This window comes from Pleurodeles waltl, chromosome 3_1 (genome assembly GCF_031143425.1).
Source record: "Pleurodeles waltl isolate 20211129_DDA chromosome 3_1, aPleWal1.hap1.20221129, whole genome shotgun sequence".
Taxonomy (NCBI): Eukaryota; Metazoa; Chordata; class Amphibia; order Caudata; family Salamandridae; genus Pleurodeles; species Pleurodeles waltl.
Window position 1 is genome coordinate 1,346,129,100 of NC_090440.1, and position 72,089 is coordinate 1,346,201,188.

The window sequence follows — 72,089 nt, forward strand, 5'->3', positions numbered from 1 at the left end:
GAACTATTTCACTTTAGTATATCAGATTGTATCAGGCATTGGGAAGTATTTTTTAAGTGATAGTTTTCAAGCATGAATTTAGAAATGCTAACCCCCGCCCCACACCACGTCAATGCCAATAGTGAACTAAGAGGCAAGTCAGTTGTTATGTGCACTCTTTGGGTGACCTGGGCTTCTATTATACATGAACAACATTATAGTTTATTAAAAGTAGGAGAAGGTTTTGTACAGCATACGTCCTAAAGTCATGTATTTCGAGAGCCTCATTTGTGATAGTGAAGAAAAAGGAGGGAAAGTGAAATAAAACAACTGCGTGGGATCACCCAATTTTGTTAAGTAGAGAAGCTGGGATTAATTTCAGGTTTGTGGTTTCACATTGTGCTATTCAGAAACTATATATATATATATATATATATATATATATATATGGATGTTATACATTTCTATTTCCTGCCAGTCCGGGCTTCCAGGGATTGCAGCTGCCAACCAGCACTGGAGTTAAATTAAGATGTGTCCATCTTCCCTGAATGGAAGACGTGCTTCTGACCTGTCGTGTCTGTTGGGGGTACGCTGGGGTTTTGTCCAGTCACAGTGAGGTTGAGAGCAGGTGCTGGGTTATTTAAAAGGCACACAGTACAACTCTGAAGACAGCTGTGCCACAATTACGCTGACAGACTTCAATTATCTACGGCAGCTGACTGCAGCCTGGGAATGCGACTCAGCCCAAGGCAGCAGGCTTCATTTTTCCAACAGCAGCACTGTTGTGGCTCGGAAACCTTTGATAAGTTGATCAAAAAGTAACACTGGTAATTATAATGATCCTGCGCAAAGGTCTGAGTTTTATCTACTGGCAGTTTTGCTCACCATGTACTAGTGCAGAGGGTAACAGACCTGCTGCACAGAGCATGTACCAACCATATTCGAAACAAATTGTATTTTTTTAAGATACCAGTGAGTTATTGCTTTGCTCACAGAAATCCTTTTCTTACTTGTGGAACTTCTTCCCCATGGCACTTGGTGCTGAGGGGGTGGAGGGTGCTTTGTATGAATATTTTGGGTTTAAAATCACCTGGAAGTGGTGTTAAATAGCTTGTGTGCTCATGACTTTGCAATAAAGATGTCAAGGTAACTCTGCTGACTAATCTTTGTGCTGTAGCGAGATCAGTGTTTTGTTTTGTGCCATTTTTTCACTCGTGATACAATAGTGTAGAGAGTTAATATGCCTGCTGCAAAGAACGTGGATGAGATTTCTGGTGCTTTGCAGAAGTTTCTAAATCTTCTTAGAGTTTCTCGTTGCTAAACTTGGTGTAATTTCTGATAGTTATAAGTTTCCTTCGTTTTCATTGCTTGATTTTGCCTGCGAGAAAGTGTCACTCATTCATAGTCGTTCAAATGTCAGTCATAATTACACTGAAATTTCAAAAACGTCAAATAGCAATGTGAAACCTTGGCAGCTTTGTGGTGGTAACCTTAGATAACGCCTGACTGCTCGGTGCCACAGCTACATAGGGTTGAGCTAAGGTTTAGCAAGTGAACCTGAAGGGCCACAATACAGATTTGTGAGTTTATTGCACGGTGAGGTTGCACAATCATTCCATATATTAAACTGCTTTCCTCACAGTCCTCGTGCAAGTTACACACACGCACCATAGTGATTGATGCATGAGCACATACAGGCAGACTGCCCATCACCACGACCAGGCCACACAATAATACACCTCGTTAGTTTTTCTAAAAAAATATATTTTTCAAAAACATGTTTTGATAGTAATGGTCTAGGTATAACATCATAAAACTAGGCATTCTCATTAATACTGCTAATTATATTTTTTATTATTAGAGTCACGTTATTATTGATTGGATACGTTAGTTACAAACAAAGTCAATATGAAACGTTCTGATTCTAACATGAGCTTTACGTGAAAGTGTCGTGACCCAGAGTAAATAGAATCTGCTTTTTATGTCTATGGCTGTGTTAGGGGCGGGTAAACGCAGTGGCCTCTTCCTATTGGTGGCAAGGGTAGCGGCCATCTTCGAACGGGATGAAGTCGCTCATTTTACATATAAATACTGGGTTGTTAGTCCCGTTTTGAAATAGCAATCATGTCAAAATAACGATAAAACATGCTGTTTGTGGTGGACACCCGGTGACTGTAGGTACTGGTAGGACTTGTGACCCCCCGGGGTCAAAGTTAAAAAATATTTCATTTTCAGAAGATGGCGGCCTTGTCGTCGCCAGGGGTTAAGGGGTCTGAGATGGAGGCTGCCGCAATACCTGCTCTATAGGTTCAGTCATGGGGGTGCACTATTGCTCGTTTTGCCGGCAGACCTCCTTCACTGGCAAGGGACACTCCTACAGCAAAAAGCACCAGCAGAAGTTGAAAGAAGCGCTGAGTAGCTATCTGCTAAAGGTAAAACGTCTTTGAGGGGCTTTGAATGTACAGCATACATGCCAAGGGACTGATTCATTCGGGAGACTCACGATTGTAGAAGCCAAAAATGGCTTTATTCTAGCTGTCTCCCGCCTCTCCTTCAATAAAAGTAATTGAGGGAAAATACATTCTCTTGATATATTTTTTTAATTATCCCACCCTCTTCTTACGAAATGTTGCCAGATATGGTACAGCTAAGTGGTGTCTAGGCACCTGTTGTACGTGATTTGTTTGCAGTACAGGTCAGTCGTCGCTGTGGAGAAACCTGTGGTTGCTGAACTTTTGATAAACACAGTTGTCAGTTGAGGCGGCCGTACTTATGTTGTATAACAGCTCTGTTTATCCGCAGGACATGATTTTGATATCTCTGCTGCATACATGCCAATATTTTAGGAAAGTGGGAGAATTCTACATAAAATGTATTCCCTCATTGACTTCTATTGTGATCTGAATCAGGTTACTGTTACCTATGGGATTTGCACGTCTTCTGCCGCAGGATAGGATATTAGATAAGCAAATGTATGGTTTTCTTTTCCTTTACCTGGCGGGAGCACGGAGAAAGCGATATGGCGAACAGAGAGAGCTTGATGCAAGTGCTGTGCACTGGCCTGCAGGAGCAGTACTGGCAGTGCATACTCGGAGTTACACAAGACCAGGCTCTGTCAGCTGAAGCCCACAAAGCAATCGGTTTTTACATGCAGGAACCGGGAGACTAACCTTTGAATTCGGCAGTCTTCCTGCGGAATTGCGTAGGTGTCAAGGTTTCAGTTTGCTTATGTGTGACATTTCTATGGTTTCAGTGTACTTATGAGTGACATTCAACTACCTAATGTGTGAGACTTTGAGTGACACTTTCTTGCCAGGGAACCCAAGCCTTAAAGTCAATATAAAGAGCTAAATATTAAAAATTACCACCTTTTGACCAATAAAAGCACTATCCCAACTATATGTTCCATTATAACGCCAGAAACACCAGCCAGTTCAAAGCCATTGACATCCACCAGAAACAGTGTGGCTCTGCCCAGAGCATTCTAGCCACAACAACACCCATCTGAACCAAACTGGTCATGTCCAGCGCCATCTAGTAGCCCCATTCCCAATCTGAACGAGCTAGCCCTGCCCAGTGCATACAAAACCATAAACATCTATCCAACTCCGCTAGTTCAATCCATTCTAGCCCCATGAACACCGACCACAACCAGTCCATTGAGGTTGCCACCTGGCCATGTTTTTACCTTGCTTGACCAGTATTTTAATGTTCCAGTTAGCACAAAATCACATAGAGTTCCTAGAACAGCAAACATAAAAAGAAAGGACTTTAAAGTTTGTTCTAGAATGGACAATGATCTGTGAGTGTTAGTAAAAGAAGAGAAAGGTAGAGAAGTAATGTGAAACAAATGAATATGGACAATTAAAAAAAAAAAAAAAAGTCCTGTTAATCATGTAAGGGCGACCCCACTTCCATATATGTGTCTACCTTAATGCCATTCACATCCTAGTTCAACGCACCTGTGCCAAAGAGAGTCACAAGTGCTGCCCCAGTGACTCAGTCTCAGACTGAGCTAGGGTTTCTTCATCGGGCCGGGCATGGTTGGGGCCACAAGGCAGGGCTCTGGAGAGCTGAATATTGCACAAGAGGCCTGAGCTCCATTTGTAGGTCGAGCGTGCAAGTACTTTTCGACCTGCTGTAAGTATTCCGTTGACTTTTAACCAGGCCCATCTCACGCCCATCACTTTCACTCATTCGTGGGCTTGCCTTTCAAAAATCCATTGATGTCATTGGTAAATGAGGCGGTTTTGTTACCGCCTTGCAGATTGACCCTGTTATATGGATTATTGCACGATTGCTGATATACTTCAGCGTGGGCAAACTATATATTTTTTTTCTTATCTATCTCCCCTTCGTGCTCCATAGCGCTCACTGCACAGAAAAGCGCAAACTCCATCGGCGGTATTGAAGTGCTGGTCACATTGTTCACACTGTTACCTAATCAGTAATTTCTTTTGGCTCTCCTCTTCGCACTTCATGACTTTCACAAAAAATCTTGTAATTGATAGATGCTTTATGTAAAAAACACAGAAATCCTTAATGTGTCTCTACCTACACAGTAAGGGGAGCAATACTAAAATATTCATTGCACTCGTGAAACTCACCCCATAATGCTTTGTAGGGCATTACTTTTAGAAAATATGTTTGCTCATAAATCAGCCCGTGTTGGTCCTAGGACAGGGGGACCACCACCAAAACATTCACCACCACGTTCTCTTTATGTCTGCATCATGTCTGGGTCCCCACACTAGGTTAGTGGGGACCCCCAAAATAACCCTCCCACCGTTAAGTGTCTTTGTACATTTTTTCATGGCTGGCACTTTTGTTTTACAGCTGGCAGTAATTGTGTTTTCAGGGCCCTATTTGTTATATCATTGCAGTAGGCCTGCTAGCCTTCAAAATGTATAATGCACTATGCCCTCCTGGGGCTAAATATATGATTACACTGCATTACTCTCTGCCTTTCTCCTTTTGTGTGGCTATGCCATCTAAGGGGTAACTAAATGGTTGCATGACCGCGTTTCTTACAAATGCTATTTTCTTTGTAGTGTCCTCTAGAGGCTGTTCTGAGTATTACAGTCTAAAGCCAAACATTTATTTCTGATAAAGGTTTTTATTGGGTTTACATGATAATTGTATGTGTTTCATTAATCTCTCCTTATTGCAGTTATGACCATGACTCAGGACAACTTAACTCTTGATATGTTTGGATGACCCTTCTAGTTTTTCTCTCATTACTCCTCTGTGGCTGTCTTGTGCTTTTTGAAGAGTGTTAGCCAGCCGGCAACTCTGATGGTGCGGTGGTGAAAGTGGTATTCTATTGGAATTCGCATGACAGATTTAAATTAGGATGATAATTGGCAACATTTTCATTTTTGGGTGCAGATAGAGGAAGAAAGTAAATGGAAGAACTTTAGTTATATGCAGCGCCACTAATATTATGTGGCAAGATTGACCAATTTATGTGGCAAAAAAGTCCAGTTATGAATTTAGAACGCCAATAGCTCTAACCCAAGCAAATGCGAGACTCATTGCATTGCAAATGCTTTTTACTGCTAGTCTCTGAGCCCTCAGTCTGGACCGTGTTTAAATTCTGTGGTCTCACCGCCAGCCTGGACATATTTCAACCCTGAAATTGGTGCATAGCCATGTGTGTCACAGTGAGGCTGTGCCTGCCAGTGAGCGTGACTTTCCCCATGGTCACACATGGACCAAAGGTATAACTCTGGTGGAAATGGGGCTAGTGTGGCTTTAAAACAAAGTAGCTTCCTGTTGCCTGAGCAGCTCGATGGCCAAGCAGACGTGCAGTCACATTGGGTGTGCATCTTACTAGAAAAAAACAATAGCCAAAGCGCCGCCCCAGATCCAAGTAATGCACTCTGCTGATTCAAAAGTGTTTATCCACGCAGCGCTGTCAGAAGACCATTTGATACACTGAGAGGCAAGGAGGGCTTCGCTTAGATTAATGCAGGTTATAAATTATTCCCTGTACGTGCCGACATGTCTGGGTTGTCCTAGGGAGATATATGATGCGTGACTAATGCAGTTTAGTATGGGGACTCATAGTCTAACTCATGACGCGTGTTACTTAGCAGGGCTGGAACTGGGAGAGTTGGCATGTATGCTGCTGTACAAGACGGTGGGGTAACGTGGTGACTATTAATCTTTTGAACAGGCAGATAATGGTGAGCGTATGTTACTGTCCCTAACTCTGTTTGTTATGCTTCTGCTGTAAGGAAAGGGCGTTTGTGACTGCACTTTTGCTGTGATTCACATGTATAGGCTGGTGGGATTTCCTCTTGCTCTGGTGGTGCATTAGTTGAACATTGGGTTACTGCCCTTCCATATGTGTCGAACGCGAATACTTCACTGGTTCAGGCGTGTGTGTCCTGGATGATGTACCTTAAATGTATAGGAATACAGTGGGAGTACTCGCCCTCTATGACTGTTCTTGTAACACAGGGGGTCTTCAAACTGGGGAGAGGGACACCATAGGAGAGGCTCAAGTGATTACAGGGTGGCGCCAGTCTCTGGCCAAAAAAAGCATTATGCTGATATCAGAGCCTTGCTTTAAGCTGAAATAAATGAGCAGCAGTAAGCCTCTCTGTATTGGGCTATCACTAACGTGTTTTGTTATTTACTTCCTTACAGGGAGTACGTGTCAAAAAAAGGGAAGGGACTCCAAATATTCTTCAAAACCCCCATCCCCCAGTGTCGCGGCAGTCCAACCAAAAAATATAGAACATAGGGAAACAATAAATACAATGCCCAGAGTGCACTGCTGTAGCTACAAACAAGCAATCAACACAGACACAAGAGACAGAGAACAGACAAATATGATTTGCATATGATGTCGGAAGTGCAATACTTAATTTAAGTTTTAGCAATTTCACTGGTCAGGACTTGTCACCTTTGCTCAAGAGGTGGTTTAGTTTGAGAAGAAAAGGATAGATGATGGGCAGAAAGAATAGAAAGAGAACACCTCCCCAAAAGTCGATGAAGAGGTGATATTGTTTTACCTTAACCACCTCAACAAGCATTACCAGCTTAATTGTGTTATTATTCGATAAACGGTGGCTGATTTATGGCTTGACACAACAACATAACTTCTGTGGATAGTTTAGAGCTGCAAAATAGGATTCTGTTGTGTCCTGTTCTGCAATACTTATCTTGAGTTTTGTTCCTTTTTTCAGTAAATTCATCTAGATGAAGAATATGAGAGCCGTGGTTGCCTCTTTAATAGAGTGTCGTTTACAGAAAGTCTCTTATAAGAAGGATAATAGCTACAGCAAAGAGCAGTATGTGATGTACCTCGCCCAATATAGAAAAAGAAAGAAAACCTAGTGGTTTTGTGTTTTATTGGATTATTTTTAATAAGTTACATCTAGTGGAGTAAAAATAGTCGAGTGATGTTCATCCATATCCCACAGAATGCAAGACAACAAAGTCATAAAACAAGCATTGGCAAAGCCAATATGTCTTGCCTATGCAAGAGCGGTACACCATCGATGCTGCTATTCAGCAGGATTAGAAGTTAGTGGCAGAGTGGAATGTAGTGGCGTGGAATAGAGTGGCGTAGATTGACACTGAGTGGAGTATGGTGGAGTAGAATACTGTTGTGGAGTGGTGTAGTGTGAAGTGGCAGAGTGTAAGTGATTTATTATGCATAATTAATAAAAACCGTAGCAATAAAATAACATAAACATTAAAAAGTGCTGCAGCCAATATCACAACTTTAAATTGAAAGCTTAAAAGAGAAGTTTATGCTAACCTGTTGGTGAAAAAGTAACAGCGTTCAATCTCCTTTAATTATTGTTCAGCTTGTTATAAAAATTGGTAAAACCACAAATCAAAATGATACCCACGGGGTGAAAACAGGTGATAACGGCCTTTCTGCATGATTGATTTCTTCACTGACTGAAAAGTGCTCTCAGAAAGTCCATCCAATCGCTTATGAGGATGAGGCAGTTGTAGACAAAGTGTATAATGTCCTCCACTACAATAAAGCCCGCTATAGTGCGGTTCCACATTACGAAGCCAAGGCAAGGTGTGAGCGAGCCCCTGGAGAAGGCCGAAGCGGAACCTCATAAATATTACTTTTAACTGCATGGACCATCCTGCCACCATATAGGCTTGAGGTTTTAAGAGCTTTACACCCATTTAAGACCATCCAAACGTGATTTATTTGACCTCCGTGTTGCCAGCAGTGCAGATTTTCCTTATTACAGCATTTATTGATTATTATTATTTTGTATTATTTAAAGGACCCTTGGGAGGATTTTATGTTCCATAATGTTGGTATTCCCAAGTTGTTGATGGCCGAGTCTAGGTACAGATATGCAGGGGCATTTTGGCTTTTCTGAGATTTCGTACCAGAGAGCATTGCTCATTGTGTTCTCTAAGGAGGACTGTATTGTCTTCCATGTTTTGATGTATGCCTCCTTCTGGTGATTAATTGGTTTACCAGACCAAACTCAAGTCAGATCTGAGCATGAGAGGCGCTGGGAGGAAGATGGAAAAAGGTGTCTGTTTTAGTAATAATTGAGTTCAGAGCCACAGCATCCTTCACTCATAGAGCCTCACTTCCGTAGGACAGACTTGGGACTAATTTTGTCCCTATTATCTTAAAGAATGGTGCAAAACTTGGGCCACCCAAAGATCTCTTTAGTGTCACTGTTGCAGAGTGGAGTGTTGCAGATTATAGTCAGTGGGGTGGCATAGAGTGGAGTATACATAGTGTGGTAGCGCACTGCCATTACAGCAAACACATTTTCAATTGAAATGACCATTAAATTTGCACAGACAGGCATTTTTACTGATAAAGCTGTACATCAGACAAACAATAATATGTGGGAATCGGCATCACCTAGTGTATTGATTTGTTTTGATCCTATTATATTTGTTTTCACCGCAATTCATAATTACAAAATAATGTGCTTCAATTGTGCTTTCCTAAATTGGGTATATTCAGAATTTTTTTTACAGTTAATTTACATTCACTTGGGTACAGCCTTTTAACGTTTCCATACCCAGCAAGATTGTCACATTAATCCTCTTGCTTTGCAGTCCAAGGGGGGGAAAAAGTAAACACCAAGCTTCCTGGAAGACAGAAACTAACATTTGACCTATTTCTTTGAATGCACAGCACACATGATCAATTAAAGACAACATTTAATTGTTTATTGTTCATTCACTTCTGAACTACAGTATGGTTCTTTTGGAGGTGTTTTGGGAAGGGAGCAGAGTGTCTTATTCCACCCAAGGAATTGGTGAAATTTAGTGACTCCGTATTACTCTTATAACACAGCATTTTGGGCAAGTTACGCTACTCACCGTGTGGTGCGAGTACCCCCCCCCCTGCCCACCACCAACATTGGCAACTGCTAATGAGATTTGGCGTCCCCTAGTGCATTTTCTATTGCGGTCACAGTTAAAGAGCTGCTTCTTGAGTAGATGTGCTGCCGCTCAAGTAGAGTTTCTACTTGAGCGGCAGCGAAATAACTCAAATGACTGCGTTCTCTTTGCATACAACACATGATGGTGTTCATGCTGATTTTTTTTTTTTTTTTTTTTTTTTGTCTGTGCTGCTCAAGATACTGGTGCTAAATTGCAGTGAGATGTGCAAATTTCCACCTGTTGACGGAACTCCGTAATTTTGTGGAACTCCATAGAATCTTGTGGAGTTTTTTATGCAACTCAATGAGTCCCGCCCACGCTTGGGTGTTTCAATACCCCCATACCCTACTTCCGGTGTCTTTGGCAGGTGCGCAAATTTGAGGAAGTGAATTGGTTTAAGTTATGCTGTAAGTAAAGAGCACTGACTAAAATAAACTTGTAGACAACACTGTTCTTCACAGGCAACAGGTAGTTGCAGAGATGAGTAGAATTAATCAAGCAGAAAGATTGGAGGAAGGAAACCATTTCAAAGAAGTATAGCAGTTTACTGCTGTGACCTAGCATGGTGGAGAAAATTGAAAACTCATGCTGTCCTGGGGTCCCTCATGAAAAAGAAAAAAAAGAATACCCATAAAGTGAGCATTTATGGAAGAATACAAGGAGCCAGTCACAGAGGTGGTAAACAGACTGTGCTCCATGGGAGGGGCAAAGAAATGCAGGGCAGCCTAAAACAAATAAAGCCAGCAAATAGAAATCAAGCAATTTTGAGTTACAAACCACAAAGCCATTCCCAGGGAAGCTTTCAGAATGCCCTTAATAAGTCTTTCACCTCCACACGGCTGCTCTGTGCGGTAGGCAACCAGTGGAATAGAAGGATCTGCAGTCCAAAATTGGAATCCAAATGGGAAGGTGACCATTTATAGCTAAGCCAGCATCCACCTATGAAAGATGATAAACAGACTCACATTTCTAACAGTGGCACCAATAGGAGCAAGACACATTGACATTGTTAGAAATGAGTCTCTAGTTGGCAGTGGCTTCCACCCTGTCCAAGTAGGGACTCTTTTCCCTAGTCAGGCTAAGAGAGTCCCACAGCTAAGATAACCCCTGCTTACCCTCTTGGTAGCTTGGCACATCCAGTCAGGCTTATCTCAGAGGCAATGTGTAAACCAATTGTACATAACACACAGTAATACAGTGGAAACACTACAAAAGGACACCAGTTGTAGAAAAGTAGAGATATCTATCTGTGTAAAACAAGACCAAAATGAGAAAACCCAACCTACAGGAATAAAGATATGAATTTTGTAAGAATTAACTGAAAAATACAGTTCCTTGAAGTCAATAGCTCCGTCTGTGGCTATCACACCGTTGTGAACAACAAATCCAGCTGTTCAGACCAGCCGTGAGGTGGCTGGCCAGCTATGATGTCGGGAAGACCCACAAACAGTACCTTGGCAATGTAGGGCGTCACAATCCCTCACCCCAAGCACATCTTACCTTGTATTTGGTTCCACAGTCTCCCCAGTTAGATCCTCAGAATGCCCCTGTCATTTTTGGTTGCTACCCAGGCCTTCAGCACCTTTTGTAGCTCCTTTTTGGTGTGGCATCTAACTTGGACTTCGAGGCATTTGCAAACTGACCTCTGTTCCTTCAAGTTGTAGGTTTCTAACCTATCCTCCTCAAAAACCAAATCCCGGGATGTAAACCTTGATTGAAACATGATGTAGTAGGAAGTTCAACCTGAACTCAAGACCAAAAACAGAAAAAAGGAAAAATCAAAACCCAAAAAGCCTGTATGTGGTACCTAGTGGTCTGTGATCTGGTAGTAGTGTACACCGCTCACTGTAGGTCAAGTGCAAATTCAAATCCTATCCTCACTGCTGACAACCAGTGTTAGAAATGGGAGTCCCTAGTTAGATGTGGCTTGCACCCTGTTCAAGTAGGACTCTTCTTCTTAGTCAGGATAAGGGAGCCACACAGCTAAGATAACCCCTGCTCACTCCCTTGGTAGCTTGGCACAAGCAGTCAGGCTTATCTCAGAGGCAATGTGTAAAACACACAGTAATACACTGGAAACGGTACAAACGTACACCACACCAGTTTTAGAAACATAGGCAATATTTATCTGTGTAAAACAAGTAAAAAATGAGAAAAATCCAATATACAGTAATAAAGATATGAATGTTGCAAGAATTAACTTAAAAATAGAGTTCTTTGACGTTGATAGCTCCATCTGGTGTATCACGGCATTGTGAACAACAAATTCAACAGTTTAGGCCAACCGCGAGGTCGCGGGCCAGCTACGGTGTCGGGAAGACCCACAAACAGTACCTAGGGAATGTAGGACATCACAATCCTTGCGATGAGATCCGAAGTGCAGCATCGCTGGCGTCGGAAGGCATCAGTTCCGGAGGTCAGTGCAGGGGTCGTTGGGCGCTCGAAGTTACAAGTGTTGCAGATCGAACTCCGTGATGATGACAAAGTCAGGAGCGCTGATGTTGATGGCGTCCGGGCTAGCGTGCGAGGTGGGACGATGCACCCTGTGTGCCCACAGGTCACGGTACAGGCAGCGGCTGGGTGACAGCGTCCTGCGGCTTCGGTGAGACCAGGGCTGCGGTTTGGTGTCTCCAGGTCGCAGTGCAGGCAGCGTCGCCGCTAAAGTGCTGTCATCAGTAGTCCAGTGCTGCAGTGTGACGCAGGGTGGGCTGCCTGCAGCACCCATGGGTCGCGGTGCAAGCAGGAGCATTTGTTGACGATGTTGGAATTGATGGCGCTGGCGTCGGTGGACTGGGGCTGCATTGTGGGACTGGACGATGCTTCCTCTACCTCACGAGCAGTGCCCACAGGCCACAGTGCAGGCAGCATCGGTGTCAGGGTAGAGCAGCGGCCTTGAGGATACCAAGACTTTGGCAGTACTCCTCCTGAAAGTTCTTCAGCTCTTCTCCTTGGCAGAGGTTCTTCTTGACCCAGAATTGTTCTAAAAGTCTGGGGTTTTGAGTCCTCTACTTATACTAATTTCTGCCTTTGAAGTAGGCAAGTGTCAAACGAAAGTCTCTTGTTCACAAGATCCTGCCTTGCCCAGGCCTGGCTCCAGATGCACTCCAAGGGTTCAGACACTGCATTGCGTGAGGACAGGCACAGCCCTTTCAGGTGCATGTGTCAGCTCCTCCCTCCCACTCCCACTCCAGCCCAGGAAGAGCCATGAGGATATGCAGGACACACCTCTGCTTCCTTTGTTTCACTGTCTAGAGCAGTGGTCTTCAAACTTTTTAATGCCACGCCCCCCAGTTGAAAAATAATATTCATTGGGGCCCCCCTCAGAATTTTTCACAATTATTTTTGAAAGCTGGCAATGTTTAAATATGTCTAAACCTATTTAAACATTGCAGTTAAGTATTGTTACCTTTTTAAAACTGCAATAACATGCTAATGCTTAAAACAAAGGCCTGTTATCTGTATAATATTTCTTTTGGCCAAAGTTTGGCGCCCCCCCGGGATCACTTGAGGCCCCCCTAGGGAGGGCCGGCCCCCCAGTTTGAAGACCTCTGGTCTAGAGTGAATTCACATCCAGCCTGTCAGTGTTACCCATATTTGGATTCAGCAGCCAAGCAGAAGCACAGAATGGTTAAGCAAGAAAATGCCCACTTTCTAAAAGTGGCATTTTCAAACGGACAATCTGAAAAACAACATTTACAAAATATGTATTTTTAACTTGTGAATTCAGTCATCTCAAACTCCATATCTCGATCTGCTCCCAATGGGAAGCTCCAGTGGGATACCAAAGTATCCATAAAAGTACAGACCAGCACAATAAAATGCATACAGTTTTTAAAAGTGATCATGGAACAATCAAAAAAACAGATGGCCAAAAACAAGTGCTGTGAACGACTGCACAAACAGCAATACAGTACTTAATCAGTGTTCATGGATCTCTAAGCTTACACTGCTGCACCCAGGAACACCCCCACGTGGGCAACAACCTCATCATCGCTGAAATCCAAAAAGGTGTTAAGGGCAACCCCGAGGTTACTAATAGTATGCCTTTTTACCAGGGGAATCAACAAATGCTCAGTGTACATAGAATAACGCCTACAAAAGAATGTAAAGTGCGTCATCATTTGCCCGGACTTCCCATCGCAGGGACAGTGCATAAAATCAAGATTAACATTAGAACTCAGTGGAAAACACAGCAGATACCTTATCGTACCAGCCCTACAGCAGAACAACAAGTTCCTCTCCCAAAGGCCCATTGGTCTAATCGTGTACACCGCAGGCCAGCTGTCTAATGCAAAATTCGGGTAGGCACCCACACTAGACTTCCCCCGTGCAATTGCCAATCTTTCGCAGTCTGCCAGGTTAAATAGGACCATCTGCAGTTATTTTTTTATTGATGTCAAGATGACCCTTTGGGGTCTGTGAAGACATGATCGAAGCTGACCTTACGCAGGCTGGATTCCACACTAGCTATCAAGGGGATCTCGACCTTTCTCACAGCTAAGGCAGTTCCTAATATCATCTCTTGTGAGGCTTGCATCATCATTATTTTTACACGCGGCCAACCATAATAGGGATGGACGGGCTCTAATGTACTCTTCAGTACATGGAATTCCCAGTTTCCTATGACAAATCAGATGAGAAGAAGAAATGGGGACTGCCAATACCTTTATGCAAAACCTATTTTCTTCAACCTGGATTGTCACATTTTTGGATACCCCGTACCCCTGCACCACAAGTTGCTGATGGTATACACTGCATTTTATAAATCTGCAACAAAGGAATAAGTGCACTCCTGCCCCTAGGTTGTAGCAGGCTAAATAAAGTACCAGTTGCCTTAATTAACTTAATTCTGCAGTGGGTGATACGCGACGCCCAGGAGCCAGTGTCGGCAAAAGTTAGCTCTAGGTAAGGAAAAGTGTAAGTACCAGTTGCCTTAATTAACTTAATTCTGCAGTGGGTGATACGCGACGCCCAGGAGCCAGTGTCGGCAAAAGTTAGCTCTAGGTAAGGAAAAGTGTGTTTCAGGCTGCTATTGCCTGCTGTTACTCCGGGCAATCAATATGTCTTCGGGCCGCGGGCCATAGTGTAGGATGTAGTAAAATTTGTCTCCAAATCTAAATCACCTATAAAAACTCGCAAAGCCATGGACTAAAAGACACAGTGCCCTTGGGGCCCGTGCCATTAATAAAACACCGTCCGCATACAGGAGCGAGGATAACTAGGAGCCTTTGATGAGTGGAACATCAGAGGTTATATTTATTTAAATAACCAAAAAACAAAAAAAAGCGGATGAAGCTTATAAATATGTAAAGTTAATACAATCAGGGCTAAAACACACTCTTCCCTCATTCCTTGTAGGACTCTGATATCTTTTGTGACCTCACCAGCTGAACCTATTCTAACTCTGGCCGTTGTGTCTGTGTGCAAATAAGCTAAAAAGTGCACTAGTGCTTCATCTAACCTGTGAGCATAAATATTTGTTTCACCACAACTTTGAGCGATTGATGCAGTCGAATGCAGATGTCAGATCCATGAAAGGCAGGTGCAAGGAAGATCATTTGGCAGTGGTATACTTCTCTATCACCAAGGACAGATTTAAACATTGCTCTATGGTTCCGACATGGCTCCTAAAACAATACTAACTAGGGTGCAAAATAGGCATCTCCTTAGTCCACTCTCTAGTCCTATTACACAAAACTTTGCCTACGATTTTTACCTTAGTGTCGTTTAGGGGGATGGGCCTGTAACACCCCGAGCGATCACCCTTTCTAAAAATTGGAACAATAACAGAGGTTGTCCAAGAACTCGGAAGTGGCTATGGGCAAGACCATTAAAGCATTCACCAATAGAAGTGTCCAAAACTCAGGTCTGAACTTAATAAGATCGATAGGGTACTCCGTCCGGTTCAAGGGCCTTGCCTCCAACACTCTATGCTATGGCCTCTTCTGCCTCGTTCAAGGATACCTCTAGTCCCCTCAAGTTAGGTCTCACAATGAAATCACTTGATGCTTGGGGCGCAGCATATATTTTAGTAAAATGCACCTCCCACGACCCACTAGAAATATGACAACTAGTAGGGGTTGGTACTTGACTCATGCACTTAATTTCCTTCACAACTATCCAGAAAAATGTAATGTTCTTTTGCTCGCCAATAAGACCAAAGAGTTCCATTGAAATTGAAGTACTTCCTTCTTCCCCCTAGAGTTTACTTGTTTGTAGACCTTACGCCGGAATGCCACCTATAGGGGATCCCTCAGACTACCGGTCAGTGCTCTGAGTAATTGAAGATTAGTCTCTGAACATTTGTGATTAAACCCCCTGGGCTTTTTGGCTGACATACATGGCGAGTGCAAAACTTTAATAATCCTACAAAGCTGGGTGAAGACCCTTACCACTTCACAGCCGGTGTCATTCTCAGTTAAACTGGCCTCTATCAAGTTTGGGTTTTCTGTGATCATTTCATAAAAAAAAGTTGGTCAGGTTCAACTGCTCTCCAGACTAGTAACCACTCATTGGTGGTTAGTTTAATATCTCTAGTTCTGCATTCCGTTCTGAATTTGGGCCTAGGTGACAAAGTAAATACTATCTCTATATGGTTGTGATCCCCAAAATTAAAGGGGGCTACCTTCCCATGCAACACTGAATCCACCAAGTTAGATAATAAATTGATATAATGTATTATGGAGGAACAGCCACAACCCTTCACAATTTTAAAGTTGGTGGTATGGAGAGCAACATCCATTACATTATGTAGATCCTGAGAGGCCAGGTAACCCGTCAGTTCCCCCTCCCACCCCTGGGAATATCCCAGTCACTCAAAATATCAGCAAAATTATTGGCAGTTAGAATTGTGGAATTAATCATGAGACTATCATGTATACAAAGTCTAACATTAAAGTCTCCAGCTGAACAAAAGCCTGCTTGTTTCCCTTTGATGCCAACATTCCTTTGTAAGGAAGAAATAAAATCAAATAGGGAATTTAGTATTTGCCACACTAATAAAACTATTATTACAAAAATTGATTGGATACAGGGTTGGTACCCTCTTACAATTTGCAGCCAGAAAAGTAAAATTTTTAGTCTCAATTGCTTTAAAACTGTCCCCAGCAAGTAGGTTCATTGAAATGGGCAGCCCGGCCGATGCTCGCCCTGACTGAGAAGGAGTTGCTGTTTATGAATGTCCGATGAGCAGTTGCAATTTCACTTTCCCTACACCCCATTTTTCCCACCTTCAGAAAAGCTTCACTCCTGCTTTTTGTTAAGAGTAAATTTTCAACTTTTTCCAATATGGAAAGAGATTGAAGAGGAGTTAGTGAACAAAAGTATGCAATGTCCTCTTAGTCTTTGTAAACACACAAACTTACATACTTAAGGGTATTCACCAAGACTTAGAGGGCATTGCAATAAAAAACTACAGCTTTCCCTTATTTTCTGTCGTTATATGTACATTTGCGGAAAAGTGCCAAAATTAGAGCCTTGCTACTGTCTAAACCTAGATGGGCTATTAGCCCTGACAAAAAAGGCTGCTTCAGAGCTTTGATATAATAGGAATAATGCTATAATTTGTCACTTCACTGCATGGCACCAAAAGGCTGAGTGAATCTTTTTTTACAGGACAAGTAGATTTCTGAAGCACCCCACCCTTTTGGATAGGTAGATATTATATCAAATGTAGCTGCTCTGACTGATGATCTTTTACAACTGAAAAGCCTACCTCTCTCATGAATAATTTGCCAATTCTGAACCTTTCTTTTATTTCAGGAGCCAGTTCAATATAGCATGCAAACTCTAGCAATTAACCTTTCGATTGTTTTTAACATGTTTAGTGTGATTTTGCAGTTATTTTGGAAACATGTTGCAGCGATATTTGATACAATTTATATGATACCACAAAGAGATTGTTTGCTACTGTTAATAACTATATAACAAATTTAAGCAACCATTAATAGAAAAACGAACAAACTTGGAGCTCTTACTTTCAAAGCCACCTATCACTCTATTTATCTAAAGTGAGGCAATGAGTTTGTATCAAGTCCTATGTGTAGATATGAGTGCATATTCACATTAGCATAACAGATTAGCACATTCCTCTCACTGGACTTTGAGCAAAGTGGGTTTGGTTGTATCAGTGGAGCCCAGGAGATGGGAGTATTAGTTGCCATGGAGAAAGAAAGGATGGCGTTGCTGTGGGAGTCGATACATTTCATTTGAGGAGATGGACTGGACTCTTTCCAAATTTCCTAATAGAATAGCTCAGGGTGGTTTTTCAATGTTTTTCTTGAACAAGTTCACCGTTATGGTGTCCTAACTTGTGATTGGAACTCAATTATATTTTTGCTTTGGCTGATTAGTAACTGTTGGATTTCCACTTCCAACCTTCTTTAGAGTTCTTTTTACTCTTTTGATCCTTACTAGCTTTTAGAGGCAGTACTAGAGAGATGCTCAAGAATATTACAATCAGCATGCTAGAAGAAGGTAGAGGGGTATGAGGACATCTTGTGTTGGTAGTTTAGTCCACACTGTGAACTGAATTGTATCTAGTAGCAGCCCTTGGGAGGAGGGAAAGGTCCCAGAAGCTGAAGATGAGGTTGGGAAGAGAGCTGAGTTGACAGTGAGAGGAGTCACATCTTTGGAATTGCTCTGACAGTAATTTAGATGTAATGCATAGATTGTGAGTTTAAAGTAAACGAAGGACAGTGAACCTCTAGGTTATACAGGGATCCCCAAATAAGAAGTCTACATTGATGTAGTAAATGAGTTAAATTAGCCCTAGGCAGTCTGCACACTGATTAGCAAAACTGCATGTAATTCCGAATTAAGCTAGAGATGAGCTGCTTCAAGAGCAGCCGGAGAGAGCACCTCATGATCCAGAAGTCTTTCTCCAAAGCAGTGTTGCTAGTCCGTGTGTCTGAAGGAGATGCCGGGGTGAATCCTTTGTTCATACACATCAGCACATTTGTGTGGTTTAGGGTCTAATGAAAAACAAACTTGTCCTGAAATCTCAATTTGGCCCAAGAGAAATTTATAAATAAGACCTGTCTATCCCACTTACATATTAGGCCGTATTACTTTTCATTTTGGGACTTGTTGTTTCGCTTTAGCCATTGTTTACCTGAACATTTTAGTCCTGACAGGACATTTTGAAAGTTCTTCACTACATCTTTCTTGCCTCCTACTTTGTCTTTATTTTATACCTGTTGATGGAAAGTGAAACACCCATGAAGCTTTCTGGAAAGAGGTGAAGCTTAACCTTTGAGTTTTCGATGCTTATCTAAATCTATTTGTTGGTTTTCAGGTGGAGGCTGCACGCAAAATGGTTAAAGGTGCGCATGTCCTAAAGTATGATGCCACTGAGCATGAGAAGAAAGTCTGGTGTTACTGCTGTCAGCTTGAGGTGAAGAAGCACATGAGCAATGGGAACATGACTGTGATTCATGGGGGGCTGCTGGAGCATCTGGCAAGGTAGGGTTGATCAAGAGAATCGTACTGTTCGTAGGGCATTGCTGGATCATCTGGCTTGGACGGGGTCGGTAAAGCTAATATGAGCATGACTCGTGGGGCACTGCTTAAGCATCAGGTGAGAAATAGGCTGATCTGGTGGGGGCACCTGTCAGACGTAAAGGGTGCTAATAAGATAATAAATATGGGTCATGGGGTGCTGCTGGATTACCTGGCAAAGTGATGGCTGCTGTACTTCAGTGCATTTTTGAGTTAGTTTCTAGAACCATTTTCCAGATAAATGAAAGTCATTTAATGTAATGTACAGAAAGTTAGTAAAACACCTGAACCAGTAAGGGCTGATATCAGAATCTAGAATATACACCAGGCCTGGTAACAGTTTGCATCATTTGTAATACAAGTGTCCTAGAGCAATACATGGATAGGTAAAGGCTGCCAGCAGCATTTGTAATGGACGCCAGGTATGGAAACATACGTACAAGTACAGTGTGGCAGCAGAAGTAATGTAGAAGAGGCTGCCTAGTGGTGATCAGCATATTTGTCTATACTCAGCAGAAGCCTCTGGTACAGACTGTTTAAATTTTGCCTAAAAGCTATTATAATTACGAATGAAGGAGCTCAGTGTACTGTTTTTAGTGTCATAGCCTGATTGGAGAGGGAAGAAAACACACAGTAAGAAGTAAAAAGCTCTTACTGCCTCTGATTGATTAAACGCCAACCAAGTGCCACCTTCCAGATCTTTGACACTTGGCAACTCAGCCTGCCCCCTTACATGACCAGCAGTGTGAAAGAAAGTGGCACGTTCTCAGGAGCCGATGCTGATCCTGTGCCTGCTGACGACAAGAAGGAGTCTTGTAGCGCTACTGGTTGTGGTGTTCTAACAGTCTGTGTGAGGGACGCTTGCACTATTGCTGTTATCTTTTTCTGTATGTACGTGAGTGTGTGTGTGGAGAAATATGGCTGTAAAGAGTCCGGAAGCTTGCACTGCTCCTTAAGTATTGTACGTACTGTATGCATAGAGGAAGATTGCACTTGTGACACCATATAGTACCTATTTTTTGTGTGAGGAAAGGTTCAGTCGTTGCTGCTGCTCACATTCTTCCTTTTGTGTGTGTATTGTTACTGCAATCTGCACATGTTCTGTATTTCTTACATACATGTTTTCTGTACAAAGGATTTACTTAGTCGCAGTGTATTTTTTTCTTCTTTTTTTAGCTTGGAGCACAAGAAGGCAACCAACAGATTTTGGTGGGAAAATAAGGCAGATGCTAAACTGAAGTCCCACTTTCTGCTTCCACCTGAAGACTACGAGAAGTGAGGAGGTTTCTAAAAGTGCATGCTTATATGGGGCAGCAGTAAACCCTCGGGTGCAATGATGGTGACAGGAGGGATTCCCTTGTGCAGTGGTAATGGAGGTGGCTAGTCCAAGACGCAGCAATATAGGCCAAGATAAACCCCATTTGTGCCATAAGCCAAGTGGCAGGAAACAAAATGCGGTTTTAGAATCTTTCAGAAAACATACTGCTGCTCCGGAGGGAGGGCGAGATGTGATATTCACTTGATATAAGTGTATGGCTAGAAAGTGCATGCCCTGTGTAGCACCATTCTGATTGGTCTTCTGTGTCATTTTACAGGTTCAAGTTATCAGTACTCAAGGCCCTGGAGAGCTATGAGGAAACGGAGGACGAGCTGACAAAGGAGGTGATGAAATGCCCAGATTCATGTGTGACGGATCTATCAATGCCCCACATCTCCCAGGCCCTTACATATTTTGCAAATTCATTCCACAGATAGCAGCCCAGATACGTGAGGTGGAGAGCAGCCGCCAGTTAATGATACAGCGTCTCCTGGAGGTTTGTTTCCCCACGATGTACCCAAGCAGTATCCACAGCCACGGTTTCGTTTTCTTATTGGGCTTTTAAACTCTTTTTCGTGCTTCCTTTTGTCTCTGATCAGTGGCAAGTACTTCACACCATTGTCTTAGTATTTGATGCCAGATCATACCCATCAGTTGCACACCCTCTATCTGCCTTTAATATGTAACCTACCCTTCATTTCCAAAACTATCTCCACTCTATTTTCATCACACATCAATACACTGACCTGCACTCTCTCTAACACTTTAGCTCTCTCTGCCTACCTCCTATCCCTTCCTAGCTCCCATTTATCCCTAACCTTTCTTCCTTTTCCAGATCATACTCTAAATGCCTTTGTCTCTAAAGGGCAGGGCCACCTAGATATCTTAATCAAGCCCTGGTAAAACTGTATCCTCTATTTATGGTTGTCGCTTTGTTTTTAATTCGATTTAGCTTTATTTGTACATGACATTCTGTGATTGATTTGGACAGCCTTCCATTTCAGGATCACACTTTAAAAGAGTCACCTATCCCCATCACTCTGAGACGCATCCAACATGTTCATTTTCAGAATTAATGTAATAGAAAATGTTTCTGTAGAGGTATAAGGAGGATCGCCCCAAACTCCTCAAAAGTGACCATTTGCATTGCCTGTGCAAGCGGGATTGTGTTCTTATCTCATTCTTCTTTTCTCTTCTGGCCTTTCCTATCTCATAATGGTCTCTGAGAACGACTACCTATTCCACTGTCTACTGGCAGAAAACTCAATTCGTCCATCCACTCCTCTTACGAACACCACTCAACCCAGTACTCTTTCCATGTCTCCATGTACCATCTCTAACCACAAGCTCCCAGAATTTAGTGGGGTCTCTCCCACTGTGGACTGACAAGAACACCGCCTTCTTGTCCATCAGGAACTCTTAAAAATATCACCTTCTTTTCATCCACCCTTCCTAAAACGTCTCCTTCACCAGAGCCACAGAGCTTCCATCTCCCATCACCTCACTGGAAAACCATCTTTCACTCCAACCACACTAAGAGTGCACCAAAAAATGCATCTCCCACAGTGGGCTGTCCAGTAATCTGCCTTCCTTCGTCTCCCACCAGAGTCTTCCCTGAACACTGCCTTCCTGCTCCTCCCACGTGAGCTCACCCGGACATGCCTCAGGCTCACCAAAATACTGCCTTCTTCTGCTCCCACCTCAGACTTACCTGAACACTGTATTCCTTGTCTCCCATCATGTCTTCACCTGAAGACTGTTTTCCTTCCCAAGAAACCTCAAGCTCACCAGCACACTGCCCTCCTACACCTTCCATGATGTACTTGTTTTCATCCCATCAGAGGCTCAGTAGAGTTCTGCGTTTCTTCCCACCTCTACTCTAGGGTTTGCTAGGAAATGCGCTTTCCCCCACTTCCTTTCTTTTGTCCTTCATCCCCTCCAGAAGCTCAGGAACATGTTCAGAGCGATCTAACGGTTTGGGTCCAGTTACGGAGCACTGGATTCTGCAGCTTTGAAGAAAATTGAGCACCACGAAAAATCCACTGGTAATAGGATATTTTGGGGAGCGGGGAGGCAGCTAAAATAGATAAAGATGACATGTCACAAAGCAGGCCATTTGAAGTCATAGTAGCAGAATTAAGATTAGACAAATGTGGATGTATTGAAAACCAGAAAACTGTTAATTTTTCCTGAATCAAACTCAGCCTCAACCAGAAACAGACCCCTGCGAAGACCTGTCTTCATCTTGCTGCTCGGCTGACAAGCACAGGTAAGGAATGCCACATCAACCCATTCTCTTCATTGCCTTTGTCTCTCCTTTGTCAAAGGAAACTTGATTTACAGTTAAGGATACAGAGGGAGGATCCTTCAAAACCTGACCGCCTCCTCAGACCCTTCTCCATAGTCCTCTATCTCACTAAGAGACGTGGTTAAACTGACTTCAATATGCTGTCTCAAGCCTTCCTCTTAGTCAAGATGTGGTTCTAAGAACTCTGCACAATACTGTAGATCCTGCTCCAGAATTGACCACCATTTTTAAGGTGTGGTATGGGACTAAACATATGAACTCTACATCTGCAAGCAGTTCCGGAGCTGTAGCCTCTAGAAGTGGATACAGAACCGAAACCAGTACTCATTGAACACAAGAAACAGACAGAAAAGTAACCAGTTTTGCAAGCACAGGGCAGATAACTCAACTTGTATCGCAGACCTGTATAAGAAGGCAAATTAGAGAAGGTTTTGTGGGACGGGGCTAGCAATAGGGGCACAAACAGAGGATATGAATAGAGCATAGTTCATAGGGCAGCACTGTAAGTCCAATGAAGATGCAGTAGATTGCTATAACGATTAATTGACCCAATATGCACGGTAATGAAATGGAAATACGTAATCTAAACATGTTAGTGGCATAGTGCAGAGCAGCACATCGAACAAAGAAGCATCGGTACCCAAAACTAGAATTTAACCTAGAAACTTTAAAGTTGCCCGCAGTGAAAATACATGTGTAGGAACAAAGTTGACCAATAACGAAAGATGGAAGAAGGTGTCTTGTACCAGAAACCCATTCGCATCTAAACTAACTACTATATCGTATTGAATCTCCAAAGCGAGAAGGGTGGAGAGGGGAAAAGACAACCTATCTTGCCATCTGGGTTGTAAGAAAAAATGTGGTATTAGTCTCAAGATTTTGTTTAACAGTCAAAGACTTTTGGTTGGTGTACTACATTTGGTTCACTGGTGCACATTCCTAGTTTGAGCGCATGGGCTGCTGCGGCTGTCCCTTACTCCAGGTCTTCCAAGTCGTCATCCTGCAGAAGCCGTTAGAGACTGTCCCAAGAGCCTTTTGGGTGGCACTATGGTGGTTCACGGGGGATATGGCAAAACGTTTTAATAAAAGACCCACTAGGCTAGGCTAGTGTTTTAATTGTTTGAGTGTTAAAACCAGATTTGCTTCCTGTACTGCTCCTGTGCAACTCGTACGGCAAGAAGTGTGTGTATTCCAGACACCAACATAACATGAAAAACTTACAGTAAAACATATGTTAGTCTAATAAAAATAAAAAAAAGCTAATTAGCATAAAGGGCAGGCAATTAACTAATGTGCGAGTGATAGAAAACGTGATTTTTGATTGATCTCTGCTCTATAGTGTGAATAGAAACGGGTACTAATAGTTCATGCATGTATTCTCATAAAGCACGCTGTTCATGAAGCAATGGTGAGGAAGTATTCCATCATATTATTGGGAACCAGTACAAATGTACAGGCACACCTGCAACCAACAGTGAATACTGAAACAATAAATATAGGTGAACTTGGGGGTGAGGAAAAGATAAAACATCATTTTGTGTGGTATGCACATCTTGACAGACAGGCAAATGCATGAAAGCAAAGGACAAGGACGGATGGCAAAAAAAAAAATACTGACATAGTGTACGCTCAAAGCATGGTTAGAGTAGGATGGAGTAGCTAAAAAGAGAGAAGTGTAGAAAAAGAATTGAGTTGCATGAGGAGGCTACGTGAGATTGAATTTAGAATAATGCAAGGCGGGTCAGAAAGACTTGTGAAAAGCTGGAGGAAATGGGTAGGGAGCAGTTGTAAAGGAGACATGGATAAGAGTGAGGTGTGGTAGGTTATGAAGCTATTAGACAGAGTGAAAGAATAACATGGTAGGAGGGCCATTACGAGGGTGAAATCGAAGTGAGCTAATATTTAGCGTGAGGTAGGTCAAACAGAAAGGTTTTTCGTTTTTAACAAAAGGTATATTAATACCCTTCTTGTCTGGTTTTGGAAGGAAGCAAATTCCAATTTTTTTATTGCAGCGACAGTTTTGAGTGGGTGCTTTTTTATATATAATTTCTTGCACTTAAGACTGATTTTGTGTTTTTTTTGGGACTTAAATGTTTGGTTTCTCATGGTCAGTTGATGAGTCGTGGCAGCTATTCAGTTGTTTTCATGGATAATATCTTGTAGGAAATGCAGGAAATTTTGGTTTGATTCTTGCTCCATGAAGTAGGCAATGGAAGTCTTTATGGATCTGGGTGATGTTGAATTGTTCTCTACAAATGTCCAGCTATTGTTTGGATCACCACTTTGATGAGGCTTAAGTAAGCTCTTGATTAAACATGCCAAATCAATATATTGAAGTTTGCATGTTGATTGTGTAAACAGTTATGTAACCGAATCTGCGGTTAGTGGGTCCATATGGATAATATTGACATTGTTGACTAATAAGCCAACGGTAAGAACCTAAGAGCACATTCTTCACAGTGGACTGACCAGGGAGCAATGTCCTTTATTGAATTTGATGATGTCTTAAATGTACAATTTATAAGTAGTGTATCAGTGTAATCAGAAGTTGGAGCCCTCCATCATTTACAATCTGGTAGGTGTGTATAATTATCTGTTGTTGCTGATGGGGCCTGGATGTCCTTAGGGCAATCCATGCCCAGATATCCTCTTTGCTTCCTAAATGCCTATTTTGGACATGCTTTTCCCCTATCCCTAAGATGGATACTGTAGAGTTACTATCTTCAGTAAGACTATAAAAATATTTAGTAAGAATCTTTGAGGGATTTTGCTCCTTGTGTAATGACAACCATATATGGAAAGAGCATAAGCATCACATATGACCTGCACTTGTGTATTCCATAAAGAACAATAAGAGCCTAGCTCTAACACACTTCTACCCTAGTGTGTTAACATAACAATCAAACCAGTAGATAGTCACTGTCACATTAACATTTCATACACTTTCCCAGTATTTCTGCGAACATTCTTCCTAGGAAGTCATATCTTGATGAGCGATGGTCACTCTGGTCAGTTGTACTTTGTTGCAAAGGCTTCACTCCTAGTTGATGGGCACACTCTTACATCTCTATAGCTAGGGGTTGAACTCTGAATATGGCATAGCTTACTCCCACCCCCAAACTTTGCGATCGGTATGTAACAAAATGGCCATCATCTCACACATCCGTTCGGGAGGGGCAGCGGGGGAGGCCGACTGGGTATACGGAAGTCTCGGGTTCCTGGACACTGTCTTCGCACCGCCCACTGTCTGTCTGTTAGTTCGTGCACTGTGATAGTGTGCCATTTGTCACGTAAGGCTGGGTACCTGCTAGTTTTATTATACTGCCGGTTTTGTTGTAGGTATTTAAAAAAAAGCTATGATGCATAATGTGTATATATTTTATTTTGCACAGGGCACTTTGTGAGCAACCATCCACAGTTTCTCTCTGTCTAATGACAAGTAGTAGGGCGCTCTTCTGTGATTTGTATTGTTATGAAATGGCTGATTTCATGTTACTAATCCTGTGTTTTATAACTCTTATAATGAGGTGTTATGTATTGTTTTGTGACTTTTATAGCTGATTTCGGCCGAACAAAGATTGATTTGATTTGGATACCTACAAATGTAAAGGGCATCAAATATTGTGGTTGTGTGCTTTATTTTGACCAAAAAAAAGATGTGATTCATGTCGTTTTATTGCCAAAGTGATAAGTTTGTCATGACCACCATATTGTGGGAAGTTTACACCACATATGTGCGTGTGTAAGTTCAGTGTAAATAGTGCGTGTGTTAGTTCAGTGGTCCAGTACTGGATAGTATGACTTGACCAGTTTAACCACTGGTAATGGAGGAGTATTCGTTGTCAAGTGACAGGGTGCTATCATATTGTAGTTCTGTCACAGTCACTTTTATATCACGCTTGGCTTCTGGCTTTAATAGATATGGTTTATCTCAAAAATAATTATTGTGGTACTGAGCTCATCACTTTTTAATTTTAACAGAACTTCAGCATGTTTCAGATCCATTCTCGGGCCTATATTTCCATGGGTTTCTGCAGCAATAATAGAGAGAATGCAGCACGTATGGTTTCCATCCCCCAGGGTGTATCAACTTCAAAAAGTGGTGGCAAATTATGCTAATCTAGGATGATATTTATAAGCTGGGTTCCCAAACTGCCTCTTTTCAGAATAGCGTCACTGTTGAATACACAAATGCTTTATGTTTATGGCTTCTTTCCAGCTGGTCCACTCCCAGAGTACATCTAACCTAAAGAATGCTAGGCCATCGTACCTAGGCTCTCCAGGAGCGTTCCAGCCTTGCTTCGATGCAGAGTCATGCCATAAATTCTTAATAATACAGTTAACCTTCCAGTACTTTTCTTACATCGTTTTATACCACTAGTGTTCCGGGAAACAAGCTAATCCTGAACTATTCCTGCTACTGAAAGATGCTAGGCCTGTGTCAAAGCGCTACTCTTAGTATGCACAAACACCAGTCCACCAGCGCTGAAAGTAGTGCTCATAAATTAAATCGTTGCCCAAACAGTGTAAAACAGTAAAGTAATACAATAACAAAATGTGCCATAATATGATGCATATTTTGCCTTTTACTTGCTGCATAATTCAGTCAACCAAGCCGCATAATTTGGTTCTCCACTGCCTTATAATTCCTGTGGTCCTTATAAGTGGCTGCAGGACACCAGTGTTCTAGTTATTGCCCAGTCATTGCCTTATTGTTTGCCCACTTGAATCCAAAGAAAAAGCCTCAGAACATATATATACACTTCCACTAGTTGTTGAGATACTGGTGTAATAGATTTTGTTTGAAGCAAAGCTCGAGTAATCTTTTGTTACAAATATCATATTGGTAAAAAAAAGGTACATAGTAGTTTAAGAAAAAGGGACTTATGCTGTTGTGTCCCAGTCATGTACAGCATGGTGTCACTAGCACGACTGACTTGGACAGATTCCCTTCACCCTCATCATTTAACTCCGGAAATGCTCGTCTTGAGTCAAAAAAGTTATGATCCATTTTGTTCACCTTGGAAAAGATTATCTTTATTATTGCTGGACGTCATGCTCTAGATTTGTTGCAAGAGTATCCAGGTCATCTGGGGATCTTTATGACTTTAATTCGTGTAACAGGTCACTTATTTAGTGTCACTTTATTTTGTCCGATTGTGCTCCACTATTCATACGTCTTGGATTTCACCACAAAAGTGGTTATTCCTATATACCGGAGTCCATAGTGCTTTCTATCAGACATCGAATGGAGGAAAGAGGGAGTTAAACACTTTGGCAAAACAGTCTCTGCGGTTTGCGTTTTTCAGCGCAATGTCTTCGGTTGCTGTGGAAAACTGACAACACTGCAGTTAATTCAGGAATTGTAGAGGGGTGATAAGACATTCGGTAACTATGTTTTATTCACACTGGGGCAATAGCATCTTTCTAGCCATTTAAATTGATATTACAGCTTTTTCTGACACCTTTCCATTCATTATTTGGGCAGTTTCTGGTATATTGACGTTAAGTCTTGTATGTATAACAATTTGCTACGGATTGCAGAAAGATTGCAAACAGTTCTACACTATTTTAACCTCCATGTTTCGAATATTTATAAAATAAAGGGCCAGGTGAGTGAGAATGAATCATTTGTAGGCATTACTCCAGCGCTGCCATTTAATAGCGAGGGTCGAGACGTTATCTACCAGGGAACTTCAAGGCTTTGTCCCTAGCGCCTTGAGACCCGCACGGGTGAGTAGCGCGCTTTATAAATGCTAATGATTTGATTTGATTTGATAGATAGTTCCTACAGCCATTGAGCTGCTAAGGACAATGCAGCCATGATAAAAATGTATATCACTGGCTAAATTCCTCCCAACCGGACTGTGTCTGCACCAGGGTTAATTGGAAATCCTGGAGGATTATATTCGTTTAAGCAAGCTATAAATTGTCCTAGCCTTATAAGAATTGCATACTTTTTCTCTTCTGCTCCTTATAATAATGAGACAGCAAGTTGAAATTTAGATCCCTCTGTAAAAATAGGAGCTGTAGTACAGTGGGTGTTTGTGTTAAGAATAAATGTCTGATATGCGTGAATGGTTTAACCTGTCTTTGAACATCCACAGTCTTTTCAAAATAGCTTCTCACCTGCCAGCAAGGGATTAGACCCTGTCCTAGTTTGCAGATTGCAGATCTTCAGAGGTTTTTGACTATCACAGCAGAACAACAGTTTGTCGGTTTATTCACATGTGTTCTTTATACTTCTTGTACTATATATTTTTTTTTTTTAGCTTTTGCTCTGGCCCCAAAGCAGAGGAGTCATGCTTCCAGGGCATATCTACAGCTGGGGAAGAAGTCGAATGGATGGAGCCACAACAGAGTCTGACTTTTGTTGGCCACCAGGTAGGCGCACGAAGGTGTGGTCTCATTGACCAGAGCATCACTAAGTTCATGGACATCTCCCGTGAGATGGCAAGGTTGTTTTTGTCAGATGCTTCCTGGAAATGTATTTGGAATACAAGATCCTAAATTGTGATACCGGAGACTGTCTGTATAAGTGTGTCACTAGTAAATGGCTTGCAAAGTTAGCTGGAGATCCATTTTAACTTTTGCTTGCACATTGAGACTGTGCTGGGTTGTTCCTGTCTGTAACTTCAGTATACAGACTGGGCCTCTGCCGTAGTATTGTATAAATATCCTTATTGTGTAGGTCTTTGTCTGGCTGCAGCATCAATATTCAGAATGACAGATCCTCATCCTCTGCTCCAACTGCTCCGCATGGGACGACTCCTGGTGGCCAGCCACTCTAGGAACCGCACCACCAACAACCACCACCCACGCATGCACGCAATCTAGATTACATCCTAGACTCATCGCTCACCATGACCCAGCATGTCAACGCCGTCCCATCTTCATGCTTCAACACCCTCCGTATGATTTGCAAGATCTTCAGATGGATCACCACCAAAACCAGAAGGACGGTCACCCACGCCCTCGTCAGCAGCAGACTTGACTACGGCAACGCACTCTACGCGGGAACCAGAGCCAAGCTCCAAAAGAAACTGCAACGTATACTGAACGCCTCATCCTCATCATCCCACGCAGCGACCACATCTCAGCCCTCCTCAGAGACCTACACTGGCTCCCCGTCAACCTTCAAACTCCTCATCCACGCCCACAGAGCTCTCCACAATGCGGGCCCTGCCTACCTCAAGGAGCGACTCACCTTCCACACTCCCATCCGCCAACTCCGCTCCGCCAACCTCGCCACTGTCCCTCGCATCCATCAAACTACAACCGGCGGCCGAGCCTTTTCCCACCTCGCCGCCAAGACCTGGAACTCCCTCCCCGTCCACCTACGACAGACCGAGGACCTCCTGACTTTCAGGAAACGCCTCAAGACCTGGTTATTTGAGCAGTAGCAATCCTTCCCCCCCCCCCCCCATCAGCACCTTGAGACCCTATCGGGTGAGTAGCACGCTTTACAAATGATTGATTGATTGAATGTTTGGCTCTCTGAATGACTATATTATCAATATTCACACTATCCGCGTCTCCCTGACCATAACCTCTATAAGAGAACTGTCTGTGTCCGCCTAGCTATACCATCCCATAATTTCAATAGCCAGACTGCCTGGGTCTCTCCCTGGCTGTAACCTACATATCAGGTTTTGTAAGTTCACAGCCTAGAGTGTAAAGATAAAGACCTGAACAAACATCAACTGCAGAATATTGATATTATGCACTCAATACTTTTCAGCTGTGTATTAAAAACTTGATATTGTAGTAGAACACTGTATGTTTATACATTACTGTTGTTTGTATGTAATAAGCAAGTGGGATGCTACATGACTGCAAACGGCAGAGTCTTGTCTGTTGCTTATGTATCTGTCCGGTAAGTAACTATCAGTGTACCCAAAGACTAGGCCAGATCAACTCAATATCACAAATTAGTCTTTTTTTTTTTTTGTTTTTTTCTAATGTTGCTGTATAAACCTTTCTGCACTACTCCATTCCTACTATGTTTCTGTAATCTGTTTTTTTTCTTCTTTAATCTACAGCGACTACCTGAAAAGGGGAACATTTATACAGGTAATCATGCTGTTCCTGCATATTTGGATGTGCCTCTCTTCTATTTGTATAAGGGTTTTGTCTACAGTGTGGTGGAGAGTAGGAACATTCTCCTTGCTTTGTGTTGGATTTTTCTGGTGTAGTACCTGACTGGAAATCGGGGCTAAGCCATACAATTGGAATCTGTTTTGGTCAGTGTTAGTATTGGTCAGGCAGCCAATAGATTTCCAAACCTGGAGCCTAATTCTTTCAGTGACTGGCAGATAGCTGAGAGCAACTGGCCAGATGTGTTCAGACTAGCGGTCTGTTGCTTGAGTTATTGGCTTTGAATGCATGTCAAGGGCCTATTGAACTAAACTCCTCTGGGGCATAATGAAACATCCTAATTGAGTGTGAATCTAGGAGTACTACAGGAGTTCGGACTCCATAATACATTGTTTGTAGTCTGTTTCTCAAATGTTTTAGGACATGGTGCCTTTTTGTTGTATATAATGCCTTTTGTGTGTGAGCATTGTGTCTGTCACATTTAGCTGAGAATACCAGTCTCTCAGAGTAGGTTTGATAGCAAAAGATTCTTGCTGTGAGGAGGGGGGAAGGTCTGGGCGAGAGGGTTTTAAGTAAGGTGATCAATTAGACATTCACATACCGCTAATATTGTGTTACTTTTTGTGGATTTCGAGGTGTTTGAAGGTCCCCACCCTGTCCGGGCCATTTTGTAACTTATTGAGCTTTGGTTGACTGATCATTTACATATCAAAGCTATCTATTCCTAATGACTCCAAGCACATTCTGTTTCCAGGTTAGGTGATTCATGATGAATCTTCCTATTTTATTTGTGAGTCCCTTGCAGTTTGCCTCAGGGATGTTGCAAGGGGCCAGTGAGTCTTTTATTTATGGAAGGCGGCCTGGCCTGTGGATCCATTTTCATTTCATTATGTCCTCGTCTGCGATAAAATAGTAATTGTTGTCCCACACGGTTTGTGATTTTTATTTTTTTTGTATATATGTGTGTGTGTATATATGTGTGTGTGTGTGTGTATATATATATATATATATATATATATATAATGTTCAATGGCATGTGTAGCTGCAGATACACATACTATGCATATGGATTCCAACATCTAGTGTTGAGCTCGGAGCGTTACAAGTTGTTTTTCTTCGAAGAAGTCTTTTAGAGTCATGGGATCGAGTGACGACTCCTCTTCGGTTCCATTGCGCATGGGCATCGACTCCATTGTTATATTGTTTTCTTTCCGCCATCAGGTTCGGACGTGTTTTCTCTCGCTCTGAGATTTCGATTCAGAAAACTTAAAAAAACCTTCCTTTTCATCAGAATTGCATCGATCGCGTTATTCATTTTCCATCGAAACAGCAGTACTGTCGGTAAACAACTTTGTTCGCCCTTCGGGGCGTGTGCGCTCTACTCGGGCCTATTCGGGCCGACCGCGTGGAGAGCCTCATGGATCAAACTCCATTCTGATTCTGCCCTCTGTGCCACTCGAAGTACCCATATACAGACCAACATCTGGTTTGCAACCTCTGCCTTTCTCCAGACCATCAGGAAGAAAACTGCGAGGCCTGTCGATCGTTCCGATCGAAAAAGACACTGAGGGACCGAAGGGCACAAAGGCTGGAAATGGCGTAGAAGAGTGGAGAACTTTTCAACGTTACAGAAGAAGAACAAATGCAGACAGCAGTCTCGATCCGAGATACAGAGTCCGAGCAGGAATCCGAGGAAGACAGACATGCATGTGAGTACGTCTGCCCCTGCACCCCCGCATAGGAAACAGCAGAAGGCCTTGGGTACGCCACTGCCGGAAGGCCATGGCTCGGCATGAAAAAAGATTGTTGGTGACTGACCCTCGGGTTCTGCACCGAAAAAGGCCACCCCTCCAACGACTTCAGCGTCGACAAAGACCATTAAAAGCTCCATTTCAGACTCCAGTAGACAACAATTTTCCGAGTCGAAAATAAGAAAAACTGTTTCGGAGCCGAGACCTTCCTCATCATTTTCAATCCTGAAAAAACATCACATTTCTGAGCCAAAAAAGACAGGATATACAGAGGAAAAAGGACTTTCCAAAAGACTGAGAGAAAGCCAGAAAACCTCTGAGGAAGAGTCAGAGATTGAATCAATCCTTCAAATAATGGATGAGAGACAGTCCAAGATACGCATCTATAAAAAAAGAGGGAGAATCATCACAGCACCTCCTTTAAAAACAAAAAGAAAGCAGGCATTTCTGGAGGAATTGGACACTGCGCAGCCCCCAGCTAAAGTGCCCAAACAGAAAGAGAAGCCAGCGCCTCCTCAGTCTTCTCCTCTTCATTCTCCACACCTACCTACCTCTCCTCAAATAAGTCCTACACCAATGCATTCTCCAACGCATTCTTTTGACTCACAACAAGACACTGTTGATCCATGGGATCTTTACGACCCTGAACCCATCCCAAGCAACGACTCAGACAGCTACCCCTCTAAACCATCTCCACCTGAAGATACCACAGTACATAATCAGGTGATAGCCAGGGCTGCAGCCTATCATGGGGTTACAATGCACACAGAACCACTAGAGGAAGATTATTTGTTCAATACATTATCCTCAACCCATTCTAGGTACCAATGCTACCATGCATAGGAAAGCACGCAGACCAAATTTTTTATGAGCCTGTGAAAGCAAGAATTATAACACCTAGAATAGAGAAAAAGTAGAAACCTGCACCTTCTGACCCTGATTACATCACCCATCAGGTGCCACCTGATTCAGTAGTGGTTAGTGCTGCCAGAAAAAGAGTGAATAATCGGTCCTCAGGAGATGCACCCCCTCCTGATAAGGAAAGCAGAACATTTGATGCTGCAGGAAAGAGTGCCTCGTCCCAAGCAGCAAACCAATGGAGAATAGCAAATTTCCAGGCACTGCTAGCTTGTTACGATAGAGCCCATTGGGACGAGATGCAGGATATCATACAGCATCTCCCAAAAGAGCACCAGAAAAGGGCTCAACTGGTAGTAGAAGAAGGGCAAGCTATTACTAATAACCAAATAAGATTTGCCCTTGATGCAGCTGATACCGCTGCAAGGAGTGTAAACACAGCAGTCACTATTCGTAGACATGCATGGCTGAGATCCTCTGGTTTCAAACCAGAAATACAACAGGCTGTGTTAAACATGCCCTTTGAAAAAAACATCTTTTGGGTCAGAGGTAGACACAGCAATAGAAAAACTATGAAAAGACTCGGACACAGCCAAGGCAATGGGTGCACTCTGTTCTACACCATATAGAGGGTCATTTCGTAAGACTCAGTTTCGAGGAGGTTTTAGACCACAACTTTCAGAGGTATCAACCTCCCAAACAAAACCAGCTTACCAAACCCAGTATCAGCGAGGTGGGCTTAGGGGCACATATAGAGGACAATATTTTAGACATAGAGGTAAATTCCAAATCTCTAAACAGGCTGCAACACAGCCAAACAGTGACTTCCCTCACTCCCTTCCACTCCACAACTCTCCTGTGGGGGGAAGACTACACATATTGGCAAAATATCACTACAAACAACTGGGTGCTATCAATTATCCGCAATGGTTATTGCCTAGAATTGATAAACACTCCTCCAAATATTCTACCAAGGTTTCACAAGTTAACCCCAGAACATACAGTTCTGTTACAAAAGAGGTTCAATCTCTACTACTCAAACCAGCAATAGAGTTAGTTCCACAGTCTCAGCTAGGAACAGGAGTTTATTCACTATACTTTATAATTCACAAAAAAGATGGCACCCTCAGGCCAATATTAGACCGCAGACCCCTCAATTTTTTCATCCTGTCAGAACATTTTCACATGGCAACTCTGCAAGATGCTATCCCACTGCTACAAAAACAAGATTTTATGACAGCCTTAGACCTCAAAGATGCGTATTTCCACATACCCATCCATCCTGCTCACAGAACATAACTCAGGTTTGTCAGTCAAGGAAAACACTGCCAGTTCAAAGTGTTATCCTTTAGAATAACAACAGCTCCAAGGGTATTCACAAGGTGTTTAGCAGTAGTAGCAGTCTACCTAAGAAGACAACATATACATGTCTTTCCATATCAAGAAGATTGACTAATAAAATCAAGCAGTCGTACACAATGCCAAAATCATAGACGTTATGTAATAGAAACCCTACACACCTTAGGTTTCTCTATAAACTACCAAAAGTCACACCTTCAACCAGCACAAGTACAACCGTATTTGGGTGTGATCCTAAATACTCGACACGCTCTAGCGTATCCAAATACACAAAGGATACAAGCTTTCTAAAATCTAATTCCACAAATACAACCAAATCAACAATACACTGTAAGACTTGTCTTGAAAATCCTAGGAATGATGGCATCTTGCATTGCAATTGTTCCACACGCAAGATTAAACATGCAGCCCTTACAACAGTGCCTTGCACAACAATGGTCACAGGCACACGGTCAACTCCAAGATCTAGTGTTGATAGACCGCCAAACATATATGTCCCTTCAGTGGTGGAATTGCAGCAATTTAATCAAAGGGCGGTCGTTTCGTTGCCCTGTGCCTCAAACCATTATTACAACAGATGCAGCAATGATTGGTTGGGGAGCTCACCTAAACAATCACAATATTCAAGGACAATGGGATGTCAGACAGAAACAGCTACACATAAACCACTTGGAGTTATTAGCTGTGTTTCTGGCCCTCAAAGCCTTCCAACCTTTTCTCACACAAGAATGTTCTTATCAAAAAAGACAACATGACAACCATGTATTATCTCAACAAACGGGGAGGGACACATTCATTCCAACTGTCCCTGCTAGCCCAAATAAATTGGAAATGGGCAATCCACAACTAAATTCATCTATTAGTGCAGTACATCCCAGGGATAGACAATCAGTTGGCAGATATCCTCCGCAGAAATCACCAACAAACACACAAATGGGACATTCATCCTCAAGTACTTCAAAAGTGGGGAATACCGAACATAGATCGCTTTGGCAAAAAAATGAAAACACAAAATGCCAAAACTTTGCATCCAGACACCCACATCCCCTATCCAAGGGCAATGCTCTGTGGATCAATTGGTCAAGGATATTTGCATACGCTTTCCCCCCCCTCTCCCACTCCTTCCATTTCTAGTCAACAGGTTGCGTCAAACTTCAGTCAACATACTCATAGCCAAACATGGGCACATCAGCCATGATACACAACATTACTAGATCTATCTGTAGTACCACACTCCAAACTCCCATGCAGACCGGATCTGTTAAAACAAAACAAAGGTCAAATCAGACATCCAAACCTCTGTGCTCTCAATCTAGCAATTTGGCTCCTGAAGTCATAGAATTTGGATATTCACAACTCCCATCAGAATGTATGGAAGTTACTAAACAAGAAAACCCACTACTAAACAGTGCTATGCCAGCAAATGGGAAAGATTTGTCTATTACTGTCAATCTAAAACTATAGATCCTTTTATAGCATCAATACAAGATATTGTATGTTATTTACTTAATTTACAAAAATCAAATTTAGCATTTCCTTCAATCAAAATACATTTAACTGCAATTTCTGCATATTTACAAAATATTCAACATAGCTCTTTATTTAGAGTTCCAGTCATTAAGGCTTTCATGAAAGGCTTAAAACGCATCATTCCACCAAGAACACCATCAGTTCTATCTTGAAATCTAAATATAGTGCTTACAAGGCTTATGAGTCCACCCTTTGAACCCATGCACTCATGCCAAATTCAATTTCTAACATGGAAATTTGCCTTCTTAGTGGCAGTTACTTCTTTAAGAAGAGTGAGTGAAATCCAAGCTTTTACTCTTGAGGAACCTTTCTTCCAAGTACACAAACCTAAAGTTGTACTAATAACAAATCCAAAATTTCTACCAAACGTAGTCTCATCATTTCATATTAATCAAACAGTGGAACTGCCAGTATTTTTCCCACAGCCAGATTCTGTGGCAGAAAGAGCTCTACATACATTAGACCTCAAAAGAGCATTTCATTTGCACATCACCAAGTAAAGTGTTCCGACTTTTTTTCATTCTATTAAAATATGTTTTTCATCACACAGAAGTAGAAAAATGGTATTTCACAGCTACTGAAATATATTTTGAAATGTTTGTAAAGTTGACTTAGTTATATAAATGTTGTGTGTTAAGAAAAACCTGATACCAAAAGCCTTTCATGTCACATAGGTCAGACAGTTCACCTTACAGAATCCTGGAACTCTGCAGTCACAAGGAAATGTATTTGTATTGCAAGAAGACAAACTGACTTTTGACCTCCGTCTCTGAACACAGACCAAATGTGACAAGAATAAGATTTAAAGGCATCTAATTGCTGATTCAGTTTCTGGCTAAACGGAACACCTGCTCTTTGTCCACTCCCCAGAACGGTCCTTGACCTCCTAAAATAAACCTCGTCATAGCAAGTGGTCGAGTAGATTTTTCGAGCCCTGAGAGAGAGAGAGAGAGAGAGAGAGAGAGAGATATATATATATATATATATATATATATATATATAAAATTAGGGTGGCAGTTTTAGGCAGAGCATGTGTATGGGAGGGTTAATGAACTGGTAAGCATTGCAGTCAATTTCCTTTCGATTCATAGAGATGCTTATGACCCAGATCACCAAATCCATTAACCAGACTACACAGTGGAGTTTGTGAAGCAGACTTTCATCCTTTCTCTTTGCCTTCTCTTTAGGTGCTATACCTCCATGGCTCATGCAGGACGAGGATCCTGGAGACCAAGCACAAGAGATCGGGCCTTCTCATGAGGAATTCCTTAAACAACGTATGAAACTTTCTTCTCTTTATTGATATTTTTATTTTGAGATGATGTCTTCTTTGGTTTGTTGCTATTTTTTAAACAAATAAAGGAGTCTGTTCCCTGAGGACATGTTAAAAAAATAAATGTACATTTGAAGGAGGAATTTGCCAGGGAGAAACTAATTCTTGTACTCCATTGGCCAGTTACCTCATTGCATGTATGAAAAGAAAGGGTTAAATTGATATTGTAAAAATATTATATCCGACTTTAACAAAAACAATGACTAATTTTGAGCAGCACTGCAGAGGAGGTATGGTGGGCGGTGCTGGTTAATATTCATTTGTACATGGGGGGGGGGGGGGTGTAAAAACTACTGTGCCTAATAAAGAGGCCAGCAGAAACATTATGCTAACTGCCATGCCTTATAAGCAGACAAGCACAGACATTACGCTGGACTTCAAACTTGGAATGCGAGACATCAGAGCATCATGCACATGAAAAGCATGATGTATCAATGAGGGTATGTGTAGTGAGGGCTAATGAAAGAACAGGGCCACGGAAAGGGCAGATTTAGTGATTTATGATTTGTGCTTTAAAGCCTGCTCTACTTACTCATTTTCTTATAATTTTAGAGGAGAAGGAGAAGCTGAAGAAATTACCGCCAAACCGCGTGGGAGCTAATTTCGACCACAAATCGCAGACAGGAGACGGATGGCTTCCATCATTTGGGCGGGTCTGGAACAATGGCCGGCGCTGGCAATCCAGGTATGTTCAGAAGTTGCTACTGGGTGGAAGGAGTGGTGTGAGTTCCAATCAGCCTGCTTGCTTTTCAGAGCTCGATTGAGCTTGTCTACCCAAAACATCATGGAACAAAAAAAACAAAAGATCATGACTCGGGTAAGCCTCGCTCAAACAGACAGGAGTCTAACGCTACTGGGAATGTCATTGGAAGAAGAGATTTCTTGTTTTTCTCCTTGGCCTTTTATCTAAATGCGGTGCCCAAGTTGGTCTTTGTGCATGTTTAATTCGGCACAAGCTGCCTGAACAAATTCCTCTTTTTTTTTTTTTTTTTTTTTTTTTTTTTAAAATAATTATTTGATGGTTCAACACCTAATTCGCATCGGGCTGTTTCAGAGAAAGTTTTTCTGGATAGGATCGCCTAAATGCAGTATAAACAGCTAGAAAAAAACTGTGATGCCCTGGTGTAATAACTTGTATGTTTGTGGAGGGTGGTTGCTCAAAATACACTGACCTGCTGACATAGTTTGTTTTAACAGAACTGCCCTCTGAAATCACTGATGTGCTGTATCCAGGCTATGACTATGTGTAGAATTTACTCTTGTAGGAATTATTACCACAGTTTTCAAGTAAAATCGTTAGAGCTGTGTGTAAAACTTTAAGTTTCAACATCTGATGCACAGGCAAACCTGTTTTCAAATTTACTCTGGGAAAGATATCAAGTTATTTAAAGTAATAGCAAACATTTTTTTACTTGCAAAGTATGTTTAAACTACACTCTCTGGGGAATATAGTTCAGTCATGCCTAACATAAAACTCTCCTCGTTGATGAGGACCACGGATTTTAGCGACTCAGTCGTTGTTCAGGCTGGTAAAGGACATTTCCCGTTATCATTAGTTGCCTTGTTTGGCTTTTAGTGGGTTGTGGAGATGCAGTTGTTCAGTCTGTAGGCCATATGTCCCAAAAGTCTATGCTCTTTACAACTGACCTGACGTGTTGTTGAACTGCTCTCATAAATCTGTTGCCACAGTTAGAATTGAGTACGAGGCCGTACTTTTGGCATTTGTGCTATATCATTGTCAATAAGGTAACATTTAATTATTGTTTACAATGAGAAGCTTGTGACATAGCATGTTTCATTGAGAACACAAATACCAATATATTCAGTGAGGATTCAGGGACCTCGAAAATCTGATGCGTGTCTAAGTGGATTTATCATCACATATCCATTTCCTTTTGTTTCAGGCACCAGTATCGGGCAGAAGGAGAGGAATGCAAAGCTGGGAAGAGAAAGGCAGGCAAACACTGGCAGTCCAAGAAGAAAAGAAAAAGAGGAGACACTTAATAATGAATATTCTCCTCCTTCCAACACGTGTGTTCAGAGATATTTTGCAACAAAACAGGCTTTTCTCTGTGTACAGAATTCTCCACAATATTCCCTCTTCGTAAGAAATGTAATAAGGACTGGTCACAGTGCATGAATGGTTTAGTCTGAAGGAGACGGAGATGGAATAATAATTCAGAATCAATTAATGGCTTGCCTGAAAACTGCACATCTCTGAAATTTAACAGAATGATAATTTAATAATTGCTTACAAAGATTGTATTTAAAAGCGTCATTGGTGAATCTAGAGGAGACGAGGTCAGTTCAGGCTGGTCCGTTCGTAGCCAAATCCATCTCATGTAACAGTTTGGGGACAAGGAACATCAACAACCCCTGACCTTCCTTAGAGGTTTTGCTAAAATTGTTTACGTCCCAATGAGAGAAAAACATATTAGTCTGTAAAGACAAGCATATTTCCAGAGACGTTGGAGGCTACTCCCACCCTGCTAAACATCCACAAACTAGTGCATGTCTCTTCATGACATCAGGAGCGGGAAGATTTTGTGCCTTTTAGCAAGAGACCCCAAGGCAGTTAGTTGGGGGTGGATGACCTGTTAATGCCCGATTGCTCCTAATTAATAGCAGATAAAGACGCGATGGGTAGCTTTCTGCTCCTTAGTATTGCATTGTTTGCCAATGTTCCTTGTTTCTTGCACTGGCATTTACTTTTATAAGTGTTGAAAAGTAGCACAAACATGGTTATAATTTTGCCTCTCCCTGACCAGTTGACACCATGCACAGTTTCTAGGCAATGAAGAATCCCAAACAAAATTGGTCTTTTCGCATGGAAAACAGTAGCCCTCATGCATACTCCAATTCCTGGCAGGGGAAAGGCATATTTAGGTTTATTTGGATTTCTCATTTAATTACCTGGTTTGAATAGTTAGCAGTATTAACAGTTTTTAAAGATTTGACTTGGCCTGTTAAGAAATGTAAATACAAAACGGAATAGATATTTATGTTTAATTCTACTTTGCAGAATAATTGTCTGTTTCTTTTTCTTGGTTTAGTAAATACGCCTTAAAGATGTTTCCATACTTGATTTAATTTTTGCTTCCATTGTCCTTAACATTTTCTGTGGTCATGTAGTAGGGACAAATTGTCAGTCATGAGGAAGACTTGAAAAAAGGCTAAGGTGCTCTGAATTTGTCACCAGCCTTTGCAGACATGAAAGGCTTACAGCACATATTTTGCAAGGGAAACGTTTGTGAGGTTAACCCCCCTTCACTTATGTCACTTATAGAGCAGGTGCACCCAACTCTTTTCCCCTCCATCCTTACAACCTCAGGTAATAATTGCAAAGCAAGGACCAGACTGCTTTTCGAAAGGTCAAAGATACAGGTTATCTTGAACACACATTTTAGGAGACTATTCTTAGTTTTGATATTAAATTTGAACTAAAGTCAAAGCATTCATTTGTTGAAATATTTTTTTTCGTGTTTTTTTTTTAATGCAGACCGGGCCATACCAAGAACCCTAGGTTTGTATATGTGTATTAGCTAGCATGACACTAGCTCTTTGTTTTTTCTGAACCCAACCAGTAGATGGCAGGATAATGCAAAACATGTTACCAGGATAGCCACAAGATGCAGATAATCAAATGGTTCCTTCCTTGTAGCACCAACAGGAGCTGGAGACTCAGTCAGAAAAACACAAATAAGACATTAGAAACCTGACACTGAGGGCCTCAATAAGAGTTTAGTGGGTGTCATAGGCCGCCCCCCAGACTCTTTTGGATGGAAGACCGCCAGTCGGTTGTTCCACCTGCTGGCCCTATTAAGAGTTTCCCAGTGGCCTAGTGGGAAACGTACCACAACATTGATGCTGGCTCGTAGTAGAGCCAGCGGCAATGTTGCAGTGCGTCTGGTGTGACAGCACCTGTTGCACTTTGAAAAGCGAGATGCGTCTGTCCATGAGGGCCCCATCTCCGCCAGCCATGCAAAGGCTGGTGGACACGGGGGTCATAATCCCCAGGGCAGTGCTGCTTGCAGAGCTGCCCTGGCAGATTAAGACCACTGATGTAAGGCAAACTATTGCCAGTGTTGTTAAGTTATTCCCTCAGCAAAAACAATTCCCCTTTTCCTTGTACCCACTTTGGTTGCAGTGGCGTCCTCACTCCCGGTGGCTCTTGCAGAGGCTGTTCTTAGAACTAGCTTCTTCAGGTTTAACTGCCACTCAAGATGGTAGCAGCAAATCCTTGTGAGGTTAGCGCTTTAGTGTTTCTACCTTAGTCTTGTGCCAAAGCGTCCCTCGAGCTGTTTCTCTCTGGGAGCTGTGCACTTCAACTGTATTCCTGAGGAGAATCAGCAGTTTTCCTGAGGCGCTTCGTTTCATAGAGAATTCTTCCAGTTTTGAGTAATTCTTATTCTTGTTACAGTGTGCACACCAGCTACTTTTTCCCCCTCTGGAGAAGCTGAATTTCTTCCTTCTTCCAACAACTGGCTATCAGCTTTCTGAGGAGAATTTGTTTTGGCTTAACAGAACCTCAGGCAACTGCAGTAATGAAACCTTTTGTATGATTTCCAGACTTGCCAATATACATATGTACATATATATATTCAAAAACTCTTCGCCTTGCAGACTTGCCAGTCTTAGAGACAAACCTCAGTGCTCAGACTAATTCATAGAGACTGTGATTGAGAAAACTGAACCTGGAGATGGAGTTTTCGTTTCCTGTGAAAGACATTCGTAGATTGTATATTTGTAAACCTTTGAACTGTTCTCCAGAGAACCTTGGATACCTATGACTCCTGGAAAAAGGAATATATTAAGTTAACATTAGTCTCTCAAAAGATCCAGGTTAGGAGAATGATAGAATTGGGTGAATGTGAATGGCTGAACAGTTGAATGCTTAGTAGGAATGTACTTATCTATGCTCTTATCACCCAACTGCAGGTCCTTCCTTTAAAGAAATCCCATTCAGAAGAAAGGTGTAGGTTACAGAAGCACACACTGAATACCCTGTCTTCAAGTGGGAAACACAGGCTGGAACTGGATCTGGAGGCGGTCTCTCTTTTTGTATTCCCATTCACCCCCACCACCACCCCAGCGGATGCAGAGTTCAGTTAATCAGTAAAGTCTGAGCACGCATCCATTGGAGGGAGTTGGGTAAAAGGTATCTGCTCCTGTAGAAGTTTGATTTAATGGGTACTCTCCTGACAGATTGAAGTGCCTAAAAAATACTTATTTCCACTGAGCAGAGTGGCTGAAGGTTTAGATTTTAATGCCTTGATGGCACTTATGGACGAAATGCAAAAAAATGTAACCCTTGCCCTAGAAGAAAACAAAAATTTGAGAGAGGTAATAAAAAGATCCCATGTTGAGACCATACAGCTCATGGACAAATTAAATAACTTCACTTCTCAGAATACCGCTGGGACTAGTGGGGTTTCACTTAAAACCTTCCCTATCTCTACCTCAGAAATATCCACACAAGTCATTCATTCCATCTCCTCTATCATTCCTCTGGCCCCACCTGAACGTTTTAGTGGAGATCCTTACAAGGCGCAGATAATTTTAACCTGGTGCTCCTTACACTTTTTTTATCGACCTGTTATTTTTTTACAGAGGATCAGTCAAAAACAGCATTCATGTTGTCTTGAGTGGAGATGTGGCTTCATGGACCATGCCTTTGGTGTCGTGAAATGACCCTATATTCTATGATTTTGAAGTTTTTAAAACCAAATTCCTTCAAATTTTTAACTGCAGAACAATTTCCCAAGCCACAGATAATAAATTACTAGACTTAAAACAAGGAAATAAGGATTTGATCTCTTATCTGGTCCAATTAAACAAATTGATTGTGGAGACGGGTTGGCCTGGGAGCAAAAGGACTGTGGTTTTTTACTGAGGTTTACAAGAAGAACTAAAAGATGCGTTAGCCAAGATTCCAGATCGACCTACTGATGTGTCAAAATTAATTGATCTAGTCTTACAGATTGATCAGCGTCTGTTTGAAAGAAAAGCTGAACGAAAGAGAGAATCTCATCCTATCCCACGCGCTTCAACAGGAGTAAAGTGGAAAGTATCAAGACCTTTGAGACACACTCTTGGGAAGAGCCAATGCTAATCAGCAGTGTTAGAGGTTCCCTGTCTAAAGAGGAAAAGGACAAGCGAAGATCTAAGAATCTGTCTCTATTGTGGGTTGTCTGGGTATTTTGTAAGAGAATGTCCAAAGAAGCCTAAACAAGATAATTCAGGAAAAGAGAAAACTAATTCTACTAAGATTGTAACCCTGGTTGACTCACAACACCAACCAGCCCCTGAATCCCGATTAGTGGCAAACACCTAACAGTCTGCTTCCCCTCATCTAACCATCTCCTTGATCTCATCTTAAAAGAAAAGAAGCTGCAGGAGGTTTCAGCGATGATTGACTCAGGAGCTACAGGAAATTTCTGCAACATCCAGTATGCCACAAAAATGGGAATACATTTTGTCAAAAAAAGAATCGCAGAGCCTGTTCGTGCGGTGGATGGAACAAGCCTGTCTTCAGGCTCTATCACAGATGAAACTGAAACTGTAGTTCTGAAAGATCATCTAGGACACCAAGAAAAGATATCTTTCAATCTCATAGATGTTCCTCAATTTCAGCTGATCTTGGGCCTACCCTGGCTTACGGAGCACAACCCTGAAATTAATTGAGAAAAGAGGACTGTCCAATTAAATTCAAGCTACTGTCGGAAACATTGTTATAGTCCTCAAGAGATAAGTAGTATACCATCTCCCACACAAGTTTTAGCTACTAAATCCAGTGTGGTTTGTGCTCTGGAAAGGGTTGTCATTCCCCCAGAATATAAAGAATTGTCTTCAGCATTTGACCAAGCAGAGACAAAGAAGCTCCCGCCCCACAGATCTTATGATTGCAGGATCGAACTTAAGCAGGTGTGAATCTACCATGCAGTAGAATCTATGCCCTCACTGAAAAGGAGAACAAGTTCCTAAAAGAATATTTGGAAAAATATTTGGCAAACGGTTTTATTCGTCCCTTGCAATCCCCAGTCTCTTCCCCCCCTTTTCTCATCCCAAAGAAGGACGAGTTAAGAACTTGTATTGATTTATAGAGCGTTAAATTAAGTTACAGTGAAGAATCAATATCCCCTGCCCTTGATTTCATTACTGCTAGATCAGGTGAAAGACGCAAAAATCTACACCAAACTAGATCTTCGCAGAGCGTACCATTTAATTTGAGTTGCTAAGGGAGACAAATGGAAAACGGCTTTCCGAATCCAGTTTGGTCTATATGAGTACCAAGTGATGCCTTCTGGGCTGTGTAATGCGCCGGCTGCTTTCCAGCACTTTGTGAACGATGTTCTGAGAGAGTGTTTAGATCAATTTGTAGTAGTCTACATTGATGATATTTTAATCTTCTCTCAGAATTTGAGAGACCATGTAGATCACGCGAGAGCAGTCCTAAAGAAATTGTTGGAAAATAACCTATATTTGAAGTTGGAAAAGTGTGCCTCTCATGTGAAGGAAGTAGAATTCTTAGGATTCATCTTATCGAAAAATCGAAGTTTCCATGGATCCTGCTAAAATTCAAACAATCCTGGATTGGCTTTCTCCTAAAACGGTGAAGGAGGTGCAAAGTTTTATTGGCTTTGCCAATTTTTATTGCTGGTTTATAAAAGAGTTTTCTAAAAAGGTGGTCCCCATTACAAAACTTTTGAGAAAAGGAGTACCCTTTCATTGCTCAACTGATGCTGAAGACTTTTTTGAGTTCCTCAAGAGCCTTTAAGACAGCTCCGATCCTTCTCCATCCTAACCCTGAGGAGCTATTTTTTGTGGAACTGATGACTCCAACCAAGCAATTGGTAGTGTATTGTCTCAGAGGCACAAGGAAATTGGTCAACTTCACCCAGTGGCATTTCGATCGAGGAAATTAACTCCTCCTGAAAGAGATTACCCAATTGCTGACAAAGAGCTATTGGCAGTGAAGGATGCCTTTCAGGAATGGCGACATTATTTATTAGGGGCTCATCATGTAGTCACTGTGTTCTCCAATCATAAAAATCTTCAGTTTTAAAAGTCTGCTAAGACATTAACTCCAAGGCAATCAAGATGGTCCTTGTACTTTGCAGATTTAAATTTTACCATTACCTATCAACCTGGTTCTGACAATGGTAAGGCAGATGTGTTATCGAGAATGAATAATATACCCTGAGCCGGAGAAGCTGAAAAGATTCCAATTATTCCAGCAGACCAGTTTTGTTTGTACCTTACAATTTTCCAAAATAAAAAAGAAGGTTTGAGAATCCATGTCTGACCAAGAAATTTCAGATTGGACTAACAAAAAGGAAGGAAGAAAGGTTCTAGAAAAGCTCTCTTTTGTTGAAAATGCTTTATATTTGCCAACTCGTGAGTTGCAAGACCTAGCGCCACATACGTGTCATGATGATCCTTTAGCTGGCCATAAAGGAATTTTGAAGACTACCGAATTAAGAGGTATTTCTGGTGGCCTGCTAGGATCCCTCAAATAAGACAATACATTCAAACCTGTGATAAATGCATTCGACGAAAGACAACACAACTAGCTCCTGACGGTGAGCTTCAGCTTCTTCCCAGCGCACCATATCCCTGGCACACCACTACTATGGATTTGATTGTAGATTTACCTTCAAGTCCAGGTTTTGACACAATCCTAGTTTTTGTGGACACCTTTTCTAAAATTAGTCATTTCATCCCTCTGAAGAAGGTTCCTAGAGCCTCTCCGTTAGCACAGTTATTTTCACAGCACATAGTGAGAGCTCAAGGCATTTTAGTGGTTGTAATCCCAGATCAAGGTCCCCATTTGTTTTCCAGTTCTGGAGGCCCTTTATGAAACAACTTGGAATAGACTCAGGTTATTCTACTAGTTATCATCCGGAACCGGATAGACAGACAGAGTTAACCAGGAAATAGAGCAATACCTACGCTTATATCTTCTGGACCAAGATAATAATTGGCCAGATTTCATTTGGACAGCAGAATTTGCGTACAACAAAGCTATTCATGCCTCCACAGGTTATTCTCCTTTCTGTTTGAACTCTGGTAGGCACCCAAACATTATTTTAGGAAGGTCGGGAGGTTAGGTCCCAGTTGCGAATGAGTTCAGTAAGAAAATTCAAAAGACCTACCAAGCCGCTAGAGAACATTTGACCAAGGCGAAGGTGTCTTACAAGAAGCATTCTGACAAAAAGAGGAGGGTAATCATGGTTATTGCGAGGGTGAGAAGGTTTGGCTATCCACTCGACGTTCACATTTAAGAGGGAACAAAAAATTCCAGCCTAGGTATGTAGGACCCTTTAAAATAAAGAAAATTGTAAATCCAGTAACAGTCAAACTCGCCTTGCTTCCTCAGATTAAGGTACATCCAGTATTCCATGTCTCACTACTTAAAAGAAGCCCTCCTAATATTAGGACAACCACCCCTCCAGTTCCTATCCAAGTAGATTCACATTTAGAATATGAAGTGAAAAGAATTTTAGACTCAAAGTTTGAAAAAAGGAACAATATATTACCTCATTGATTGGAAAGGTTTTGGCCCAGAAGAAAGGTCCTGGGAAGCCTTTCAAAATGTGCATGCTCCAAGGTTGATAAAGCAATTTCACAACACTTTCCTCAACAAACCTTCTGTGGGAGGGTGTTATTTGGAGGAGGGCACTATCAGGAAATCTATTGCCAGTGTTGTTAATTTCTTCCCTCAGCAAAAACGATTCCCCTTTTCCTTGTACCAACATTGGTTGCAGCGGCGTCCTCACTCCCGGTGGCTATTGCTGAGGCTGTTCTTAGAACTAGCTTCTTCAGGTTTAACTGCCACTCAAGATGGTGGCCGCAAATCTTTTTGAGGTCTGCGCTCTAGTGTTTCTACCGAAGTTTTGTGCTGAAGCTTCCCTCCAGCTGTTTCTCTCTGGGAGCTGTGGAATTCAACTGTCATCCTGAAGAGAATGAGCAGTGTTCCTGATGCGCTTTGTTTCTTAGAGAATTCTTCCAGTTTTGAGTAATAAATCCTTTTTATTGTTATAGTGTGCGCACCAGCTACTTTTTCCCTTCTGGAGAAGCTGAATATCTTCCATCAGCTGTCTATCGGCTTTCTGAGGAGAATTTGTTTTGGTTTAACAGAACTTCAAGCAATTGCAGTAAGTAATCCTTTTGTATGATTTCCAGACTTGCCTATATATATATTCAAAAACTCTTCGCCTTGCAGACTTCCCAGTCTTAGTGGCAAACCTCAGTGCTCAGACTAATTCGTAGAGACTGTGATTGAGAAAACTGAACCTTGAGAAGGAGTTTTCATTTCCTGTAAAAGACATTAGTAGATTGTATATTCGTGAACCTTTGAACTGTTCACCAGAGTACTTTGGATACCTCTGACTCTTGGAGAAAAGAAGATATTAAGTTAACATTGTTCTGGTAGAGAGAGGCTAGTCTCTCAAAAGATCCAGGTTAGGAGAACAATAGAATTGGGTGAATGTGAATGGCTGAACAGTTGAATGCGCAGTAGGAATGTTCTTATCTATACTCTTATCACCCAACTGCAGGCCCTTCCTTTAAAGAAATCCCAATAAGAAGAAAGGTGCAGGTTACAGAAGCACACACTGAATATCCTATCTCGAAGTGGGAAACACAGGCTGGAACTGGATCTGGAGGCGGTCTCTTTTTCTATTCCCATCCCCCTCTAGCGGATGCAGGGTTCAGATAATCAGTAAAGTCTGAGCACGCATCTGTTGGAGGGAGTTGGGTAAAAAGCATCTGCTCCTGTGGAAGGTTGATTTATTGGGTAATCTCCCGACAGCTGGCACCGTCAGGCTGTCGACCTGCGGAAACCTGGTAGAGGGCAGACCGCCTCATTGGCAGTGGGACGACCTCCACCGCGGGTAGTCCTAATGGCCCGAATCTCTTGTAAAGGCTATTTTTATATTCATGTAATCCAGATTCTTGAAGGGGTCAGATTTCTGCCACAACGTGGAGAAATTTAGATACTTACAAAATAAAATAATGGCCTTGTTATTTCAATTGCTATGCTATCCTTAAAATTGCTAGGATTTGCACCTGCATACCCCCACAGTTTTATAAGTGTATTTGATTTGACTAGATTTATTGACCGCGTGCAAATCACCTTCAAAACAACTCTTTCCACACTCAATTTTAGCTTTGTTGTCGTTTTTGTTGCTTCGTTCCTTATATGACTATGCAGTTCAGACTATTATATTTCTAGTTTATTTCATGGAAGCATGTCACTAGCATATGTTTGTAGGCATAAGGTAAGCAAGTGGATAATATTGACCGGAGCAACTTGCAAAATTTAAAAGACTTTAAGCAAAAAAAAAGACATAATAGGCTGGAGGTTTCTCGGAGTTCACTCTAAGTAATAAATGTGCGCCCCTTGAAGGGCTGTGATTCACTGGTAGGCACGATTGATTCTATGTCTAGAGATTGTATGAATAATAACCACTGTAATGAGCTAATGGGTGCTAGGAAGGATATTTGCTCCCAAGCAACAAAGGCTTTTCTTTTGCAAAAAACATGGGCAATATCTCTAGAAGCCATTAACGGCTACTCCTTTTTATCCTTTCCTGCTACCTTGTCCATTGCTGGACATCGTTGGGGGGTGGGGGAGGGGAGTGGGACTGGGTTTTGGGGGGAGCGGGGGTTTAATAGCATAGATTAAACTCTGAATCAAGGTTGAAATAATCCAAATTAATTTTAGCTGCCCAGAGGCACAAGTACTCTAACTTATTGGTTCTCACCCTTTAAAATTTTATATTATTCATTTGTATAATAATTATGTTTCCGATACTGTTAACAGGAATTTTAGGATTTTATTTTATATTGTTGACAAACTTATGTCTAGTTCTAATTCAGCTGCCTCGGGTTGCAATATTATGATTTGTGGAGACTTTAATGCCAAACTTGGCTATCTGTTCTTGGATATTAGCGACAGTACTGGAACAATAGAGTTTCAGTTGTGAGTTTCGTGACTCGAGAGGTGAAGCGCTAAGTCACTATGGGCCATATTTATACTTTTTGACGCAAAACTGCGCTAACGCAGTTTTGCGCCAAAAAAATTAGCGCCGGCTAACGCCATTCTGAAGCACCATGCGGGTGCCATATTTATTCAATGACGTTAGCCGGCATTAGCCGCCGGCGCTGTCTGGTGTGCGTTAAAAAAAACGACGTACACCAGGCAGCGCCGGCGTAGGGGGAAAATGGAGTATGGGCGTCCACAAATGGTGCAAGTCAGGCTGAGGCAAAAAAATCGCCTCAACCCGATTTGCGCCATTTTTTTACGACGCCCAACCCCCATTGAAATGACTCCTGTCTTAGCAAAGACAGGAGTCATGCCCCCTTGCCCAATGGCCATGCCCAGGGGACTTCTGTCCCCTGGGCATGGTCATTGGGCATAGTGGCATGTAGGGGGGCACAAATCAGGCCCCCCCCATGCCACAAAAAAAGTTTTAAAAAAAATACTTACCTGAACTTACCTCAATGTCCCTGGGGTGGGTCCCTCCATCCTTGGGTGTCCTCCTGGGGTGGGCAAGGGTGGCAGGGGGTGTCCCTGGGGGCAGGGGAGGGCAGCTCTGGGCTCATTCTGAGCCCACAGGTCCCTTAACGCCTGCCCTGACCCAGGCGTTAAAATCCGGCGCTAATGCAGGTTTTTTAGACCCGCCCACTCCCGGGCGTCATTTTTGCCCGGGAGTATAAATACGACGCATATGCATCGGAGCCATTTTTTAAGACGGGAACGCCTACCTTGCATATCATTAACGCAAGGAAGGTGTTCACGCAAAAAAATGACGCTAACTCCATGAAATTTGGCGCTAGACGCGTCTAACGCCAAAGTATAAATATGGAGTTAGTTTTGCGTCAAATTTGCGTCGAACAAAACGACGCAAATTCGGCGCAAACGGAGTATAAATATGCCCCTATGTTTTTTTTAACATGATCTTGTTAACATGCACAAGTCTGTCTATGATAATGCACACAGGGTACATACCTACCAGGGACGGGGCTGTGAATCTACCATTGATTCTTGTTTTATAACCTGAGGCTTCTCACAATATTTGCTTAGCAGTGAGATATTATGTTCAATATTCAGTGATCATAATTAGGGCTCCCAGTTTTCCATTTTTATAGATAAATACAGACAGAAAACAATGTGTTTCATGTCTATATTTATTTTTAATAGGAGAAAAATGCTGTCCCCCATGAATTTCAGGCAAAAGCTGAGCAGATTGGGCATACATTTGTAATATAAAGCTAATATGCACCTGTGGGTGTAGTGTTTTGTTACATATTTCTGCTTAATTCGCTAAAACATGACAGGCATCAACGTATTTGTGGACAACTAACAATTAAATAAATGTGGAAATATACCATTTTACACCTCCTTTTATTCTCAAACACAAAATAAATATGGATAAACAGTAAGATGGCTTAAAAATAAATATGGATAAATACAGATGGAAATGTTAAAAATGAATACCATAAAACTGGGAGCCCTATTCATAATACTCTGACAGCTACTTTATCTTTACCAATAGACACTGTTGTAGAGTCCAAGGAAACAGCTTTACAACCATCTCCTTTGCACAGTGGCCTCATGCTTGCTTGGCACTTGTCTGAGCCTGTCAACCTTTTGGGGGAATGTCTCTGGGATAACCTGGATATTGTTTTGAAATGCTTGGCAGAATGTACCCACAGGAAAATATATGTACTGATTTTAAGGCTCTGTGTAGTATAATAAAAGATCAGCTATTTAAGCCTTGTCGCTGGCCAGTCTGTCCTCCCATACGCTGGTTTGACAAATCTTGTTCTCAAGTGAATAGGAAACTGCGACTTGCCCTGACAACCATACCCAGAAATCCTGATGTGATTGCCCAGACCAGGTCTAGATATAAAGAGGTACTGAAAGTTAGAAAGTGTGAAATCCAACAAGCCAATTGGGATCACATAATCAGTGCTGCTTCCCATAAAAATTCTCAGGACTTCCGGAGAGTGGTCAGGGATTTACGAACGCAGGAGAAATCTCCATCCCAGTTGATTAGCCATATTACTGAGGAATCAACGGGTGGCTCATTTTTGCATTATTTATCGCAGCACCACAGATAGCTCTACCTATTCTGATCTATTTTTGCTTGATGCTATCTGTAATGTGGCTAGCCTTGAGTTTTCAGTTGAGGAGGTAACTGACGCTTCTAATTGCAGCTCCTCCTATAAAGCTCCTGGGCCAGATGGGAGTGCCCATTGACATTTTTAAGTGCAGAGTTGATTTCTAGGACCCGTTGTTGGTTAATGTTTTTAATTAGATATAAATGTCCTTCCCCCTTCTTAGTGGTGTTCTGTCGTCATTCCTGTTTTTTTAAAAAGACAACAGGACCGTCCCATAGTGCTACACAACTATATCTCTGATCGACTTCACAGTCAAAGTAATGGACAGACTGTTATTTAATAAATTGAGGGAGTGGTGTGGTGACAGTGGTATTCTGTGTCCTTGCCAATATGGATTTAGGCACCATGGAACAAAGTCTAAATCTTAATTTGCTGTTAGGAAAGTACAATGTAGGTAAGAAAACACATATGTATCTTGCTTTTTTTGACTTACCTTCCGCCTTAGATAAGGTAAACTATTGGAAACTATGAATGGGTATGCTACAGGCAGGTGTAGATGCTTTAATAGTGCATTTTTGGTGAGATTTGGTCCCAACCGTGAATTATCTGACCCTAGTAAATGAAAATGTGGAGCCAGGTAAGGATGTGTTTTAGACCCTCTCCTATTTATACTTTATATTAATAAGCTCAGCACTCATTTATGCACTCACTCCTGATTTTCCATGTATTAACTCTGTTTCTATACCTCTATTGCTGTTTGCGGACGATGCCATGCTTATAGCATGGACACCTAAAGCCTTAAGGAGTTTGCATGCCTTTTATGGATTTTATGGTTAAAGGAACAAGGGAAACCCAAACATAGAAAGGGACCTGGGGTATAGGTATGGTCCAAAAAATAAATAAAACACGCATCCCTTACCATGCAGAATAGAAATCTGTATGGATTTTTCTTTTTCATATAACAATTATTTATTATGAACAATCTAACGAAAATATGAAAAAAAATACACATTCAAAAGGACATTGCAGCAAGGAAAATAGAATAAGCGGGGGCAATACACAAAAATCAGTCACCAATATTGCGGTTACACAGAAATCAATCACCAACATTGCAATAAGTTGTTGTATTTAGACAATACCATTCCTCAATAGTATATCACTGCTTGTACCTAGAACCAATTAAAGGAGCAATTGTGATTGATTCTGAAACGGAGTTTGACCTAGTCAATTGGACTGCCTCATTCAATTCCTTGGGTCATACAATTTTCCAAATACATTTATTTATTTTTTGGGAATATTTCTTTATTGTGGTTTAGACATGAAGGTAAAAACATTATTGCACTAGTTGACACTTCCCTCAACCATATGCTTTTCTGGGTATCAGTTTTCACAAAATAAAAGGGATAAATAACTAGTATGGTATATAAACCGCTCTACATATGATTCATAATATATCGGTGTATTATAGCATCATTATGCCTTCCCCTGGTGGGGAACACAGGGCAAGCAAAAACAAAATTACATTATTTTCTACTACAAACATTTCTAAACTTCATGCACATTATGCCCGTAGAGACCGTTGTTGAGAAGGTAAGAGCCTTGGTCCAATCTGTAAATACCCGTCTGACGACGGGACGAGCTCCCTGTGTAAGGAGTGATGTACCTGAGGGAGGTGGCTCGTGTCTAAGAAGTGTCCAATCTCTGGGGTTACATCGGGATTCTCTACTGACAGCAAGAATATGTGTATCATCAGTACAGTTAAATATGGCAGTGTTATATAAATTCAGGCTCATCTTGTGAGGCTGTGGAATGTAAAGTAGTATCAACCCTGGATCAGCGACATGTCTGTTGGGCTAATTTCATTTAGTGTCCTCCTATCCGTGTTAGGTTCATGGAGGTCAGTTTTAGCTTCCACCTTTTCTAAGTAACCTTGCCAATCGGGAGGGTTAGTGCTACGCGTATTGCCTGAGGTGCGAGACTTAAGGACCTGTTGCTCTGCTATTATATACATGTGCAAGTTCCTTAGACATGTGACGCTGAGAGGTGGGCCGATGACTTCCATCACATAGCAATCCTTTGCTTAGCCAATACCATGGCTAGATCAATAAATTCATTAAGTGGTTTGAGGGCTGTTGTACGTTAAGTAAGTCCCAGAAGGCAATGCGTGCTATCTGTATGAATTGCAGTGTTTGCAGCTTCTGAAATGAACTGTCACCTCTTCCCAATATCTCGCTATTTCTTTTTTATATATATATTTTATTAATTTTGCAATAGTCAACTACAAGTATATTTAACCATAGGGTTTGAACTGCCCTTTACCCATAACCCTCCCCCATGTCCACTCCTCATAAAAATAAAAAAAACGGATCATCTGGCGTTGCTCCATAACTTAGTCTCTCCCATTATACAGCTTAAAATGAAATTGATCTCTTTGAGGGAGTCAGTTGTGGTCATCGTCTACATCCATTCCAGCCGCAGACTGCGACTGATCTGACTCTGGATCGTTTGGGTTTTTAAGACAATCAAGCAATATGTCCCATTGCCGTGCTGTGTCTCTGGGTCTACAACCCCTGGCTGCCTCCTGATATAATATTTTCCCTTCCGCATCTGCCCATCATATTAATTTGATCTTCCAGTTTTGTGGGCGGGGGCCCCCGTGTCCTTCCAGTGCCTCGTAATCTCTCTTCTGGCTAACATCAATGCTAAGTCTATTTTTTATTTCTTTTTTTTTTTTACATTGGATCTAGGGAAGTCCCCCAGTAGTGCCACCATGGGAGATGGTGAAAGTCGTCTATCCATGACTACAGTGATGTTACTAAATATCTCTTCCCAATACGGTTCAAGTTTTGTGCAGCTCCACAACATGCAATATCTCACTATTTGAGCGCATTCCCATACCATATGGACAATGTTTGCAGCAGGACAGTGACAGTGGGGACAAGTATTAACTGTTCCAGGGTCCATTTTAGCTAATTTCTCTGGAATGAGGTACGTATGATGTAAGAAATTAAATTGTGTGTATTTCAATCTAGAGTTTACGGAGATCAGTTGGTGGATTTCCACATATTGTGTCCATTGTTTATCTGTCATTGAGATATTCAAGGCCTCACCCCAGTAAGCGCACACAGATGTCAATGGGATGTCTCTATCTATACCTATGTCCTTATATAAACAGGTGAATACCTTTACCACTGTTCTGTGGGTCAATAATGTTTGAAGGAGTAGGGATGTGTCTAGTTCATTGTGTGTTGTATGCCAATCGGCATTGAGTAGGTGAGTGAGTGTACCTTATAACAGAATGGAGCCTTGCCATAGTCATCTACTAGGCTTTCAAAGATCTCACCTTGTAGTAACTCCAGCCGTCGTCCAAGCGGCTGTGTCCGGTCGTTCCTTTATTACGTGACATATAGTACCCAAAATGGAAGCTCCAAAGCATATGGGTGGGGGTCCCTTTAGATTTCTGTAAATATTTTACCCAACAAGATTTGACCACTTTCATCAGAGCATTACCACCTCTCTCGGGTATCACCGTCATTGAGCAAGTTCAGTATTTGAAGGGATGATCGCCCCTCGAACAATTGCACAGGGTATTTTGACAAGCTATCCAGCGAATGTGCCATTAAAGTTGTGCTGCAGCATAATAATGTTCCTAATATGGTGCACCTAGCCCTCCGCAGTCTATAGAGGCATATAGTTTAGTTGGTGCTACCAGTCTACGTCCTGTACACCAAATTAACATTGTAACATGTGCATATCTTTAAAAAACAATTGGTGGAAGCTATATTGGCAAAGCGGAGAAAAAAGGGTAAAAACCGAGTGTGTATTAGCATCTTAGCAATGGCTATCCAACCTATAGGCGAGAGTGGTAGTGACATCCAAAATTGAAATGTAGACCTTGCTTTAGATTTGCCTAGATTCCCTTCTATTAGACCAGTATTTGAGTGATATACCTGCACTTCTAGGTATTTAATGGTGGTATATGACTATGGGAGTGTGGTGACTCAGAGCACCTCCTGCTCAGTCTCATTCAAACTTGTCAAGGGGAATAGTTGGGACTTATCCTAGTTTACCTTAAGGGCTGACGCCTTGGCAAATTTCACCAGAAGGTCCATTAGGTGGGGGAGTTTTTCCGCCTCTCACTGCGCAGGTAAATCGGGGCGTCGTCGGCATACAAATGACACTATATGTCAATAACTGTCCACCTGCATACCCCATTCCGGCACATAATGCCGGAGTGCGCTGGCCATGGAGGATAGTGCAAATATTATTGGGGAAAATGGACATCCCTGACGCATGCCTCTTGCCACCAGAAATGGATCAAATATAATGTGACCCGTTTTCACTCTTGCCTAGGGTTGGTTGTAGAGAAGGGCTACCCATTTTAGGAAATTAGGACCTATGCCTAGCTTCTCGGGGCAGTGTGTAAGTAGCGCCACCCGTGGGTGTCAAATGCCTTTTCTATTTCCAGCGAAGCAGCACATGCCTGGTTGCTGGATATCTTCACCCAGTCCATAACCATGAACAATCTACATAAATTAGGAAATGTATTTCTCCATGGGATAAACCAGTTTTGATCTCTGTGCACTATGGTTTGGGCTATTGGAATCAATCTGTTGGCTAGCACTTTACCCAGTATATTGTAATCAGAGTTTAGTAGCGAAAGAGGGGGGTAGGATTCTTTCAACAGGGGATCCCTTACCGGACCCGGGAGCACAATCAGGACGGCCTCCCAAAGAGATTGCGGTAGTATGCCTCGAGCGTAGGCTGATTTATAGGTGTTCAGCCATTGAGAGGCGAGTATAGTGCAATAAGTTGGGTAAAACTAAATTGCCCAAACATCTTGCCCCTAGCTATCTTTTTAATAGCATCCGTTATCTCTGAGTGGATATGAACCCAGTGTCCGATAGGGTACGACCCAAATATTCCGCTCTCTGCACCAGTGTGAGCGCTGCTGAGTTACAATAAACAAGGTAATTTTGGGTATGGAGATCACGCAGTCCAGAATAATAAGAATATTCCCTGTCAGTGGGGTGCAAACTGCACCAGGCTTCAGACAGTTGCCCTTGCAAAGCCCAGCGATCCAAATGGTGTGTCAGTGTCATAGACTGAGCATCCGAAACTGCTGGGCGGGACCAATCTTGGCTAAAATCTGGTAAACAATTATAATCGCCCACCATTGGCAGGTTGCTCAAATATTGTTGAGTGCAGGTGTGAAGGCATACAAGAAATCAGCCTGGTTGATGTTCGGTGCATTTATAGTCATGAACACTACTGCAGCTCCATCTAGAATCACATATCTCCCTTCTGTGTACGTTTTGGTGTACGTGATTTCCATTGGTGTCCCTGGGGCTAACCAGATAAGTGTACCTCTGACATATTGAGATTATGTGGTTCCTATCACGGTCCCTCTCAAGGGCCTTCACACCCATTCAAGGTTGAGCTGGGTTAGTTGTGTTTCTTCTATGAGAACTATTTGTGTTTTACGCCAGCGTAAATATTGCTAAATGTGGTAGCATTTAGTAGGGGCTGCCATTTCCCTCACATTCCATGTTGGTATGTTACATTGGTTTTCCATGACAAGGTTTATACCTACAGTGCAACATACATAAATATGCAAAGCTCAAAAGAGCCAATGATGAGACGGGGCCACTCACCTGAAAAGCAGGATGTCTGCAGGGGCAAAGGTATGCCCCCCGACATCCTGCAACACATTTCGGCACTTCCTAGTGGACACAGAAACCCCGGCAGGTGTCCCAAAAGGAAAGGGGGAGTGGAAGAGAAAAAGACAAAACACTGCCACATCTTGCCAGTCTAGCCAGGCACCCTATATCTTTGGGCGGGAGAGCAGGTTGTTGTTGACAGAGTGATAGTAGAGTTAGTGCACTCAACTTCCTTGAAACTGAATCTCTCTTTCTGATATGGGCACAGGAGCGGTAGAAGAACACCAGGATGCTCCAGCACTTTTCTTGGATAATAATTACTGTTGGCATAATTACTAACACTGCATTACCAAAAACCCAAACTGAGAACCATAACAATAGGTACTGCAACACTAGGGCTGGCTTCACAGAGATTCTCTGTTGCACACTACAATTAGAACTGTGGTTGCACTTATCACGCACAAGAAAGTAAACAACAGCATTATTTTTATCACGTATAACTTTCCTGCATGCATAGGGTTAAACTAAAAGGAACAAAAACAATCCAAGAAATACAAATGTCCACTCTGGGTTTAAACAGGGTGGCACAGTTTGGTTTGGTTTCACTGTGTGTGAAAAACACTTCAAAAGCAAATTCCTCAAAACAAACACAGGCATGAATGACACAATTTAAATCCAAGAGTTATGCTATTAGAGAAAGAAAAGTCATGTAAATGCTCTTTTAAAAATGCACTGTCACTTTTTGTAGTACTTGAGCTCAAGCAGATTTCCTGAAGCACATTTAGGCAAGTAACTACAATAATAATTTTGAATGTTCAGAAATGCATTTGTCTCTTCAAGATAAGCACTCTGCCAAAATACGAGGTCTGAAATACACCAACTGTTCTAGGAAAGCGCAGCACTCAAAGAACAAACTCCCTGGAGAATACTAGTCACTTAGCTGCAGTCTTTACTGGAGTGCTGGAGGAATGCCTGGTGTCAGCTGGTACAGGAACGAAGAAAAGAATTGCCTCAAAAGTCCTGAATATGAGGATGACAGCATGGGCTGGACTGCTAAATCAGATGCTGAGATCAGGAAGCAAAACAAAGCCAAGCAGGGAGGCATGCGTCACTCTGCTATTTATAGCCAATCAGGAAAGCAGTTGAGTCGCATGTGGATGAGTCACCACACCCAATTAGAAGCACATGTCTACACCTGCTCACATTAGCAAACAAGCATTAATAAAAACCAATTGTGTAATACAGCACATTATGTTTACCAAGAACAGAGATATGATTTAACCCTAATCCCTGGGGATGCTGACAGCGCAGGAGGCACCTTGGGGATTCCCGACAGCCATAGCGCTCTGGCACTGACCATCCTTCCCCCATCTAAGCCATGATCCCATCCCTCTCCTGTACAATTGAGAGTGCTTTAAGAACATTACATAAACATAAGAGAAACTCCAAACGTAACTGCTTAACAAACAATTCCCAACTTCCCATCCCGGGCTGGCACGCCCAGTTGTGATGGACCCGTACCACTATATTGGCTCTTCACAGTCAACTGTAATTAACCTTTATAATCGCATTTGTCATTGGTGTGGGGGGGGGGGGGGGGGGCGGTAAAGCTTTGTAGTAAATAACTGTGGTAACTGAAGCCAGTGTCCGCATCCCCCAGCCCAGCGAATGTCCCAAACGTATCACCTGAGTCCATAATGCCTCCGCTGAGGTGCCCTCCATACCAGGATAGGTATTGCCCCACTCCCCCCTCATCACCCCCCCTCATATCACCTCATCCTAATTCAGGGAGGTAACTTTAGGGCCACCTCCCAGGATGTCATCTGTGAGGGGACGATAGAGGCCTTGTCGTCGAGTCCGATATATCTGAGTGTAAAGGAGACAGCTGCGTTGCTCAGTGTTCCAATGCTGCAACCACTTGGGCCCCCTTGATCGCTGACTGTTTGTTCGAGGAGTCATATCTTCTGCGTGTCCTGTGGGATTTGTGGCGCTGCTGCACTGTCCTATTGGTCGACAAGTCTTCTGAACTTTTGGGAGGGATGGTTATACCCCTCCGCTCTAGCCAACCCCATGCCTCCTCTAGTGTCCCACATATTGTGATAGGTTCACCATGCATTATCCTAAAGGTTTCTGGAAATTGCTAAGAATATTTGAAATTGTGTCTCCGAAGACATCTCTTAACTGATAAGAAAGAAGAGCGTTTCCGCTGCACACCAGTAGTGTAGTCCAGATAAATATTGACCAATGCATTTCCCACTGTCCATGTGCCATGGTGACCTCTAATATATGGTCTCTGTCGCTTTAGTTAAATAAACGTGTGACCACAGGGCTAGGTTGGGCCCCCGGAGGCAGAGGACGGCCCGGGACCCTGTGAGTCTGCTCTATGGAGATAAAAGTAAAAAAAGTCAATTGTCTGCCTTGCAAGTTGGCGCTTGTGAACCATTCTGCTAGAAATAACTCCATGCTTTGTCCCTCCATTTGTCAGGCAGCCAACGATCAGTACGTTGTTGCGTTAAGATCTGCTTTCCTGGTCTTTTCCTATCTCTGCAGTTGGTCCACCTCAGACTGGAGGGCCTTGGTGCATGTGTCTGTCTCCATGACATTTGGCCTCATGGATGCAACAATAGATTCCACTGTGTCTACCCGGCTGTTTTTTTATGGTCTTCTTGCATGTGGCCTTTATCAATTTGCAGCACATCAATCTTGGGTTCGAGCATAATTTACATTTCGAGAACTGCTGCATGTATTTTGTCGAATCTGAATGAGTGTGTGGGCATTGTTGATTCTTTGGGGTTCAATGATGTAGATAGTGATTCCCCACTCTGTAAAATATACAATTGATTAAAGAGGGATGCAATGTTTATTACACTGCTAAAACTTAACCCTGCAATTATTCTAGTACAGGAGACATTTCATTAGAGGAAATGAAGGAGATGATGTGAAATACTCCTGGATTAAAAAGTGTAATTTTCTTCAGTTATTGCTGCACATAGAGGTACTGCAGTTATAATCAATAGAAGGTATATATTAATTGCTTTTCACCCTTTGCCGATAAAGACTGCTTTTGGAGTATTGTTCCAGGTATGATTCAAAGTATTAGATGTAATATTGTTTCTTATAGGCCAATGTGTGATAATATAGAAAGTTTACAGTCTTTAGAATGGGAACATTGCAATTTACCAGGTATTTCAATAGTGTACAGCGATTTCAATTATTTGCCCTTTCCAAGTAATAATTTATCTAATCCCAATTGCACTCAACACAAGAAACAAAAAGAAAAAACGTATGATTTCTGTGTTTGGTTGGTAATAGGAGATGTTTGTAGAATCCTGGTGCGAGAGTATATTCTTGCTTCACAGTTATGTAGTTCTGCTTCCAGAATAGATCTATTTCTGTCCCCTCCCCTGCACTCTTTCTGAAATTGTACTGCAGTGTCACGTTGGTGCCATCTCAGATTGTTCCATAGTTTGAACTTTTTACTTATCCTAAAGTCACTCTAAGATGGAAAATTGATACAATCTTGTTGACCTCAGATATGAATATTCAGATAATAAAATCTGAGATTGAATATTAGTTGTTACAAAAAATGAATACAGCTGAGGAGGCAAAGGTGTGAGATGGCTTTAAAGCCACAATTACGGTTTCACTGTCTGTAAACAAGAAGAGGAAAGGAAGGAGCAGTATAATATACAATTAGCATGGGATCAGGCATATCAAATGTGATGGGTAAAAAAAGAAGCAGTAAAATACATTTTTGGAGAAAGAAATAATTAACCACCGTACATGTATTTCCCCGGTCTATGAGGAAGGTGAGAAGATGGGACTAGTGAGCTTTTGAAGATCAACAGGATATTTTTTAGATTAATATTCTTAACTGTATGAAGAGGAGAATATATGTCAAGGTTCTTCCATAGCAGATCAATTTTTGAAAGATGTTCGACTGCCTGTGTTAGATTTAGAACTGTGAAATCCTAGGTCAATGCAGTATCTGAAGCGGGGATAGTTGATGCAATAAACCAAGTGCCTGAGCCTAAAACCCAAGAGGAGGATAGTTTGGAGATGAATTTTATAAAATATTTTCCACTCTATTATTAAACCCCTTGATAGATTTGTTTAATTCAATAATGCAAAGTGGAATGATTCCATCATCTTTTAAAAAGGGAGTATTAATTAACTTTCATTAAAAAAGTTAATGGTAGAAACAACCCTCTTCACACTGACCATAACACTTCTTCTTACATAATACAAAATCTTTATCAAAATGTTAGCAAACCATATCAGTACTATTTTTAAAAATATTATTCACCAAGATCAAAGTGTTAGCGGATATAGTTTGAGCCCCAATACACATATTTTATCTCAGTTTATAAATCTGATCCTTGCTTATATTTGTGCTGCCATTATTTTGTTATGCCGAAAACCTATTTGACCTCATGCGCTGGAGATTTTTTATTTAAGATCCTTGAAAAATTAAAGTCCCCAATGCAACTCACAAGGTCAATCACCTTGTTGTATAAATCCACTTCAGCTCAAATAGTAAGTAGTGCACTGGTACCATATTTCCCCAGCAGAGGTACTTGCCAAGGATGTCGCCTATACTCTGTTAATTTTGCCTTTTTCATTGAACCTTTAGCTAAATTTAATTGTTCATAGTGATATTTTCCCACCCTTTAGGCCCGGGCAAGATAAAACTGTATGCAGATATTGTTGCCCTTTTTCTGCTTCTAGATAGTGGCAATATTGAAATGGCTTGTCAAGCTATAAAAAGGTATACCTTGCAAGCAGGATATAGAATTATATAATTGAACACAGAGGCACCATCTTGGACAGCAGCACTCTAGTGTTTCAGGCGTTTGAGTAACTTTTACAATAAAATTATTGCCACAGAGCGGAAGCACCACTGGCCCACCAAGGCAAGCCCGTCTACACCCATGAGCTTCGTGACCGTGGCAAGCGCCAAACACCATGATGGCTGCAGCTTAGAAGTAAGAGCTTTGATCACCTACACTTAGGCAGAGATACTCAAGCTGAGAACCTGCAGTGAATGATATAACAACCCTGGGACTATAGTCTGCTCCACCCCCCTAAACTTAGAAGTCAGTGACAAGAGGTAGCAGCTGGATACCCAAAGGAAGATTAAAGCAGCACCAATAAAAGTCTGTTCCCTACCAAAACATGCCTTAGACATTTACAGTGTGATTGAGAAAGAACAGTTGGATGTCTTCCTCATAACAGAAACATGGCTAAAAGAGGATTACTGCCCTGCAACTGGCTGCCCCACCACACTACGCCTGCATACGCTTAGGCAGAGAAGGCAGGAGGGGTGGAGGAGACTATAGTTCCAGGGTTGGAGGAGTTGCTATAACCTTTAAGAAATCATTAAAATGCACTACTTCTGGGTTGAGGAACTGGTTGGTGCAGTGGTCCTAGGATCTGTCATAACTTCCTCCGTCCAATGTTCCTTCGCAGGAGTCCTCCTATACTGCGGGAGATTTTATTAATTCAATTTCCCAAGCACTCTGGCACAAAATCATTCACTATACAAGCTTTACAATCTTGGGAGACTTTAATATTCTATTGGCTAATCCATCGGATGGCTTAATATCAAAATGGTCGATTTGTTGGCGGACATTGATCTCTCCACAAACCGAATGGGACCTACACATAAAGCTGGCCACAGAATAGGTGCCATTTGTTCTAAAAACCCACTAGATCTAGGTAGACCAAAAGAAGTATCATGGTCGCATCATTTTATACTACCCTTCTCCTGGCCTTAGTCCCCTTTTAAGTGTCAAGGAAGAACAGGGCCCACCACCAAGAATTGTGCCTGGAATAAGGTTGATGTATCCTTACTGAAGGATATGGTTGCTGCCACCAAACCTACAATAAATGGACATATAGTGTTGGACGATGTCAGTTTGAACAAATGGCTCGTTGAAGCTGCCTCTGTAGTTGCCCCTGTAGTAAAAGGATCCCTAGATTTAAATTGTCTGCTGCTTGGTTTACAAGTGAACTAATGGAAGAAAGAAAGCAGTGTAAAAAGCTAGAACTTGTATGGCGAAAACAATACAATAAAGCCGACAAAAGCCAGTACAACGCGACACTTAGCACCTACCACATTAACCTGAAACCGGCACAACACATTTTTTACTCTAATTTAATTGAAAAAGCAAACAATAATGCATAAGAAATTCTTACAATTGTCACTGATTTCACAAACATTAAAAGCACTGCACCCTCTCTTGAAATTATCGCCACCCTATGTTCTCAATTGAGCACTTTTTAAAAGATAAAATTAAAAAAAAACAAGACAAGCTGGCAAGAATGCAAGATAATGAGCCCACAAGAATTGTATGTCATTTAGTACCCCTGGGCTCAGGATAAACTAGTGCAGTTTACCCCTCAAACAGTCCAATACCTAGAAAGTTTATTCGCCAAAAGTAAATCAGGGCCCCCCACCTGCATCATTTCCCCCATAAATTATGAGGCTTATAGGGGATAGCCTATTCCCTACTTATCGTGATTTCTTCACTCCTTCCTTGTGCTTGGGGATAGGAGCCCCCTCCCCCTTTTCTAAAAAAAAGCAAACAACATCTCCCTTTAAAAAAAAGAATGCAGATCCCAAAAAACTCTCGAATTTTAGACCCATGTTCTTGCCTCCGGGGGTCTCCAAGATCATCGAAAAAAATCGTTAACATCCAGTTAATTTGATTCTTGGAAACTGGCAGATTCCAACACATTCATGTTGGACACTGCCCATAATATGGCACTAATTTCGTAAGGCCTCTCAGTGGCCCGCAACACGATCTCGCACAATATTCTGTAACACCAACTCACCCACATTGGGGTGGAGGGGAACACCTTGGCCTGACTGAGTTCCTTTCTGGAGGGCAGGGAGCAGGCAGTTTGGCTCAAACCTTATTTTTTGGAAAGCCAAAACACTCGAGTATGGAGTGCCTCAGAGCTCAGCTCTCAGCCCACACTTTTAATATATATATGACGCCACTTGCATACCTTATTGACTCCTTCAGTATCTGGTCTCCTATGCCGATGATACACAACTTCTGCTGACCTATAACAACGAGTCAGAGGTCAAATTTGCGGACTGTATGACGGCTGTTGTGATGGGCTGGTTGAAGGCCAACTCCCTACAATGTAACCCTGAAAAAACGGAGATCCTGCTGTTTGGTAACTACCCCTGTCTGGCTGGTCAGAGGCCTGGCCAGCCATTTGCACTGCACTTCCCCTCCGCCAAAATGGCAAGAAACTTAGACCTGTATTTATACTTTTTGACGCTAAACTGCGCTAACGCAGTTTAGCGTCAAAAATGTTTGCGCCGGCTAACGCCATTCTGAAGCACCATGCGGGCGCCGTATTTATTGAATGGCGTTAGCCGGCGCTAGCAGACCGGCGCTGCCTGGTGTGCGTGGAAAAAAACCACGTACACCAGGCAGCACTGACGTAGGGAAAAATGGCGTTAGGGCGTCTTAAAAATGGTGCAAGTCAGGTTGACGCAAAAAAATCGCCTCCACCCGATTTGCGCCATTTTTTACGACGCCCAGACGCCATTTACATGACTCCTGTCTTAGTAAAGACAGGAGTCATGCCCCCTTGCCCAATGGCCATGCCCAGGGGACTTATGTCCCTTGGGCATGGTCATTGGGCATTGAGGCATGTAGGGGGGCACAAATCAGGCCCCCCTATGCCAAAAAAAAAAAAAAAAATTATACTTACCTGAACTTACCTGAATGTCCCTGGGATGGGTCCCTCCATCCTTGGGTGTCCTCCTGGGGTGGGCAAGGGTGGCAGGGGGGGTCCCTGGGGGCATGGGAGGGCAGCTGTGGGCTCATTTTGAGCCCACAGGTCCCTTAACGCCTGCCCTGACCCAGGCGTTAAAAAGAGGCGCAAATGTGGGTTTTTTTGCCCCGCCCACTCCTGGGCGTGATTTTTGCCCGGGAGTATAAATACGACGCATTTGCGTTGCAGTCATTTTTTTAGACGGGAACGCCTACCTTGCATCTCATTAACGCAAGGAAGGCGTTCACGCAAAAAAATGACGCTCTTTCCTCATACTTTGGCGCTAGACGCGTCTAACGCCAAAGTATAAATATGGCGTTAGTTTTGCGCCGAATTTGCGTCGAAAAAAACAACGCAAATTTGGCGCAAACGGAGTATAAATATGCCCCTTAGAGGCCCATGTTGACATAAATCTATCACTTAAACCCCAGATCTCAGCTGGGATGCAAATCGCACGCTGGATCTAAATACGTTAAGGAAATTTCTCAAACTCCTGCGGGAGCCCAGAAAACAGTGGTACAGGCATTGATCTATGTCAACTTCTTGCTGACTGTGTCAACATCTTGTACCTAGGAATGCATGATTACCTTATTCAGAGACTACAAAAGGTACACAACATGGCAGTCCACCTTCTGTTCAATCTTCGTAAACACTCCTCGATCTCCCAGTACCGAAGCCAGCTACACTGGCTCCCAGTGAAGATAAGAGTAATTTTGAAAGCACTGACAGTGGCACATTCAGCTTTCAACAAGACGGGCTTGAAATACCTACTTGACAGGATGACCTTAAACTGTCCTATTAGATTTTTACGGTCACAGTCCATCCCTTTCACCAATCAAAAGAAATGGAGCAGGTCTGCCTGCTCGGTGCTGGCAGCCGGGCATTGGAATGCGCTCACCTGCACCTCAGACGCATTCTGAATAGAATGCTTTTCCGCAAACAACTGAAAACGTACCCGTTCAAGGGATAAAGTGGTCCTGATCCTCCCAAGGCAGTGCTTAATTTCTGCTTGTTGTTTCTGGTGCTGAGCACCGGCACTTATTTTTGAGGGCCAGGGCTCATTCTTCCGCCCAAAGCATTTACTGCGAGCAAAAGACACATATGGGACAGACGGAGGAATGGAAAAACGAAAAAGCGTAAAAAAAGGAGAAATTAGAAAGCTGCAAGAGTGAGCTGAAGGGGCAGGGGTAGCTTTATATGGATTGAAGAGGCCTGAGATGGCTTCAGGATTACTCCGCCTCGGTATTCCGTGTTCACACATTTAATTGCAGCAGCCGCATGTTTAAGAGGAGGGCTTTGGGCACCGGCACCCTTTTATTTACAAATTAAGCACTGTCCAAAGGGCTACATGCCTTAGCTCCGTGACACTCTTGCAGTAGCAGAGCACTTTACAAATCCCATCATTCTTTTATTCATTCAATTAGTGAGGCCAAAACAGACATCTATCTCAGACATCCTTCCTCCAAAACTGGGGGCAAATTATAATCGGAACCCAAAAAAGATATCTAATGATTTATTATTCAGATCAAGCAGTGGGTGCCTATTGCTTAAACTTCACACCTCATGCTGAAAATTCATTAACTTTTTCAGTTTAAAAAAATCTCTCAGAGCTCTGTAGAATTTCATTGATTAAATGTCTATCCTTCCATTATATTTATTTTATTTTGTGAATGTATCCTATAAGTTAGATCCAAGGTTTTTGGTTAAATAGGGAAAGTACCGTTACTTCGTTTGTATGGAACAGTGAGAAGCCACAAGTGAATATAGAAGTCCTTCAAATACCTAATTCAGAAGGCAGCCCTGAGCAGTCAATTTTAAGACATAATATGTGGCTTCTCATGTTCAGCAGATACCAAGATCTTCTATGCAGATTTGTAGATTTGATAATTCTGTAAACATTTGAATTGTAAATAACTATGGAATAAGCAGCCTTTTGGGGGCTAGAAAAGAAATGAAGGTGCCCAAATAGATTAGACATATGACCTGACAACTTGTGTGCGCTAATAGGTGACAGGTGTTTCTGTGATCGAAGGGCCCATCAGAGCATTTGCAACCAGTAAACTTCATTTTGCCATGCACAAAAGGCAAAATGTGACTTGGTTACTGAATCGCGTTTTGCTTTTGCGATTCGGTATGTGGAAGGGGTGTGTTTAGGGCGTCCCTTCCTAATACCGAATAGCACTGGCATTTATGAATGTTTTGCGACTGGAATGCAGTAATAAAATATTTTACCAACTCTGTAGAGGTGACGGTAATCCATTTCCATTTCCCCTTCCCCTTTGTGAATGTGGGTGAAAACATATTTTAAGAGCAGGCAGCTACTTTAAAAAAATTAAAAGAAAACGTTTTAGTTTTCTTTTTGTAATGCATCCTTTAAGAAAAACGGGATGCATTACAAAAAATCCTGCTTTATTTAGAAAGTAACACAAAAGGATGATGGACGGAGTGCTGAAGCTTTTGAAACACTCACAGATCTGGGTTTGGCCCACGTTCCCAGCAGGACATCAGTGAGGACTTCATTGAAGGGCAACATTGGTTCCGATGTGGAAGACACCAGCTGAAGCACCTCTGTCAGTAGGTTGGTCCTGACCAGCACCATAGACAGATCAAGGTTAAGGACCTTCGCTTCCATACGCACCACAATTGCATATGATGCACCCTCCTCCGTAGCCACCGTAGGAGGAGAGAGCAAGCCAGTATCTGGAGAGGTGTCTAGTCCACTGGCCTCTCAATAGTTCCTCATACTAGTCCAATGGCTCCATGAGTTTTCTAGAGGGTCCATAGACCCTCCCATTCTTCACCAGTGCCTGGATGTGCAAGTAAATGCTCAGATATAGATCTTGCACCTGTGGGTGCCATTGGCACCAAAATCAGTGTAGTGCAACGCCATTCTGGCTCATCAGTGATAAAAATGGGGCTCATGCTACCGGTGGGTGCGGGTGGTGCTGGGAGCATCAATATCCTGAGCGGCGTTGGAGAAGGTTGATTGTGTGCAGCCGGTGACGTTATGGACGTTATGGATCCGGAATAGGATCCACAAGGCCCCATTGAAGCCAAGGCCGAAGCCTGTGGCATAGAACTTGATGGGGCATCTGCCAACCCCGCGGAACCTGAAGGCACTAGAGGGAGGAAGCCATGGAGTAGGCCCTGGCATCGGTTCTGCGCAACCGGGCTTGGAACGTCGTAATTCCCGAGTCGCCTCGTCAGCCTACGGGCAAGTCAAAGTCCACTTGGACTTCTTGTTCTTCTTGTGCCTCTTCCCCAACCGACCAGAGGACCTCGAGTGGGGTGAAGAGGACTTGGGGCTCCTGGAACAGTCCACCGACTTTCTCCTCGACCAGGATCGTGATCTCCAAGGAGGGACCACTACCTCAAAGCTTTCAGAGCCATAGCCTAGCAGTCTGAGCACAACGTCGAATTGTGATCACGCTCGAGACACCATAGAAATACCTGGTGTGCATCCGTCACCGACATGGTGCAATGGCAGGCACCACATGACTTGAATCCAGTCTTTCTCCAGGTCATCTTCGCACAGACGAAAAAAGTCTCAACAAAAAGGTCGAAAAGGCCTGTCAAAAAGACAGAGGGTAGCTCTGTTCTTAACGGTCTTGGAAGGAACAGAACGGATGTATCGTACCTGAGTGGTGCAATTATAGGCGATCGTGATGTTTCAGACGACTCCAATGCGACGCCATGTGGATCTGAAGTATGCCACGTGTCGGCACACGCAAGGGTATTGGTCAGCTAAAGTTCGGGATTCCAAGCTAACACCTGAAAATTGTAAATGTAAGGAACTTGCAGCTAGATAGAATCTCTACCAGATAATATGTTACCGAAGGTAACTAACTTGTTCTTTAAAAACATGCATGGCTTATCATTGTAACCCTAAGACCTTTGTTTAGTATGAGCTGAGTAGATTTCCTGCACTCATTGTCTAGTCAGGTTTACAATCTGTTTGAAAACATGAAATACATGACAATTAACCTATGTGCTTTTGGGTCATAAATTCCTACATGTTTGTTAAACACGAGTTAGCTTTCAACTACGAGTGAACTCTTCACTTTATTTCGGTCAGCATTGGATTTAGGCCTGCAATGTTTTTTTATTCCATATATTGTGGTGCTTTCTGCCAATGTCTGTTGCACTATATTTTTGCATACATATTCTACATTTCATATAGCATTCCCCCCTCTAGTTGACATGTCAACTACTGAATTTAAGTCTTGGTCTTCATACACTAAATGATACACATTACCCTGAGAATCTACAACACATGTGGGTGTCCTAACTGAAAACATCCCTCCCGCCTTAGCACCTACTCTTCTACAACATGTTAAAATCAACTGCATGACACAATATAATTATAATAATGCTACAATAAATGGAATCAAAGCGTCCCACACTCCTGACATCTGGAATGGCAGTAATGTCAACCACCCACTAAAACGATTATCTGGGGCACCTCCTTCATTTTCTTTTGTAGATTATGCAGTGTCTACATAGCTTCTGATAAAGTTCCATTATCCGCATCATTTGTTGGAATGAAAGTACAACACAATGTCCCAGTCAGTTTGCAGACGCACCCCTGCATGGCAGACAGAAGGTCGAGTACAAAATGGTGCTGCATCACCATTATTCTCATCGCACACAGCTCTTCCTTACCCGTGTTGAACCCATCCTTGGTTTCGTTGATAGTTTTAAGAAGTTCCCATCAAGTTATCTGCAGCCATCAAGCTGTTGCCTTGGCCTGAACAAATGGCAGAATACTTCTGAAAAATAGCTGTGTATCATTGAACAAATGGTACTCTTGAGGAATGTCACTCCAAGTACTCATACCATAGTACCCCACATTTCTTTTCCTTCGATTATAATGCAGCAAGGTCGTTGGACGGCACATGGTGTTTTCATGAAAATCTGTCAAATTAATTCCAGGAGTTATCAAAACCGGAGCATGCAAAGTCACAATGGAACAGAGTCCCCCCCAGTTTTGTGGTAACTGGGCATGCAGTAATTCTCCATACTGCCAAAAATAGTCCATGAGGTTAAAGGTGGCCCCCTGCATGTTGGAGTTATCTATTGTAGTCTTACAATCAATATTTTGGTCCACATCTACAGTGCCATTTTCTCTGAAAGATAAAGAAACATGAGTTAGTCTCATGACAGTTTGAGGATTCATTGTGCTATCTATCCAAGTGTAACGTGAAATATTTTCATCCCAGGTATGTGTTCACTTTCCCATTGCATCCCGACTAACATCGATACCTTTCCATAAAGATATGAACCTACAAGAAAATTCAATATCAGGATGCCATTGCTCATGGGCAAAGGCTGATCCAGTGACTGTAAACCCTGTTCTACAGATACAATCTGGGGGTAAATGATTTACTAAATAACTGTTACACTCAGTGGGTGGGTGTGTTACTCCTAAAATACCTTATTCTCTGACCATTTGAATCCAGTCTGCAGTAATAGGAAGAACTGACTTCTTCATGCGTGATATCTCTTTTTTAATGTCCTGTCTGTCTGTGAGAATGTACAATATTTCTGCTAAGGAATCATATTTTGTGGCGTTGACTAAAAAACGTGCTACTTTAACATGTATTAACTGCATTTGGGCATTAATGCTGCATAAATAAAGGTGTAATACACATAATGCTGTATTTGGGGGGCACTTCTCTTGTTAAAGATAACCTATCTGATTCAGTGGCATGAGGAATTGGGGAGCACATAAAATAAAACTCATTAGTATTCTCTAAACTTAAGTCGAACATATGCCAATACCACATACTTTCTAACAAATTAGTGTGGGTATTACAGGTCACATTATGATGATAAGAATTTTCCCTCCATACATATAACATTTTATGACTAAATAACTCATTTTAAAATAAAAATAAAAAAGGATAGAATAAAGAGAAAAATGTTGGAAGGTGAGTCATTAGTTGTGTGGCCTGCACAAGTAATGGGTCCGCACTCAACCACCACTAGGAACCAAACACCCTATTGTAGCGCCTGACTCTCATAGAGGGGAGTTGCAGAGCAGTCCAAGGCTTACTCAAGGGAGGTGGTGTGGGCTAGTAATGCTCATTCACAAGCACACAAGATTGTCATTATATGAATGATTGTCCAGTCTGTGCTTTTTCTTTTGATAAAGTAAAAGTATATGTATTACACATGCACTACTCAGTATTATGTAACAGTTTACAAATATACACAAATTGATGGAATTACTTTTGGATGACATTGTGTAATTCTTCTTGTCTCCCCCAAGGGGAAATATAACCCAACAAACTTTGTCTTTCTCTACATTGTATCCTCTTTGTGTAAGAGTAACTAAGAGAGATATAGGGGGTCATTTTGACCTTGGCGGAGGCCGTCCGCCAAGGTACCGCCGCTGAATGACCGCACCGCGGTCAAAAGACCGCGGCGGCCATTCAGACATTTCCTCTGGGCCGGCGGGCGCTCTCCAAAAGAGCGCCCGCCGGCCCAGAGGAAATGCCCCTGCAACGAGGACGCCGGCTCAGAATTGAGCCGGCGTAGTTGCAGGGGTGCGACGGGTGCAGTTGCACCCGTCGCGTATTTCAGTGTCTGCTTAGCAGACACTGCTTTGCATGGGCACTGCAGGGGCCCCGCGGCACCCCCTACCGCCATCCTGTTCCTGGCGGGAGACCCGCCAGGAACAGGATGGCGGTAGGGGGTGTCAGAATCCCCATGGCTGCGGAGCGCGCTCCGCAGCCATGGAGGATTCACAAGGGCAGTGGTAAACCGGCGGGAGACCGCCGGTTTACCCTTTCTGGCCGCTGCTGAACCGCCGCGGTCAGAATGCCCTCGGGAGCACCGCCAGCCTGTTGGCGGTGCTCCCGTGGTCGGTGACCCTGGCGGTCACCGGCCGCCAGGGTCAGAATGACCCCCAAAGTGTCCTTTCTACACTGCTGCTTGGTGTGGCTACAAATCAGTATGTTGTTGACATATTGAAACAAAGTACTGTCACACTGAAAATTTGTGATGTTAAAGAAAGTATTCTTCAAATCAGTAACAGAAAATTACCTAGCATCCTGAGGAATATTTGTCG

At 42.3% G+C, this 72,089-nt stretch overlaps 1 protein-coding gene across 1 annotated transcript; it reads left to right on the forward strand.

Moving 5' to 3' along the window:
• Positions 1–2,054: 2,054 nt before the first annotated feature.
• Positions 2,055–40,502, forward strand: CENATAC (centrosomal AT-AC splicing factor). The gene is made up of 11 exons (XM_069224796.1): positions 2,055–2,411; positions 18,674–18,840; positions 20,053–20,151; positions 20,472–20,538; positions 20,628–20,690; positions 22,399–22,463; positions 28,775–28,886; positions 30,545–30,575; positions 37,285–37,374; positions 37,983–38,115; positions 39,335–40,502. The coding sequence occupies exons 1-11, from the start codon at positions 2,295–2,297 to the stop codon at positions 39,432–39,434; spliced, it is 1,044 nt and encodes a 347-aa protein (XP_069080897.1). The 5' UTR covers positions 2,055–2,294; the 3' UTR covers positions 39,435–40,502.
• Positions 40,503–72,089: the final 31,587 nt, after the last annotated feature.

Coding starts and splice junctions, on each gene's coding strand:
- CENATAC (XM_069224796.1), top strand. CDS start 2,295: ATGGGGGTGCACTATTGCTCGTTTTGCCGGCAGACCTCCTTCACTGGC. Junction 20,539..20,627: donor AGGACGAGCTGACAAAGGAG/GTGATGAAATGC, acceptor TTCATTCCACAG/ATAGCAGCCCAGATACGTGA. Junction 38,116..39,334: donor GGCCGGCGCTGGCAATCCAG/GTATGTTCAGAA, acceptor CTTTTGTTTCAG/GCACCAGTATCGGGCAGAAG.